The 71040-nt window shown below is 32.4% G+C and overlaps 7 protein-coding genes and 3 non-coding genes across 13 annotated transcripts; 3 read left to right on the forward strand and 7 right to left on the reverse strand.

Moving 5' to 3' along the window:
* The first annotated feature begins 12456 nt into the window (after positions 1–12456).
* Positions 12457–15108, forward strand: LOC102613331 (cinnamoyl-CoA reductase-like SNL6). Of its 2 annotated transcripts, none has more exons than XM_006470252.4 (5): positions 12457–12897; positions 13041–13207; positions 14165–14362; positions 14445–14598; positions 14715–15108. In XM_006470252.4, exons 1-5 carry the CDS (start codon positions 12627–12629, stop codon positions 15020–15022), a joined length of 1098 nt encoding a protein of 365 aa, XP_006470315.2. In that variant the 5' UTR covers positions 12457–12626; the 3' UTR covers positions 15023–15108. The 2 variants fall into 2 exon arrangements, with proteins under 2 accessions (XP_006470315.2, XP_006470314.2); XM_006470251.4 differs by having other exon boundaries at positions 12463–12897; positions 13038–13207.
* Positions 15109–21924: 6816 nt separating this feature from the next.
* LOC112497366 (small nucleolar RNA snoR1) lies at positions 21925–22021 on the reverse strand. The gene has a single exon (XR_003064164.2). It is a non-coding gene; the product is annotated as a small nucleolar RNA snoR1 (small nucleolar RNA).
* Positions 22022–22123: 102 nt separating this feature from the next.
* Positions 22124–22220, reverse strand: LOC112497365 (small nucleolar RNA snoR1). Its single transcript, XR_003064163.2, has one exon. It is a non-coding gene; the product is annotated as a small nucleolar RNA snoR1 (small nucleolar RNA).
* A 3521-nt stretch (positions 22221–25741) lies between these two features.
* Positions 25742–30070, forward strand: LOC102613035 (uncharacterized). Of its 2 annotated transcripts, none has more exons than XM_015527716.3 (2): positions 25742–26035; positions 29192–30070. In XM_015527716.3, the coding sequence occupies exon 2, from the start codon at positions 29234–29236 to the stop codon at positions 29756–29758; it is 525 nt and encodes a 174-aa protein (XP_015383202.2). In that variant the 5' UTR covers positions 25742–26035; positions 29192–29233; the 3' UTR covers positions 29759–30070. The 2 variants fall into 2 exon arrangements, with proteins under 2 accessions (XP_015383202.2, XP_024950417.2); XM_025094649.2 differs by lacking the exon at positions 25742–26035 and adding an exon at positions 28784–29029.
* Positions 30071–32294: 2224 nt separating this feature from the next.
* Positions 32295–35123, forward strand: LOC102612629 (universal stress protein A-like protein). Its single transcript, XM_006470249.4, has 4 exons — positions 32295–32576; positions 34150–34271; positions 34475–34593; positions 34754–35123. The coding sequence occupies exons 1-4, from the start codon at positions 32399–32401 to the stop codon at positions 34860–34862; spliced, it is 528 nt and encodes a 175-aa protein (XP_006470312.1). The 5' UTR covers positions 32295–32398; the 3' UTR covers positions 34863–35123.
* Positions 35124–35799: 676 nt separating this feature from the next.
* Positions 35800–39768, reverse strand: LOC102612327 (PWWP domain-containing protein 3). Its single transcript, XM_006470248.4, has 2 exons — positions 39536–39768; positions 35800–39343 (listed from the first exon to the last, which is right to left on the reverse strand). Exon 2 carries the CDS (start codon positions 39273–39275, stop codon positions 36198–36200), a length of 3078 nt encoding a protein of 1025 aa, XP_006470311.2. The 5' UTR covers positions 39276–39343; positions 39536–39768; the 3' UTR covers positions 35800–36197.
* An 8209-nt stretch (positions 39769–47977) lies between these two features.
* On the reverse strand, positions 47978–48901 carry LOC102612026 (50S ribosomal protein L12, chloroplastic). The gene has a single exon (XM_015527662.3). It carries the CDS (start codon positions 48795–48797, stop codon positions 48234–48236), a length of 564 nt encoding a protein of 187 aa, XP_015383148.3. The 5' UTR covers positions 48798–48901; the 3' UTR covers positions 47978–48233.
* A 101-nt stretch (positions 48902–49002) lies between these two features.
* Positions 49003–49074, reverse strand: TRNAP-UGG (transfer RNA proline (anticodon UGG)). Its single transcript has one exon. It is a non-coding gene; the product is annotated as a tRNA-Pro (tRNA).
* A 763-nt stretch (positions 49075–49837) lies between these two features.
* On the reverse strand, positions 49838–54512 carry LOC102611741 (monodehydroascorbate reductase 4, peroxisomal). Its single transcript, XM_006470247.4, has 7 exons — positions 54293–54512; positions 53854–53905; positions 52847–52927; positions 52027–52145; positions 51377–51596; positions 51124–51242; positions 49838–50793 (listed from the first exon to the last, which is right to left on the reverse strand). The coding sequence occupies exons 1-7, from the start codon at positions 54410–54412 to the stop codon at positions 50065–50067; spliced, it is 1440 nt and encodes a 479-aa protein (XP_006470310.2). The 5' UTR covers positions 54413–54512; the 3' UTR covers positions 49838–50064.
* An 8954-nt stretch (positions 54513–63466) lies between these two features.
* LOC102611262 (MYB-like transcription factor EOBII) lies at positions 63467–66055 on the reverse strand. 2 transcript variants are annotated; one of them, XM_025094629.2, is made up of 3 exons: positions 65826–66055; positions 65542–65697; positions 63467–63950 (listed from the first exon to the last, which is right to left on the reverse strand). In XM_025094629.2, exons 1-3 carry the CDS (start codon positions 65959–65961, stop codon positions 63748–63750), a joined length of 495 nt encoding a protein of 164 aa, XP_024950397.2. In that variant the 5' UTR covers positions 65962–66055; the 3' UTR covers positions 63467–63747. The 2 variants fall into 2 exon arrangements, with proteins under 2 accessions (XP_024950397.2, XP_006470308.2); XM_006470245.4 differs by having other exon boundaries at positions 65568–65697; positions 65826–66054.
* Positions 66056–71040: the final 4985 nt, after the last annotated feature.

Genomic DNA, 71040 nt, shown 5'->3' on the forward strand with positions numbered 1-71040 from the left:
TTACCTGATCTCCATCTTTTGAATGAATATACAAAAGTTTTATTTGAGAAAATGTTTTATGGTTAAGTGTACCATCCTAACATGCTGCTGAGATGATGTGCTGTCTTATAAAATAAAGACATGTTTATTTTTACAATTATGTTAGGTTCCACAATAAGTCTCACCTTCTTTTAATGTTTCATAATTTGTTGTTAGAAAATCAAAAAGTTAATTGGTCCCCTCTTATTGATTAGGCGCATCACTGAGGGACGTCTAATCCGCAAAAATATTTCTCAATTTGTTTCGAATACTGAGCCCTACTTTTGGTGTGGGTCAAAGCTGGCTCTGATGGCTGTTAAAAACAACTCAAGTCCTATGGAATGTACCTCTTGTTTTCACTTTATGCTTTTAGCCACTCATATTTGAGAATTTTACTGTTTATTTTCATAAAAGATGAAGATTCCAAGCTGCCCAACATGGTGCAACTATTAGTACCGTTTCAGCCTCACTCCTTTTCTTAGCTAACAATTTCGATCCACTCAACAAATCCTGTGAAGCGAGGGTATACGCATCCTCGCTGAAAGATGAGAGAAGGCAATAACTTGTAAGATTAGAAGAGGGAATTTCAGGATCATCTTTGCATCTTCTGATCTCAAATGCTGCCTTCTCAATCGCAAGTTATCCAATGAGATATGGAGGCTCTAGAGTTTTAAAGGCAAATTACTTCGGAGATACTGATTTTTTTGAATGCTTCCATTCGGTGGGTTCAAATCCATCTATTATCTCGAGAAATATATTTGTAGGACAAACAAGTGATTCTTAAAGGATTCAAATGGAAGATTGGTAATGTTGGCTGAGTATCAATTTACAGAGGCAACTGAATTGCAAGACCATCAACTTTTAAGCCTTTTTCTAGCCCAGCAATGCCTTTGGATGCAATTGTAGTTTTGATTCATAATAAGAAGAAAAAAAAAAAAAAAGGGAAGAATGGTTTGGTTGAGCAGAAATTTCTTTTGAAAAAAATGTAGATGTAGTCCCAAGCATCCCATTGACTACACAACCAAGAGCAGATCAAGGCTATTTGGTACTATGATCGAAAGGGCCAATATTCAGTGAAAAGTGACTATCAAGTGCCCTAATAGATGAAGTTTCCTAACTCCCCAAGTTGTTATGACAGTAAACACAACAATTGGAGTATTTTGTAGTGATATTATTTTTATTATTCCTTTCAATGACATAAGACCACTCACTTCGTATGTAAAAATATACTAATTAAGTTTCTAGAAAAGATTGGAGGGGTCGCAATCATCCCACTTAAAATCCAAATTCCTTAGGCGTTATATACAGCCTTCGTGCCAGAACCTTTCTAGTGCAGTTAAGCTTACTAATAAGTTTTTTATACACTTATCACAAATTTATAATAATAGTAATAAAATAAATTGAAATAGCAGTGATATAATAAATAAATCAACAATATGTCAATAAAAATTTTTAAAAAATTAATTTTCACTAACTCGAGGCCTATAAAATTACATTGTCCTTAAAATAGATTTGCTACCTTCGCAATAGTGCTTGAATTATATTGGCACCTGTCTCACAAAATACAATTAATTTAATAGTATTGGCTGCACAAACTCACTATTCCCACGAATTTCAAATAAATGTTTGAATTCTATCAGGCTGAGACCTAAGGGCAGAGAGAATTTGCTCAGGAGAGAAGAGAAGAAAATCACTTGGATTTTGGTGTGTTTTACAATTGAACATGGAGGCCAATATATATAGGTTTCGCGGGGAGGGGGGTAATCAGTAAACTAAAAATCCTATGTGGAATTTTTCCTTATTTTTCCACATCAATATATATATAGTGATTATTATTATTATTATTATTATTTTATTGTCAATAATATATTAATATATTAACTAATTGTAAATTTTTTTAATTAATTAATTATCATAATATACTAATTAATTATAATAATTATTAATATAATTATTATAAAATATATTAGCAAATAATATTAATATTAATTATTCAATTATAATAATATATTAACTATTGTGATTATTTATTCAAAAACTATTCTTATTAATAATTATTGTTAATAATATATTAATATATTAATTAATTAATTATAATAATATATTAATTAATTATAAATGAGGATAAAGTGAGCATTTTTTAATTTTGAGGGAGGGCAAAATAGTCAATCTTGAGAATGAAAGACTCTTTCCAACCCCTCCCTTAGGAAATAGTCTCGTATTTCTCATTCCCAAATTGTGGTGAGCTCCACAATTTTGATTCTAATTTCTGACTCTATTTTGTGAAGTAAACATTGTCAATGATTCTGATTTTGGATTCCGATTCTCTAATCCGAAAAGTAAACACACTATTATTAGATTAATGAAAGTTTTACTTTCATTGACTAGAAATTCTTAAGTGCAAATGTTCTCATTTTTTTGTTCATGTAAACACACTATTAAGTCATATAGTTTTATAGTAAATTGAATAATGATATTATTAAACCACATAGTTTAATAATGAATCGAGCATTAACTTAATTAAACTGAATGGCATAATAGTGTGTTTACATGAAAAAAATGAGGACACCCATAGAAGAGAAGGATATATATATGTGTGTGTGTGTGTGTGTGTGAGAGAGATATCCAACATATGCAATGTAGTTATTATAATTAGTATATTTTATAGTTTCAAATATGGGTTAGATTATTCTAACTTAAATTTTTTATTAAGTTTTTAATTTCAAAAAAAAAAATTAATAGTGGATAAATAATCATTATTAAATTCTATTTTAATTTTTAACATCTGTGATTGAATTGTTTAAAAGTAATCACTCAAAATTTATATTAAAATTCTAAGTTAAAAATTCAAGTTGTTTTTCTTAGCCTTCGAATATGATGCCAAATTTTCTCTTTTTTAGAATTATAAATGAGCACCGCTCCGTTGCCATTGGCCATTTTGGCTAAAGTTGGTCGGATCAGGAGTTTGGTAGGATGAATGGCTGGCTCCGGTACACGTACGTAATTCGTAATCATCTGCCGCGTGACACGTGGAACCAAATGTCAATGAAAATGACACCAAAAAGGCCAAAACTTCTAGGGTTCGAGATAATTATTAAACCAAAAAAAAAGGAATATACGACGTCACGGGGATTTTTTTTTCCTTTTTTTCTTTAAAATTTAAATAAATTTAAATTTAATCGCTGTGGCGTTTTTTTTTTCTTAAAATATAAATGAATCTGAATTAATTTGAATTTTAAATAAAATTAAATGTATGAATCTGAATGACATATTTTTTTTATCTGAATAGTTAAAAATAAATATTAAGTTGTTTGTTTTTTTAACTTAAAAAAATTAAAAATTAATATTTTTACATTTATGTCCTTACAAATTATAATGTTAAATAAATAATAAACATTTCAAATAATATAAATAAGATAATAAATTATCATAATATAAATCATATTCAATTGAGTACAACTCTTTAATATTTTATATCATATATGTTAATAAATTTTATTATAGTTTGTGATTTTTATATGAAAAATATTCATAAAAAATTATGAAGATAAATAATGCTAATTTGAACAAAAAAATAAAAATAAAAATAGTCTACCGCTATATATTATCACAAATTATATACAAATGAGTAATAATGCTAATTATTAAATTTTATTTAACTAAGGATGAAAATTAATTAATTAGATACGAATATTTTGAAAAATATTTTTTAATGATAGCATTCAAACCTTTTAGATTAAGTAAAAAGCTTAAAAAAAATTAGCTTAATAATTTAATGACTTAATTGTAAAAAATCTTCATTAGGTTAAAAAAATAAACTTAATAACTTAATTGATTAAAATTAAGTCAATTAAGTTATTGAGTAAAAATAAAACAAACAGCCCCGTAGTCTAAGCAAACCTGAATGCAGATGACTAAACAATACATATAAATTTTTTTTTTAACATTTGAGATCTTTAACTCATTCAATTCTTTCGTCTTTCTTCTTCTTCTTCTTCTTGATGTCACGTTAACTTTTTTTTTTCTTTTTTTTGGCAAAAAAATCAATACTGATCGCAAGTTGTTTTAGTATTGAACATCTTTATTAAATTAAACGAAAGCAGATTATCTTAAAATTGTGTTAAAAATTTTATTTACAACATGATTTGACCATTATTTTAAGTATTTCTTTGGGTGTGTTCAGTTGGTGTTTTGAATAAATAAAGATAATTAATTTAAATAATTTTTTAAGAGTGTATAAAGTAAAATTTAATAAATGAATATACCGAGTAATAAGGTGTTCAAAATATACTTTTAATATATAACCCCAACCGTTAGGTAATCAAACAGTACAAATAAAATGAATACAATATTTGAATTAAAAATTTTATTGAATCTTTGACTGTCCAAATTGATGAATTAAAAATTGTATCCATCATTTCACTTACCAAACTTTAACTTACAATAATCAAAACTCGTTTTGTAAACTTTAAGTTAATTAATTGTAAATTAACTTACAATTAATTTAAATGGACATCGTTTTCAGTAGCTATCCCTTCGTTCGATGCATTTGTTCTGTATTCTCACAATATTACCTCAATTTTTATGCAAAACATTATTAAATATAAAATTATCCATCATATGAATTACTAATATATATATATATATATATATTGACCAATATAATATAATTACTCTGAATACCTATAATATAAAATTATTTTAAATGTAATTCTCTTACTTTAAACTTTTATTTTCACATCTGAAATAAAGTTAAAAGATTTTAACTATAATCATTTGATGCTTTTGATTTTTCAAAAACTAAACTAATAAAAGTACCGTAAACATGGTCTGTTTTGCTTCACGATTAAAAATAATTAAAGAGTATATTTTTGGCCTTTTGAATTAAAAATAAAAGATATTAAACCCATTTATGTTTTTCGTCTTTCTTCTTCTTCTTGGAGTCACGTTCACTTTTTTTCTTTTTCTTTTGTGGAAAAAAAATATTGATTGCAAGTTCTTTCAATATTGAACATATTTATTAAATTAAACAAAAGCAAATTATCTTAAAATTATGTTAAAAAATTTGTCTACAACTTGATTTGACCATTACTAAGTATCTTTAAGAATTTTTTTGGATGTGTTAGAGTAAATTTATTGGTGTTTTAAGTAAATAAAGAAAATTAATTCAAATGATTTGAATAAGTTTTTTTTTTAATTTTTTAAGAGTCTATAAAGTAAAGCTTCATTGTTTAAATTTAGTAGATGGGTATACATAATAATAGAGTATTCAAAATAATTTTTATAGTGTAATAACCTAACCGTTAAATAATAATAAAAAAATATAAATAAAACGAACACAATATTTGAATTAAAAATTTTGTTGATTCTTTGACTTTTCAAAATTGATGAAATAAAAACTATATCGAATTATCTGACTTGCCAAATTGATTAATTAGAAATTGTACCCAGCATTTGACTTACCAAATTTTAACTTGCAATAATTAAAACTCATTTTGTAAATTTAAATGAACTGCGCATGTTATTATTCAGTGGATGTTGGACATTGTTTTCAGTAACTATCACTTTGATAAGATTTGTTCTATATTCTCACAAAATTCTCTCAATTTCCATGCAAATTTTCTTGGTGCACAGTCTTTCAACACTTCAAATTTCCACAGTTGACAGTGAGTCTTTTACTACTGGAACATCTTTCTCAGTCAGTCTCAATCAAGATAATTTTTTAATCTACCAATTTTTAAAAGAGAGACTACAAATTCAGAGATGAATATAATTATTTAATGGATCCCTTTATCTTACATACATGTAAGATAGAGATTGTCTTATTTAATTTACTAATTTCAATAAGAAATTGAAAATTCGTAGGGAGACGTAATTTTTTTTTTTGAACTACCAAATCAGTGAGAAACTGAAATTACGGAGAGGAATTCTTTCAATTTTTTTTTTTTTACTAATCACTGTATTTAGTTCCTTTTTTTTTTTTTTAAAAAAAAGGAACTGTTGGATTTGAAATCTGCAACAAATAGCTTGATCATCCAAAATAAAATTAGGAAGCAAAACAAGCACATAGGAAATAATAAAAAAAAAGCTGTAAAAAGTGATTTTGAATTTTTTTTTTTAAAAGATGATCATGGTGATTCATCAACAATTACTTGCTTTTGGAGAACAAAATAAATAATCCCTTGTTTAGGATAAGAAAGCAGAGCAATAATTGCAAGGAAAATAAAAGGATTAGGTCATCTTCTATGAATATGATAGGAAGTAACAATATTTTATGAAGTATTTTTCAGTAAAAGTTTCTTCCATTCATATAAAAGTCAAGGAACTCTATTTTTTCCATTCGGAAGTAAATATGTGAACTATGAAATAAGTGCTTTTCATGAGTTTTTTCAACTTTTTTTTTAAGAAGTTGAAAAACTGCTTAGAGAAAAAAAAAAAAAAAAACAAACCATGGATATGGCGCCTCAAGTTTTGAACAATAAGAAAGAAAAACTGAAATTGATTTTGAGGTTTTATGAGGAATATATTGGTCAAGGTAAAATTTGTCATTAAAACAAATGTTATAAGACATATGCATGTTATATTTAATAAATATTTGGATGAGGTAAATAAAGAAAAATAGGTTTTAAGAGATTTATAAAAAGGGTGCCAATAATCCAACTCTTTTTTCTTGGTCCATTTTGTTGCGCCAGAACATGTACAAGATTATTGCTAACTTCTAATACACGGAAGAAACTCAAGATTCATGATAAAAGCCATAAAGTTCCACGTACTTTTGGGTTTTATTGACACTCTGTCCAACTCTTTACCATGTGTTTCATGCTAATTGATGGCTTTTCTTGATTCTGTTTTTGCTTATACGTACCTTTTTTTTTTTTGGTAATGTCAAGTATGGCCCTTTAATTGGTTATGCTTCATAATCTTCATGGCCCTTTAATTATGCTTGATGTTCTTTTGCTCAAATAAAGTTCTCCCGCTTTGTCGGTTTAGAAAAAAAAATCATAAATGTGGAAGATTAGGTTGGATTTAATGATGGGATAAAGATTTTTTTCATGATTTGATCTCATCTGAGCAAAATTACTTGTGCATGATTGGTAGTTAATAAATACAGAAAATAAAGAAGTTAAATCCTACTCATACACCATTAGTTGAGGACACATGACATAAGATCTTTAAAAACTCATGAGAGTTTAGATTAGGGGAGGATTTGTACCCTTAATGCTGATGGTATATATATGACTTTTGTGCTTATGTTTGGAAAGTGGTGATTAATATAGCGATTGAGAAAAAAAAATGCATAGGTATGTGGACAATATATGTATAGAGTCTCACTAATAAAGAACTCTCCGTTTTATGTGGAATAAATCATTTGGAACTATTACTAGACCTCTTTGTGAGAGCCGCGGTTTGAATCCTTACGAAATTAAATTCTCCCCCAATTAAATATGATTAAGTGGAGTTAATTTATAATTTTTCTTCCTTATAAAATACAAGTGGAGCAAACAGTCCTCGAGTATCTGTAAAAGTTATTTGTTTGGACAAGTGTTTGGATTATTGTAAAGTTGTAATCTCGATTATCTATCAGATTGTAAATATTACTAATTACTTATTGAAATAACAGTTGTAAATATATGATATTAGGTCATTAGGGGCATAAAAACTGATACGCAAACTGGATAAAATGTGTGCCCAACTAAAAATCATGTGCCTACGCTTTGTAAGCGGGTAATTTTTAAAAATCTCCCCTGAGCTTTGAGGCTGTTGCAAGTAGATGGTGAAAATCATTTTATTTGTAAAAGACCCCCTACCGTTAGTTAAAATTTTCATTGACTAACTGTTGACTTTAAAAAGACAATATTACCCCCAATAATAGTTTACGTCAGTTAAAATTTCCTTAAAATCTTAAAAAAAATAAAATTACAAACTTTAAAAAAATTATATTTTATATCAAATAATTAAGATTTGTAATTTTATTACAAACTTTAAAAAATTACATTTTTATATCAAATAATTAAGATTTGTAATTTTATTACAAAATTAAAAAAAAGTTTACGTCAGTTAAAATTTCTTTAAAATCTTAAAAAAATTAAAATTACAAACTTAAAAAAAATTATATTTTTATATCAAATAATTAAGATTTGTAATTTTATTACAAACTTTAAAAAATTACATTTTTATATCAAATAATTAAGATTAAAAAATTACATTTTTATATCAAATAATTAAGATTTGTAATTTTATTACAAACTTAAAAAAAATTATTTTAAGATTTGTAATTTTATTTTTTTTAAGATTTTAAGGAAATATCAATAACTTGATCATGGTGAAAATAATTGTTTTAATTACTTATGAAATTGTAAATATTTAGAATTGTAAATATTGGGGGTAATATTGTCTTTTCAAAGTCAACAGTTAGTCAATGAAAATTTTAACTAACGGCAGGGGGTTTTTTACAAATTAAATAATTTTCACCATCTACTTGCAACAGCCTCAAACCTCAGGGGAGGTTTTTAAAAATTACCCCTTACCTTATGAAAAAGGCAAATATACCATTTTGACTAAAGCTGTTGAGTAGAATGAGTGGCTGACACATAAGTAATTATGCAATCATCTGGCACATCACATGCAGAACCAAATGTCACTTAAAAATGGCACCCAGAAGTCTTTAAATTTTTTATTGGAGATCATTAGTAAACCCAACCAAAAAACGACGATCATGTGCTATAATGAAAATTTTAAATAATGATTTTTTAAGATGAAGAATATATATGAAATCTTGAGAAAGTGTTAGTGCTAAAGTGAAAAAAGAACTATGAAGTAGGAGTATCAATGCTTTTTTTTGGGTTTAAAATTTATATAAATCTAAATTTGATTCGAGTTTGAGTTTTGACATTTATGCACTTACGAATATTATATATACTTATTATGGATTTCATTAATGAGCTAATAATAAAAAAAAAGCATAAATAAAATGAATACAATATATAGCAAGAAAATCAAAATTTAACAAAGGGATGGTATCTCCGATGACTATTAATTTTAAAATAAACAAGAATCTATGGGTTTATGAATTAAAATAAATTAAATATCTCTAATTTTTCAAAGTATCTTCTTAAGGCTTCGTTTGATATATTTTTTCAATTAGAGTTTATTTGAATAGAGCTTTTGTTAGTAGAGTTTTTACCCAAAAATTTTAGTTGCTTGGTTGTCAATGAGAGTTTTTATTAAAAATTATAAAAGTATTTTAATAGAAAATTTTAATAAAGTTATATTATGAAAAAAATAAAATAAGATTGTTAAATAAGTAAAGAAATAATTTATATATTTTAAAATTTAGAAAAAAATTTCAATCTCTACTCTCAAAAATCTAAAATTTGAGTTTTTATTAGTAGAGACAAAATATCTTATATAATCTTTAAAAACTTGACTAAAAGAACAAACAAACAATACAAAAAATTTTAATAAGAGCTTATGAGATTAAATAAACACTTATAACTATTAGATAAATTATATCAAGCGGATACTAACTGGTCATCATCCGAAATTGAATTCAAGAAGAGGACACAATTAAAAACTTAAATTTATTCTCACCCACTATACTTTTGAAAATAAAAATAAAAATATGACTCCATGAATTAAAAATTTTCTATTGATTATTTGACAATTGTCAAATTGATGAATTAAAAAATTATGTCGATTGTTTGACTTGCCAAACTATAATTTACTATTGAAACCCAATTTGTGGATTAAAATGAATTGCATTTGCGCATGCTATTATTATTCAGTGGAGTTTGGAACATTGTTTTCAGTGACAATCACTTTCGATACATGTGTCCGCTAAGCTTCTGCAGATTTTCTTTCGCTGAGTTTAATTAAATCACCCGCCATTGACTCGTCAGCATTCCAATCACTAGACGCAAAAATCTTCCATCAAATTTTCGCCCCCTCGCCGGCCTCAATCAAGATAATTTTTTAATCTACCAATTTTTTCAATGAGAAATCGAAAATTGATTGAGGAATATAATTTTTTTTAATCTGTTGAGGGAATATAATGACAAAAGCTTCAGCTTCCAAACAAAAAAATTTGAAAGCAAGAGAGGCAGACGAAGAAACTAAAACAAGGTTGTGAAAGGTGTTTTGAAAAATGTTAACGATGATGGTGACCTGCTGCGTCATCAATTAGGAAGACAAAAAGGACTTAGTTTTTCATAATATAAACTAAGAAAGCTTATTTAATGGAATATTTCTTAGTCAAACTCTTTTTCTTTTTTTAATAAATAATTCTACTTTTTTTTTTTTTCATTTAGAGGTAAATGCACGAGGAAAGTCAACCTATTGAAAAAAGTCAAATCTTAAAAAGGTAAAATTATTTTGATAAAAAAACAAATATTCGATAAATGATTCGGGGTTATCATATTTTTCAAGACGCAATTAAAATTTAGTTTAAAAATTCACATGAAAATGTACTTGCACAACGCACGGAATACTTAAACCCACTGCTTCAGGATTAGAATTTGTTCATCACTTAACCATGAAATCATTGACTTGCAATCATACCTTCTTTTCTCACAAGTCAAAGAACCCCGAGTTTAGTTTATCAACTTTTTAAATATTTAGTATGAGATAAATTGTCAAAGTCAATGGTCTGGATACCAAAAACAAATCCCACAATTAAAATTTATTATTATTATATTTTTTTTTTTTGGCATTTGCTTTTGGCAGTTCATTTTACATTATGTTTGAGAGTATCAATTAGTGTTGTGTTTTTCGTTCACAGTGAAAATAAATAAATAATGTTTGGTAGCAACAATTTTTTTTTTTTTTGGGGGGGGGGGGGGAATTTTTCAAAAATCAAGATCATTAAATTGTATTATAAAAAGAATGAAGAAAATCATAAAATGGTTACGCGCAGACGTTCTTCACTCTCAAGCCATCAAAAAAGACCGGGCCCCACGCGTACCAAAAAAATAAATCAAAAGAAAATAATGAAATGATTAATAAATTCGTCAACTACCTCCCTGAGTCCCGCGTGTTTACCCACCCGCGTTTACTGGCCATTCAACACGAGAGGTGGCCGATTTATGTTCATTTGCTTTACTTACCCCCTCGGCTCGACTCCGGCTTGTAGCCGAGCCGTGTTTTTATTCTCAGTGGCAGCGAGCCAATATTATGATTTTATATATACATTAAAGTAAACCTCAAGAGGGACATATTATATTAATGACAAAGAAGGTAACAAACTTCATTTCAAAGAGACAACACCGAATGGAATCTCATACACTGTCCTTACAATAATAAACTATTATATGATTAAGAAAATCAGTATTTAAGCATTCACAAGAGTCATCGAGTAAAAGACTTTAATTTTTTATGAAGAGAAATCACATCATGTCAAATTAGAGACACTCAATATGATATTCTGATATTGGTTAAAGTGTTTGCAACACCATTAGTTTTCCGTAAATATGGCTATAATAAAATCGCAAAGACTTTATCGTAGCTGGACAATTGAGTCATGTGGTGCATAGTTGTCAAGGAGGAGATGGGATGTCACTTTTTAGATAAGAATAAATAATCATCGAATCACATTCTAACTACAATGAATGACAACCTTTATAGTAAACAAATTCAATAGAATAAATAATAGCATACAGTTTTGTGTAAAAGAGAGTTTGGTTCTCAATTGACATAGTAAAATAATATAAAAAGATTTCATGAGGACCTCTATAAATAACGCCACAAGACGCTGGACTCAGATTTTATTTAGAGAAACCATCAATATTAACTTTAACTCAAGAAAAGACCAGATAATGTCATAAAATTATAGAGATCTTTGGAAAAGTGTTGAGACGATTGTTCAAGTTAAATAGATTATATATAGGAAAAGAGTCACGAGTACTATAATCACAATTAATAAAAAATATATTATATTAAATATTAATGTATACATATTTTAAACATTATTTAAAAATATATTTTAATTAACGGGTCAAAGTAATATATCTATCACACTCATTCATATAATACAATTGTTTATTTTTTTCATAACATTCAAATTAATTTCCCGACTACGACTTTCATAGCCTCCTAGATCATACTCCAATAATATATATATATATATTTTACCATTTAACGATACTTAATTGGTAAGATGGCATACCGATGGAGGTTCATTGTGGTCGCACAAATCTTCTTTCTTTCCGCTTCATTAATAATTTCTCTACACATCTGCACATTTGGCGCAAACTAACCAAAGAACACTAATTAATTGTTTCTTATAAAAACATATTAATTAATTATTTGCAGTTTTTGTAAGCCGAGCTGATAGTTTAGTCGTTCAATCTTTTTAATATTCTCCTTAGACTTTAGTCCATTTCGTTCCGCCGAAGAAATAACAAGCCAAGGACAAACTCTTTAATTGCTTCCATGAACAGTAATTTTTGCTGATTATAAGTGTATCCCCCGAAGCTGGCCTTGCTACCTTCATATCGTAACTTGATATACAGTTCTAAATTAAACAAAATAAAGTAACCGTATCGAAACGGTAGAGAGAGAGAGAGAGAGAGAGAGAGAGCCTCAATCGCTCCATCCTCACAGTCTCACCACAAATGGGGTTTGTACGGAGTGACGAGAGCAAGAAGATGGAGATCGAGGAGCTGAAGCGCATGCTAGTAGCGTGCGCCGCCGTGCATCGTAGAAAAGACGAGGAAGAATTCAAAGGCTCTCGTAATAATATTAACAATGTTCCGAAAGAAATCGGCGGTGACGATGAAGAGAAGCTCGTTTGCGTCACTAGCGGCGTCTCCTTCTTGGGCCTCGCCCTCGTCAACTGCCTCCTCCTTCGCGGCTACGCTGTTCGCATCCTTATTGATCATCGAGGTACGCTCTCAAGAAAGCCCTGTCCATTGATTCAGTTGCTCGGTCATTTATTTTGTTAGTTTTTTTTTTTTAATAATACATTTAGTTTGTTATATATTTTGTTCATTACTTTATGAAATAAATAATAATAATAATTGTAGAAGATAGAGAGGAATTGAGGGAGCTGATGAGGAGGACGTGTAGCCATAGCGTGTCAGCAGTAACGGCGAAGCTAACGGAAGTAGATGACTTGACGGCGGCATTTGAGGGTTGTCGCGGCGTGTTTCACACCTCTGCCTTAGCTGACCCTGCCGGCCTTTCTGGCTATTCTGTATGGCTATTTCTTTCACCGCTCTTTTTTTTTTAATTTTAATTTTTTGTATTAGTCTTGTTTTATGAATGATTATGAGTCAATGGACTTTAATAATTCACATGCTTATCATTACTATTAACGATTGCAAGTGATTTGAGTCTTTTAAAAATTCATCTAGCTATCATTTCGTCTAAGGAAAAGTCTTCTTGATTTAAAGGATCATTTAATTCCCACTTCCCATTTTATTCTGTGTGCATTAAAATGGAGATTCCATGACCCAAAGTTTCCACTAGATTGCAAGTAGCACGGTGACCCAGGTGGCTACTCCACGCACATGTAATGGTCCCAACTAAGAATATCTGTGCACAAACATCCCCCTCTTTTCATATGTTATTTTCTATGTGGTACCAGCTTCATATATGCCCGAGATATATATAGGTTCAGGCGGCTGAATTTTATAAGATTCCAATTAGAGCAACGATGATTAAATTGTTGTACAATTGCTTTAAAATATTGCAGCACAAAAATTTCGGCCTTTGAACGTGAACACCACTTTATATTATATAATATAGGGTAAATTTTAAATTAATCTCTCATGAATTGACTGTGTTTATATTTAATTAAAAGAAAAAAGAAAGAAAATGGTGTGAGTTGATGAATTATTTTTAGTTTTCTTAACAAAAAAAGGAGGGTAAATTAAAAATTTCTTAAGTAAAGGGACAATTTCAATTTGAAGATTGTCAATTCATAAAAAAAAGTAATCCGAAATTAACCCACTAAAATATAAAGCATTGGGCGCTCTCCTTATTGTAATGACCTGGCTAATGAATTTGTGTAATGTTAAGTATTTCAGACTACATATGTGCATTGTGCTTTATGTTTGCGAAATGTATTGTATGAGCAAAGGAGCCAAATTTAAGAATAAAGTATGTACTATTAAATTATTAATGCTCTGATAAATGATGATTTTTTTAGAAATCAATGGCCGAGGTAGAGGTGAAAACAACTGAGAACGTGATGAAGGCGTGTGCAAGAGCATCCTCGGTGAGAAACTGTGTGCTTACATCGTCGCTTTCGGCCTGCATTTGGCGAGATGGCCCGTTACAAGACCTTTCTTCCCCGGTTATTAACCATGAATCCTGGAGTGACGAATCACTTTGCATCGACAAAAAGGTACATAATTTTATGCCATGATGAATTTTTAGTTTTGAATTTCCTTGTACTAGGTGTGTGGATGACATAAATTTACGCGCAGCTTTGGTATGCGTTGGGTAAGCTTAAGTCAGAGAAGAATGCATGGAAACTGGCAGAGGAAAACGACTTTAAATTGGCCACAATCTGCCCGGGTTTAGTTACAGGTCCTGACTTCATTCAAAGAAATTCTACCGCAACAATCGCTTATCTCAAAGGTATTATTTTCATAGCAAAAAAACACCTTTATTGTTGGCTTTGTTTAGACTTGACCATTTCGCCAGACCACGGATTCACTGAAGAAGCTGATTAATATGGGGAGAAATTTTTGCAGGAGCACAAGAGATGTACGCGGATGGTTTGCTAGCAACAGTGAATGTAACGAGATTGGCCGAGGCTCATTTATGTGTGTATGAAGCCATGAACAAGACTGCATTTGGAAGGTACATTTGCTTTGACCGTGTGATTGCAAGCGAAGACGAGGCAGAAAATCTGGCAAAGGAAATGGGGATGCCGGCCAGCAAGATTTGTGGGAATGCACATGATCATATTCCGTGCCCCTTCGAATTGTCTAACAGGAAGCTTACATCTCTAATGTCATCTACCCTCGGACGTTGTTACATTGAGAGTTTGAATGAGTGACGACTGTACTATTTTCTTCCCACTATTTTGTGTAATATGCTTTTAATTTTTCACTTTCTAATGAGAAAATCTGCAACATGCCTTCAGGGCCGGAGCCAGCATGGGGCGAGGTGGGGCACAGGCCCACCTGGCTTTTTTTTTTTAATTATACTAAAAAATTGTAATTTATTTGTTTTTTATGAAAAATACCCTAGTTGAATTGTAAATTTTGAAATTAGCACCAATAATTTTAAAATATTTCATACTGTACCTAATTTGAATTTTTAATTATAAATAATTTAATTAGTTATTAACATTTCATGAAATTTGATTAAAGACACGGGAACAAATATTAAAATAAAAAACAATTGTTGTGTATTCAGTGAATCAAATCAAAGAGGATGAAACGACAGAGTTAGCTTGCGTTTTGTGATGCTCGATAACTTCAGTAAAACGACACTTAAAGACTGCGTTTTATGAAGTAAATGTTTTGCTTGCTACAACGACATACAGTCTTGCCGTTTTGAAGTTAATAGAACACGAGCAGAACACGTGCATACAAAAGGTTGTTAAAGGGCCGTTATTGCACATGGTCCTCACGTGCGTTTCTGGGAAGCCTCTGAGGTGGTTTATAAGCTGTGATGCTCAGCTGGAAACGGGGTGTGTGTTGGTTGAGAGAGAGAGCATTGTAACGAGAGAAAGAAAGCTTGAGACTGAGAGTTTTCTTGTTCCTGTTGAGTGCTTGTTAATCTCTGTAATCAAGTCTTGAAGTCATATCAATGAAGCTGTTAAGTTTGTTCCCCCGTGGATGTAAGTCAGTGCAAATTGACTGAACCACGTTACATAGTTGTGTTCTGTGATTTCTTGATTTCAATTCGTTTCTTTGTTTGTTTCTAAACACAATCCTAGTCTTAGTAATAGGTCATTAATCCATTAAGTTTTCTGGTTGTCTTTGGGAGGCATCTTGATTGATTCTAATCCAAGATCCTTTGGGAAGTGTTCTGTAAAGCTTCTGTTTTCAGCTTATCAGAATCTTCAATTGGTATCAGAGCTGGATTGAAAGATTAGATCCAAGTATGGCTGCTCCAAGAATTGATCTAGAAAAATTTAATGGAAAGAATGATTTTAACATGTGGAAAGTGAAAATGGAAGCACTGCTGATCACACAGGGGCTGGGTGATGCCATTGAACCAGCAACCAAGAAAGAGGGGTCTTCATCTCGTACTCCTGAGCAAATTGCTGAAATTGACAAGAAGGCCAAAAGCACCATAATCTTGAGTCTCAGTGACTCAGTTATAAGAGAAGTTGCAAAGGAGAAAACAGTGGCAGAGTTATGGGCAAAACTTGAGAGTTTATACATGACCAAATCACTGGCTAACAGGCTGTACATCAAGAAGAGAATGTTTTCACTCAAGATGGCTGAGGGATCCTCTCTTGATGAGCACATTGATGAGTTCAACAAGGTTTGTGATACCTTGGAAACTATTGATGAAGGGCTGAACGATGAAGGCAAAGCTCTACTCTTGATAAGCTCCCTACCTCCTTCATACTCAAACTTTGTCGATGCTCTCATGTATGGCAGACAATCTCTATCCCTGGATGAGGTTAAAGCTGCCTTAAATACAAGAGGGTTACAAGAGAAACAAGTGAATGGAGTACATGGAGAGGGGCTGACTGTGAAAGGAAAGATTGACAAGACTGAAGGAAAGAAAAAGAAACAAAGCAAGACAAAGAACAAGAACAAAAATCTAAAGTGCTTCCAATGTCACAAGGAGGGGCACTTTAAAAAGGACTGCCCAGAGAAGAGTTTCAAGAAGAAGGGACAGAATGGTGATGCAGCTATTGTTGAAGAAGAGGGATATGAATCAGCTGATGTGTGTGTGGCAACAGAAGAAGTGCAGAAGGGTAAGTGGATCCTTGACTCTGGATGCACATTTCATATGAGTCCTTGCCAAAATTTCTTTTCTGAATATCATAAGATTGATGGGGGAAAGGTTATGATGGGAAATAATGCAGTGTGCAAAGTCATTGGGATAGGAAATATAAACCTTAAGCTTCATAATGGAACCATAAAAGAAGTCAAGCAGGTTAGACATGTACCAGAACTCAAAAGAAACCTAATCTCTTTAGGGATGCTTGACCAAGTTGGTTATAGTGTTAGGCTTGAACATGGAAAAATTGAAATCCTTAATGGGGCTACACTGATTATGAAAGGAAGTAGAAAGAATGGAGTATATGTTTTAGATGGTGAAGTAGTAACTGGAGAATCCAGTGTATCCACTAAGGTTAACATGGATGCAACCAGATTATGGCATCTGAGACTAGGGCACATGAGCATTAAGGGCCTTAAAGAACTAGCTAAGCAGGGTGTTCTGGGAAGTAATAAGATTGGGGAATTAGTTTTTTGTGAAGACTGTGTCCTAGGGAAGTCTGCAAGAGCTAGTTTCAAGAAATCTCAGCATAATACTATAGACATTCTGGACTACATTCACTCAGATCTGTGGGGGCCATCTCAAGTCCCATCTATGGGGGGAAATAGATTCTTCATGTCTATAATTGATGATTTTTCGAGGAGGGTTTGGGTGTATGTTCTCAGAACAAAGGATCAAGTATTTGGCAAGTTTAAGGATTGGAAAGCCTTAGTTGAAAACCAAACAGGTAAGAAGGTTAAGAAGCTAAGGACAGACAATGGACTTGAATATTGTAATCAGATGTTTGATGATTTCTGTGCTAGTGAGGGCATTGGCAGACATAGAACAGTGAGAATGACTCCTCAACAGAATGGGCTTGCTGAAAGGATGAACAGAACTTTAATGAATAAAGTCAGGTGCATGATGATTCAGTCAAAGCTGCCAAAAGGGCTCTGGGCAGAAACCTTGTTAACAGCTTGCTTACTGGTCAACCTAAGTCCTTCAGCAGCCATTGAGTTCAAGACTCCTTATGAACTGTGGTCTGGTAAACCTGGAAACTACAATAATCTCAAAGTATTTGGGTGTACAGCATATGCACACACGAATCAGGGAAAATTAGAACCTAGAGCCTTAAAGGGACAGTTTATAGGTTATCCAGATGGAGTGAAGGGTTATAAATTGTGGTGTTCAGAACTAACTCCACCCAGATGCATAACAAGCAGGGATGTGGTGTTCAATGAGGAGGATGAGCTGACTACTGGAAACCCAGCTGAAGCTGCTGAATCTCAAGATAGTGGTACTGAAAGTATACAGTTTGAGGTGGAGCATCCATTTCAGAAATCTTCAAATGAAGCTGCAGATTCAGATGAAGATAATTCTGAAAATAAAGAACACCAAACAGAACATCAACATCACCAAAATCAAACTGAGCTTGGAGAATATCAGTTGGCAAAAGACAGAGAAAGAAGAACTACCAGACCTCCAAAGAGATATGGCTATGCAGATCTAATAGCTTATGCACTTGCTACCTCACATGAAATTGATGAAACAGAACCTAAGAGCTACAAAGAAGCAGTTAACAGTACAAGCAAGGTTGAATGGCAGATAGCCATGGATGATGAAATAGCTTCCCTTTACAGAAACAATACATGGGAGCTGGTGAGAAAGCCTGATAATAGAAGGCTAGTGGGATGCAAATGGATATACAGGATCAAAGATGGGGTGTCAGCTACAGAACCTAGGAGGTTTAAGGCTAGGCTGGTAGCTAAAGGATACACACAGAAAGAGGGCATTGATTTCAAAGAAGTATTCTCACCTGTGGTTAGACATGCATCAATAAGGGTCTTGTTGGCTCTAACAGCAGTTTATGACATGGAGCTTGATCAACTCGATGTCAAAACAGCCTTTCTGCATGGGAACCTGCAAGAAGAAATCTTCATGACACAACCAGAAGGGTATACAGACCAGCTGAAGCCAAATCATGTGTGTCTGCTAAAGAAGTCACTATATGGGTTAAAACAATCACCCAGACAGTGGTACCTCAGATTTGATGAGTTCATAACATCTCATGGATTCAATAAATGCAGCTTTGATTGTTGTGTTTACTACAAAACAACAAAAGCAGATCTCCACATATACTTGCTCTTATATGTGGATGATATGTTAATAGCTTGCAAACAAAGAGAAGAGATTGATGCCTTGAAGTTACTGCTCAGCTCAGAATTTGACATGAAAGACTTAGGGCATGCCAAGAAGATCTTAGGCATGGAAATAAGGAGAAACAGAAAGGAAGGAAAGATATTTCTAACTCAAGAGAAGTATCTAGCTAAGGTACTTGACACCTTTGGGATGGAAAGCTGTAAACCTGTCATGACACCCCTGGCATCACATTTCAGACTCTCAAATCAGCAATGTCCTCAGACTGATGAAGAAAAATCTGAAATGATAAAAATTCCATATGCAAATGCTGTTGGATGCATGATGTATGCAATGGTATTAACCAGACCAGATCTTGCATATGCTTTAAGCCTTGTGAGCAGATACATGGCAACACCAGGGAAGGAGCATTGGAATGCAGTGAAATGGATTCTAAGATACTTAAAGGGTACCTTGGGGGTTGGACTGCAATATGGGAGAACTGAGGGCAGAAATGGTGGGCTATGTGGATATGTAGACTCAGACTTTGCAGGGGACAATGATAGAAGAAGATCCTTAACAGGCTATATGTTTATGCTAAACGGATGTCTAATCAACTGGAAAGCAAGCCTTCAACACATTGTAGCTTTGTCAACTACAGAAGTTGAATACACTGCAGCTACAGAGGCTGTTAAAGAAGCCTTGTGGCTTAAGGGTATGCTAGCTGAACTGGGGAAGAAGCAACAGTCTGTTGATATTCATTGTGATAGCTCAAGTGCGATCTATCTGAGCAAGAATCCAGTACACCATGAAAGAACCAAACACATTGATGTGAAGCTACACTTTATAAGGAATGAAGTGTCTAAAGGAGTCATCAAAATGGTTAAAGTTCACACTGACAGTAACCCAGCTGACATGCTTACAAAGGTGGTACCTACAGCCAAATTCAGCCTCTGCTTGGATTTGACTGGAGTGTGCAGCTCCTGAGAAATGCACACGATAATGGGGAAGAAGTTTATCAGGAATGATTTGCTTCAAGGTGGAGTTTGTTGTGTATTCAGTGAATCAAATCAAATAGGATGAAACGACAGAGTTAGCTTGCGTTTTGTGATGCTCGATAACTTCAGTAAAACGACACTTAAAGACTGCGTTTTATGAAGTAAATGTTTTGCTTGCTACAACGACATACAGTCTTGCCGTTTTGAAGTTAATAGAACACGAGCAGAACACGTGCATACAAAAGGTTGTTAAAGGGCCGTTATTGCACATGGTCCTCACGTGCGTTTCTGGGAAGCCTCTGAGGTGGTTTATAAGCTGTGATGCTCAGCTGGAAACGGGGTGTGTGTTGGTTGAGAGAGAGAGCATTGTAACGAGAGAAAGAAAGCTTGAGACTGAGAGTTTTCTTGTTCCTGTTGAGTGCTTGTTAATCTCTGTAATCAAGTCTTGAAGTCATATCAATGAAGCTGTTAAGTTTGTTCCCCCATGGATGTAAGTCAGTGCAAATTGACTGAACCACGTTACATAGTTGTGTTCTGTGATTTCTTGATTTCAATTCGTTTCTTTGTTTGTTTCTAAACACAATCCTAGTCTTAGTAATAGGTCATTAATCCATTAAGTTTTCTGGTTGTCTTTGGGAGGCATCTTGATTGATTCTAATCCAAGATCCTTTGGGAAGTGTTCTGTAAAGCTTCTGTTTTCAGCTTATCAGAATCTTCAACAATCATAACAAAATGTTAGTATAATAGTTAATGGACCGATCTTTAATCTTTTTATCTTTTATTCAAATAAAATTAATTATTTAGCCTTTCAACACTGAATCATAAATTGTAAGTCTACATAATTTTAATTTTTAATTTTCTAATTAATCTTTTGTCTATTTTTAAAATTTATAATTTTATCATGCATTTCATATTTGTTCTGTGTATTGCAATATATGAATATTTTTGTTATTATTAAAAGATTTTAAGAGCAAATTAAGTAATAATCTAATCTTGTATATCGAAAAATATATTTTTGCTTACATTAATAATGCATTATTTTCAACTCATAAAATCTCATTGAGGAGTTTTCACCGAAAATTATTGTAATAATTAAATTTATTATCAATGAATATTATAATTGTAGTCTTATATATTGCTATCTAAATTTTTTAAAATTATGATACTTTAAATAGAGGTTTCTATGAGGAACACAATTATAAATGTGACAAGCTACCATTTGGAGTTTATGAGGCCCACAATACAGTTTCCCAAATGAAAACTTATCACTCGAGTAATCCCGCATTGAGTCATGTTTGATTTTAAACGTGCCGGGCTCGATCAAAATCCAGGCTACAAACCTGTATGCCTTCAATTTTTTTATTTTTTATTTTTATTTTTTACTATAAATATAAAATCAAACTTCCGAAGTTCTATCTCAAAGGCTTGTCTGGTAATTGCATAAAATGCGACCTTCCCAGTTCCGACTATTCAATAAAATATCAAATTCTATTTTCTTTGGTCTAATTTAATAAATCTAAAATCTTCAATAAAAATTAATTTGTTTTTGCCCACCCTTCAAACTTTTAAAAGAAATATGCACCAGATTTTCAAATCATCCAAAGTTCAATCTCAATTTCATATCTGAAAGCAGAATGAACAAAACCCTTGGAAAATTTGTCTCTCTCAAGTTTCAACAAATTATGTTAGAGAATGCAAAATGTTCTTCAACTCTGAAAAAGAAACTAAAAAAAACAAAATAAAAATAAAGTTTTGATGAGACACCACCACAACATCCATATGAAAATTTAAGACCAAACAGAAAGTGATACAAAAGAGAAGCAAGAATAAGACAATTAGTTAGTATTAATTAATTAAAAAGAAAAGAAGAGCAGAGAGAGGCTCAGTGAGTTGCTATCTGTGCTCAAGGAAGAGCTTAAAAAGAACCCTTCTCATATGAGAGGTGTTGGAAACACAAAGCACTCTTCATCTTTGCCAATTACCGTTGATTATATCATAAAACTCAAAATCAAACAGTTCATTATTAATATTGAAAAAGAAAATTCCAGAACATGTATATATAAAAACTGAAAAATAGAGGCTCAGAGAGTTGCTAACTGTGCTCAAAGAAGAGATACGTGAAGCCCTTCTCATACAAGAGGTGTCAGAAATAATAAAGCACTCTTCATCTTTGCCAAATATTATATTATATGAAACTCAAAATTAAATACGATCAATTCATGAAAATTAAGGAAACTGCACATAAGAAGAAGAAGAAGAAGAAGCAGCGGCGGCTTTGCCCATTACCCAGACTAGGGTTTTGTTTTATAGACGCCAATCGTGGCTACGTCGTCAGCGTGTGGGTGCTGCCACAATTAATTTATATATTTATTGTGTTCTATTAGCCAGTTGTTAACTTCCACTTTAATTTTGGGCTATCAACTTGGCTGAAGACAGCAAGTAGTGAGTGTGAGAAAGAAGTTTGGTTTATATAGTATGATGGGCTTTTGGGGACGTGGGTGTAGTTAAAACTTGTTAAAGAATGCATAGATGTATATTGTTTATTTGTTGGGCCCCGAGCTATAATTTCATAAGTACTTTTCCAATAGAGTGGAGCTTTTAATTCCCCATTTTAAATTTTATTTCCTAAAGTACCCCATTTCAATTTATTAAAGGGTTAATTATTCTTGGGTTACAAACATTTTGATAAATTTTAAAAAGGTGACATGTATTTTTAAAAAATATTCGAGCGGGTGATATTCTGTTAATTTTTATTGTTAATTTTTAACCGGGCAATGGTAAAAATGAAAAAAAATAGATTTTTTTTTATAAAGCCAAAAAGATAAAAAATATTGGATTTATATAGTGCTTTTCAATTCATGAGAGATCTGCTTCTTTATGTCCACAAATTAGTTTGATTCAACAAGATTTTTTTTTTAAAATGTGTTTAATTAAACCAAAAAACCCTATTAATTAGACTTAGATTTAATTTTTTATATATTTTTCTATTTAAAAAATTAAAAATAAGTGAGTAGGGGCATAAACATCATTTTGCAACTAATTTTAGGGATGGAAATATTATTTTGTAACTAATTGTAGTTGTAGGAACATCATTTTGTAATTAATTGCAGGGGTAAAAATATCATTTTATAATTAATTGCCAAATTGGTTTCAAGTTGATTTGGCTAAGTGTATATCGGATACCTTATCGTATATATGTATAGATATATATTTGAACCAATTACCTTCCTTTCACTTGTATAATAATCGATTCTATTGAATTCATGATGATTCCTGTGCTGGAAACATTTTCTCTACCCAAAAGAAAATGAGAGCAAGAATGTGAAAGACCACATCTCACTCTACCTAACAATGGCGAACACTAGTTCACTTAGCTTTGTCTGGGAAGCCTATGCAGTTTTCTGTGTGTTTATACTTGATCAAAGCAAGGACAGATACTGGATACTTCAAGGTTCTTATAGTTTTTTTAAACCAAATATAATTATTGTTACATTCTGACTACTAGAGTCTAGTTCAAATAAACTAATACCATTTATTGGAGATGATGTCTGGTCTAAGATTTCTGAATATCCAACCTAAAAGACTAGTTTACTGGGTGAAGTGACTTATCACATTTATAAATACAAGTAGTTTCCCTTTATTAACTAACGTGGAACATAACTTAACAATACTCTCTTTAAATAATTAACATCAGATTTAATGCTTTTTTTTTTTTTGGGTCTTGCAGATAAAAGCTAGTTTGGTGGTCCTGGGGTTGTTCAGAATTCGTTTCATTGAGGAGGTTAAATAAACTAGAGGATGGATATCTAGTGAACGACGTTTTGCGTGATGGAAACAGAGGTGACTGTGCCTGGAATTTCCAAAGCACTCGAGTAACTGAGATACAATCAAGAGACATGGCTGGCTTGTCATTATTTATTAATTATGATTGTTGTTCATATTGACTTCATTAGTGGTAATTTGTGGATTCGGTTGCCTATTAAGTTCTTATATTTATATCTTGATTGTTCGTTGTTCTACCCATGAAAAATAATTTTGGGTTCAACTTTTGTTGTTCACATGAAAAATAATTTTGAGTTGAGCTTTTGACAACACAAGTAGCGAATTTTTGATATAGAATATGATACATAGGTGAATAGAGTATTTTTCACAAGACATGACTTATGTTGATGTTTGTTTTGGGTGTATAATATATTATTTTGAAGCTTATGATGAGACAAACTAAACCTTAAGTATTGTCGTTATGCCCGTGTTCGAACCAAAAATTTCGTTTTATTCTTAATCATTTTGTAGTTTAAAATTATTTTCTTATTTTTCTTATAACTTTAAGAAAAAAAAAAAAAGATAAGCTATTGGATCTATGTGCCATTTGTTTTCTTTTCCTTACTTAGATTTACTTATTTTGATAAATTCATAATATTTAAGGTTAATATAAAAGGACTCAAAAATCTTAGTTTCGTTTATTAAGACTCAATCTTTTTTACTTTTCCACATCCTCAATTTTAGAGGGTTGTATACTATTATTGTTGATGCAATAAAATTGTAATGTCAATCAAACTTAATTCTTTGTTATTGTTTTTCACGGAAAGGATTTGGCTTCTAAAACTTTATTAATTTCAAAGATAAATAAATAAATGAAGACTCAATTTGCAAAATGTTGATGAATATCAAATAATCTGAATAGATTTGGATTTGGTGTTAACTTTTTATGCTTAATTATTTTTTTCACAATGTCGTGATAGATAATTCTAAATAACGCCCAATACATACATAAATTAAATTTTGATTATGAAGAGATTCAAATTTTATGAGAACATGATATGTGTTCAGCTAAGACGTGCTTATTGCAAAAACTTTTGAAGTGTTCTTACCGATTCTTTACATAAACTTTAACATTAAAATTATCTCACAATTAAGAAATAAATACAATTAAGAAGCCAAGGGAAGAAAATATGTGTCCTACAAGTTTAAGCAATTCAACTTGATGAATGATAGATATGGGGAATCATCTTTCGTCCACATTACATGTGAACGTTGACCAATTTCTTGCATAAAAAATTATGTTATCCATATTGAACAAAATGCCAATGCGAATATGTGATAATTAATAAGCAGCGTTACTTTTGTACAATATAACATTATATCAACATTTTCATAATTGTAAATTGTAAAGATCTACACTTGAACCGATGTGGGATATGTTCAATATCAAATTCCAAAATATCAAAACCGAAATTGAAAAAAAAAAAAAAAAAAAGTGGATCCGAATCAAGAACCGCTGACAGGGCCGGTGAAAACCCATGATAATGCCCACAATAACCCACATTACTTCTGCTCACCACTTCCCATTAGTTTAACAAAAAACATTGGCTGAGACTGCACGTGCTTTTCCTAGTCTCACGTGCACGACTCATGCAGAGTAAGTAACTAAGCAGCAATCAAAGTAGAAAAAGAGCTAGGGCGAAGAGAGACAATTTCCTATATTCCCTGTCATTGGAACTCAACAAAACCGCCTTGCCTTTGCCTCCCCTCATATGATCTTCTTCTCTCTCCTTTTTTTTTTTTTTTTGGATACCTTAAAGGTTTTTATAATGCTCTTTAGTTGTTGTTTTTAAGAAAAGGTTCAGTAATTCAATTAAAATTCAAAAATAACATAGCGGCAGAGACCACCACAAACAAAGAGAGAGAGAGAGAGTGATGGTGTGATACCCTTTTGCCCAAAAGAAAAAAACAATTGCTCATGAACATTGTTATTAATATATTATTAAACATATTGGCATTCTCAGCGGCAGTCTCAGTCTCATTTTTACACTCTCAAGCTCAGATCAGATCACACTTCATCGTTTCTTTTTACCATTAATTCAAGGACAGCTAGCGAGCACTGAGCAGCACTCTCATTCTCAAGATCATCAAAATTAGTATTAATCGATCAAGTTCAAGTATTGCATATTGGTGCATGCGCTCACACTGTGAAGAGAAGAATCATTGAGGTAAGTTTTGTTATACTTTTCTTTTCTCTGTTTTGGATATGAACTATGATCCATCAACTCTTTATGTTAGGCATGGCTCCAATTCCTTTTCTAGCTAACTACATGAAACAATTTGCAAAATGCGCATGGGTTTGTGTCTGCTTTACAAATTACAATCAATGGGCATGGCAACTTTGTGTATTGCTTTTGGGCCGGTACATTTAGGTATGCATGGTTTGAAAGGGAAGGAATATTATCAGCTAGGCATGTGAGATTAGCTTGCTTTTGGGTCGATTAAATCCATAGCCATTCATGGCCTGGATCCCACCATCACCATTTGCTAGCATCGATCAAAGCATGCATTGTCTTTGTGGATCCCACTGTAATTCACCATTACTTTTTTGTTCTTTTACTCTTAGATCCTCTGAGGTTAAAATTATCATGATATATATACTTAAGGGCTGTGTTCCTTATAGCTTATCGATCTTTAGAAGTTTGGTCTAATGATTTTTACGTAGTTTGTTTTATTGGCATCCGAGTTAAAATCATGTAGCTAGCTTGCTTTAAAGTGAATTAATTAGGAGCTGCGAATGCATGGTCTTTATCTGTTTTTAGAAACTGATCATACGAAGATATATTCTTGAAGCAACTAAAATGTGAAAGGCAAAAAATTGGTTGATTAACTGTTATATATTTAAATTAATTTAGAGATAGGAAGAAAGTGAGGACATTAATTAGCAATAAACAACTCCCCATTTGTGCCTATGGAGATGGCAAAATCTCTAATAAATATACATTTTAGTATTTTACACAGTTGTAAAACTAAAAGCCAAATGCATTAACTACTTAAAACAATAATTTTGCTACAACTCCTAGACATACTAAGCATAGAGGATAGCAGTAGCATCTTTAAATCCTAGTCAAAGTTGGGATCTTGCCTCTAAATTAATACCAAATTCAAGTATTTTAAGCCATGCAGATTCCTCGCTAGTTGAATTTTTATGTTATTCTATGGGAAGAAACAATTGTATAAGGTTCTTTATTGATTTTTTTTTTACTAATATTGATATTGTCATTATCATGGACCACAACTTATGCTGGTAAGTTTACACTGACCCATGTGAAATAACATCATCTCCCACTTGAACATTTGTCAGGATTTAGAAACATTTTGCCAATAATTTAGTAATACAACCATACAGAATATGGTAAATAACCTCTAACCCTTAGAGTTAATCATTAATTTTTAACTGATCCTCAAATAGCTTAAAATGGCTCGAAATATCCCTATTGTCATTTGATTTAATTAGCGTTACATATCTCTATTGTCACTTGAGTTATTATTAAATATCCTTTATTTATAGGACTGGAAAAAGGGTCACATTTTGATGAGAAGAATGGTCACATAAAAATAATTTTTTGGTTAGAAAAAGAATAGTAAATACTAATAGAAGCCTCATTAATTTTATGGGTACAAGTTAATTCAATTAATAAAATCTTTTGAGTAGAAATAAAAAGTTTTAGGTTCGAACCTCATTCACATAGACGAAGAAGAAATTAAATTACTATCTCCTACACCTAAAAAGAACATTATAATAAAAGTGATGGCACATAAGAAGGTTATGACTCATTCATTAAAATACAAGAACTGATTGGAAATTAGCCCTAGCCCTAGGGACAAAAAAAAGAGAAAAAATAATTTACCCTTTTGTTAGATATGCCTAATTAACATTTTAATCTAGCTCTTGACGTGAAATTTGTTTCTAGAGCATAATGAATTAAGATTCCTTTTGCTTGGTAAAGACAATTAGCTCCCCGAAAGCTGGTATGGGAAAGGCAATAAAGTGATATAGAGAAATCGTATTCAGTACGCGAGTAATAGCTGAGATGACATAAAATTGATAATTCCATGACAATTCAATGCTGAAGATGAACAGTCTCTGTTGATGGGTCAGCCAAAGAGTTGTTCCAAAGCTAAATTCAGCAACAGACATGAATTGATGATTTTATGTCACGATAAAACATTTCAGTGTTAAGTGTTTGTGTGCTCTGTTAACTCACTTGTGTGTCGAGTCTCACTCACTTTCCTTTTTCAAGCTCGCCCCTTTTTTGTTCTTATGTCGTTTCCATAATTCACACTCACACCTAAAACGCCACTCAATTTTACCCTTCAGCCCCTCAATTGAAAAAAAAAATTATGACATTCGCCAAAATTTAGATGCCAAACATAAATCTAGCCAAATTCTTATCCAATTAATTTTGTTATTAAAACACCAATTGCAGTAAAAAGAAAAAAAAAACCTTTGAAGAGTGTGTTCTAAATATTTCAAATAAATTTTCACTTCTCGATCTCTTACTTATAGCGAAGATAAATTAAGAAGAATAAAATTACGTACAAATATATTTGATACTTTCTATTAAACACTCAGTATGCAATAATGTGTTGATAGAGTATTTTATGAAATGTCAAATTTACGTAATCCAGACAATCAAATGCAGTAAACAGGCTGCCTAACACACTAACACAAACACATTAAATTAGAAAATTCAGAACAATATTATGTTAGGTCTTACTAAATTACACATAACAATAGACCCCACTGTCATATTACTAGTTTTTGCATCCTTTATATAGATTGTAAGTTATACAAGTTGTAACTTAACAAAGCCCCCCCCTTTTTTTTTTTTTTTTTTTAGAGCCAAAGGTACATTTTTGTCGGGAAAAAAAATTATAAAATTCTAGCTACCTTCCCAAAATCTTGCCCCCCAAAAATAGAATGAAATGGTACTAAGGGCATTTTAGTCATTTATATGCCTCCCTTAGTTGTCACCTGCCAAAACAGGAGGTGCAGGTGCCTAAAAATGCCACTGAACCCACCACGCGCAATACTATTGAGCTGTGTTGCCACGATTCAGTAAAGCGCGTGAGCTTGTTTTGTTCAAGTGTTTTTCTTGGACAAATGCATGGAAAGGAAAACTCAGTTTGCTATACGTATGACATCAAGAGCCTCCCTTGTAAGTATATAAATTAAGAAGAAAATCTTATGTAATTTGAGAAGATATTATTAAAAAAAAAAGGGGAAAAGAAAAGAAGGAATCAGTTATCATGCCACTGCAAGATGCGTAGATACAGTGGAGTTGCGGAGTTCATTTGCTGACTATATATATTTTTGGCAGGTGATCATCTTTATCATCAACATTCATCATCAAAGGGATCGGATGGAGGAGAGCCCACCTCGAGTTTCAAAGGTGGGACCCACGAAAAGGAAGAAGCGGAGCAACAGCAGGTATGCCGTTGATGATGTTGATGATGATGATGGAGGAGGAGGAGGAGAAATGATAGAGTGCTCGGGCAAGTATTGCGGATCATGCACCGCCGGGTTGATAGCCGACTGCGTGGCGCTTTGTTGCTGCCCGTGTGCCGTGTTGAACATCTTGGCTTTTGCATTTGTTAAGATACCTTATATGGTGGGGAGGAGGCTTTTGGGTGTCGGAAAAAAGGAGGAGAAAATGAAGAGAAAATGCAAGAAAGTTGTTGAACTTGAAGGTGGTGGCGGTGGTGATAATCATGATTTTGTAGTACTGGAGAGAAATATTAATAATGGGGTTCTGTTTGTTGAAGATGACGAAGGATTTTCGGCTGAGAAAATTTGGCTAGAATTGTATCAAATTGGTCATTTGGATTTTGGGAGGGTCTCATTTACTGGGATTGATCAATCTTTTTCTCTTGGCAATGGCAGCTAGCTAGCTAATTGAGGAATGAAAAAAAAAAAAAAAAATTCGATGTGATGATGATACAGATGGTATTGTATTTTTTTTGGACTGTGATGATGATCAAGTCCCAATTCCAAAATTTTTAGCCTTTTTAAGGGTTTTTCTGGGAAAGATCGTTGAAAGAGTTCACTTCATTTTCAGGAAAAAGAAATGGCATCAGATAGTTTTGTTTTCCCAGAAAGAGAGGTTGCATTTTGTAAAATATGATTCGTATACACTTATCTTTGTAATGTTACAGTTAGATTTTACTAATTGAACTAATGAATACTTTAGTTTGATTTATTGACGTAAAAAAGTAGTAGTTAATAAAATTGGAGGAAACTAAAATTGTTTAACATGACCACGAAATGTAATTTAGATAAAGCTTTTTTAAGGTTGATAAATGAAGCGTGGTGCAGGCGTTTAATTATTTATTCGCTGATTTGAATTGGTCGTTGAGCAAAGTATGTGCATATGGATGTGTGTTTAGAGAGTGGAGAAAGAGAGTATTGGGAAAGACCAAAGATCGATCAGTTTTCGCTTATTTAGAGAAAGAGAGAATTGAAGAGAGCTTTTGTTATTATGTTGGAAATTGCAATGCTATATTTCCTGTGTGAGAGATGCAGCAATTATTTTTGCGAAAGGCCTTCAATGATCATAAAATCCCTGGCAGTTGGGACCAAAAGATTATCCGGTGTAATCCTAGTTGTAGTTCTCTTGTGGAGACTATTTCAAAAATTTATTTGTAGTTTTCATGTCGAGATTAGTTGGAAAAGTTTTTCGATTATAGTTGTACTACTCGAATTTACGATCTCAATCAACTTATTGAGTAACAAATCCACCACCATATCAACTATCAAGGCCCTATTTGCTTAATCTTGCCAATTTTTGACTAACTATTTTCTATTTTTCTTTGTTACATGGAACATCTCGTTCTCTCTCTCTCTCTCTCTCTTTAATGATGTTGTTACAACAATTTAAAAGGCTTTGATTGATATGAAATGAATCTTAAAATTCCAATCATCATTACAAATAAATTGTCGTATTGCATTGTCAATGGCATTAGAACTTATTATTGTAATTGATTTTTTATAAATATAAAAAGGTAAGCGCTACCTTACAGCTGTTGTAAGTTACAACCCTCTCACGTGGATTGTACCAGCTGTTGGCTCAAGTGAGATCCACGGCTAAGTTCGTGAGAGAGCTGCACCTGTACAACAGTTGTAAGGTAGCAAACTCCATATAAAAAAGATGAACAATTATATATTTCTATGTGTGAAACACCTTTAATTATGTTTTTATATTTAAAAAACTATGTGTGTGTGTGTGTGTGTTATGCTTACAAAATTAGGATATAAGATTTATTTTTGAAATGATGGGTCACCAATTATGGATGACTAAATGTTAAGATTAGGTACCTTAAAAATTTTTCGGCCAGACCCATGGGGGCAAAAAGAATCCTATATAAAACTACAATTTTTATAGAAATATATTATCTTATAGATTTATCAAATTGTTAGTTTGTGCATCAAGCCCATATTAGGACTCTAAATATTTACTCAGAGTTATCAATTTATCGAGGTAGTATTGAGCATTCTAATACACTGAATATTGACTTGTAATTTTGCTTAATATTAGGTAGGGTGAACAAAAAAACTTGGGTCGACTGAGGCAAGCATACCCGAAGCCCAACTCGCATGGATTGGGATTGGATATAAATAAGATAAAAAAATATAAAACTTGTTTATATTAGGCTTGGTTAAGGGGTAAGGAAAAAAAATCGTGCTTTTTAATTTATAAAAAAAAATATAGATCAAATTACAAAAAGAAAAAATATTCAAAATATTAGATTAATATTTGTGATTTATTATGTTGTCTTATTAATATTTTATGTATTGGACTATTATTCTATTATATATTGGATAATTACCTTTGAATTTAAATTTTTATACTTTATTAAAAATTTATTTTAAAATTAATGGAACACCTATACTCGGCGCAAGCTCAGCCTATCTAAGTTTAGATGGACTTTTGAAGGACCTAATCCTATTCTTAATAACTTGGGCCTGGGTCTAGGCTTGAAAAAGTCCGACCCAATCCCTTAATTTGCCACCTAATGTTAGGCAGTAGGATGATTTGATTATCCTAATCTTAGGGTAAAAAGCAAGAGACAAAAGTGTTGCCTTAAATTTTGTGCCTAAATACACATGCTTTGCTTCTAGAAATAACAATAACCCCATGTTAATTAGTGCCTGTAGAACTAAAAACCTGGCAAATTTTTTAACACCCCGTTATGGCCCAACTAGAGTCCAAAACCAAAGCCCAATAAGGGCAATTTAGGAATTGTTTATTAAAATACAAAGAAGTAGCTGTACGCCCGCCAGTTTTTGGCCAGCCATTTCATTCACTCGTACGGTCGTACCCTCGTTCCGCGCACGTTAGTCTCCAACACAGGTAGTCACTATCGTAAGCCTGGAGATAAAAATACAGTACAATACCAAATACAATACGGTTATACGCGCCTATAGATCCTTCCTGAACAATCAAGAAAGCAAGCACAGCTGCGCAAGCAGAGAAAGAGAAAAGAGAGTGTCTGAGTTGAGTTGAGTTGGTCACACTGAGCAAGTGAAAATGGAAGGCGAGCCGACTCGGATAATAGTGGCGGTGAACGAGTCGACGATAAAAGGTTACCCGCACGCGTCGATTAGCAGCAGAGGAGCGTTCGAGTGGAGCGTGCAGAAGATCATTCGCTCTAACACTTCTGGCTTCAAGCTTCTCTTTCTCCACGTCCAAGTTCCCGATGAAGATGGTTCTCTCTCTCTCTCTCTCTCTTGTAGCTTCCGTATATTTATACGTATTTGCATGTATTTTTTCTGTATGTTTTGTTGTAGTTGGGGTTCGTAGACGATAGTATAAGTGTGTGTTTGTGTATGTTATGTGTTCTATAATTTTGTGAAATTGAGTTGATTGTGCGAAAATGAACTTTTAGTTTGAATGATCATTGGTTGTTGTCTGTTTGTTTCTTGAGAAAATGGAGTAAGAACGGAGTTTAAAAATATTCGAAGAAAATCTATATAATAGGCTAAATTACATTCCTGTGGTTAAAAATTGGTGTTAATAAAAAATAATTATTATTAAGGTGCTCCTTGGTGTTATGATGTTAGCATTTTTGTGACTACGGCTTTGAGGATTTCTTTGTTTTGTTTTCTGAAAAATCATTTTCAGAATAATTGTATTATACTTTTCTATATATAAAGAAATATTTGCTTCCTTTGATTTTGGCAAAGAAAATGGAATTCTGGTTTTGAATGAATATGCTTGAGCATGAGTAAGTTATGGTGATGCTGATGTTTCTGTTGACATTAGTATTTCTTTCTAACTATCTTGTAGCAGCATGTATGATGCTAATGTATAGCTTCACACTGTTTTGCTCAAATGCTAACTGGATTAAAGTTCATTTTTTATCACGGATCAAAACCAGATCAGTAATTTGTGGTTTGGTTGCCCTTGGACTGCAGAGTGATAGTGTAAGCATGATAGAGACTTATCTCTTGTTTTTTTCAGTTCTCTGCAGCATTTAGAGAGAGTTTTGTTTGGGCGCTTCACTCAAAATATGTGCTTGTTGTTTCCGTCTTTGGGAGGACCAACTACAATGTTTCTCTGTTGTGTGTATTTCTCTTTGTGCATGCCTCTGTTTTGTTGTTTCATTTCTTCATATTGATGGTACTTCCTGTCTCTTATGTGTCTCATGTGGACCTACTAAGATTACTCGTTTTTCCCTAACTGTTGCTTTTGGGTTTCAACTACACATTCAGATATTATTTCTGCATAATTGTGCTTGTGTTTTTGACTTGACTGTTACTTCAGCCTTTCTTCCGTGAATTAAGGTCATAGATTATTTTGCTTAGGTCTCATTGAATTGGCTTAAGAGTGCTCCTTGACTTGTTTGGATGATATTTATAACGAGGTTTTAGTCAATCTAGACTTGAATTTGCGATTTTAGAGTTCCTGTAACACAATTTCAAGTGGTGGAGAATCTGGAGATTATATGTTGGCATGGTATGTGATGTGGCACCCTAATTCTTGTATTGACCTCCCAGAGCAAGTTATGTTTGTACATTTTGAAAATCCAAGGTCTTTATTTATTTTTTCAATGCTTTCATTGATCTAATTGTGCAAGTAGGGTAAGTTTTCCGAAGTCAATGCCTGAATCTATTTGTTCATAAGGAAGACAGTGTCACTGTTTTTGGAATCTTATGTTCTTTTAAATTCGTCTGCATGGCATGTAAATTCTAATTTTCTTTCTGAATTGCATGTGTTGCCACTCTGCATCAAATATGAAGAATAATACTTGACATTGGTTTACTTCTTGTTTTGGCTAGGTTTTGATGACATGGATAGCATATATGCATCTCCTGAAGATTTCAGACGCATGCAGCACAGGGACAAAGTGAGAGGACTTCATCTTCTGGAGTATTTTGTCAACAGATGTCATGAGATTGGGGTAATATTTCTTTTCTGATTGCTTGCACCCCTCTATTTATCTTGCTCACATGCACAACACATGCATACATAAAGTACATGAACACATTGTCTGTCTAAAGTGTAGCCATTACTTTGGGGTCAATTAAAAGTTGTTGAATTCTTACTAAACTTGTCTCCATTCTTATGTTGCATATTTGTGGTTTATTTATTGGAATGCTCTAGGTAGCTTGTGAAGCATGGATCAAGAAAGGAGATCCCAAAGAAGTAATCTGCCGTGAAGTGCAACGTGTCCAGCCAGATCTCCTGGTTGTGGGAAGTCGGGGACTTGGTCCTTTTCAGAGGTATGCTTATTCCTTTTGTTCAAGGAAATGCACGGCATGAGCTTAGTAGATATAAACACAAGAATCAGTCAACTCAGTTTCCATTCTTTTCCATTCACTGCTTCATGAGCGTGCTTGTAGTTTTGGAATCTAGAAGTTGACTTATTGATCTGTTTTTCAGGGTCTTTGTTGGGACTGTGAGTGAATTTTGTGTGAAGCATGCTGAGTGCCCTGTCATAACCATTAAACGTAGGGCAGATGAAACTCCTGAGGACCCTGTTGATGACTGAACTGATCACTATCTCAATATTTTTCATCCTGTTGATAAACTTTGGACAGAAAACGTTAGTTGGTGGAGATATTAAATGTACTGCTTGGAAATACTTGTCTATTTGTTGAGAATATATTGCCTGGACGAATATGCTTTGTAATCTGTTAAATATGCTGCAGGTTTCATATTTGTAAGCTCACTGCCACTGGGTTGCATATAACAGCTTTCCTGGCCTTGTTGAATTTAACTGGATATATGAATGAATGCCCATTCAATCACAGTGGAACTGTTCTTCTAATCTCTATACAATTTCACTGCAGCTGAACTCGGATTCATTTGTGTAATCCATCAGGGATTCGGGGTAACAATGCAGGGTACTAAGACATTTGGTGATAAGCCATAAATGCCGCAAATTTTGTGTTACCTTTCACGCAATTCCACATCAAATCAGATAGTTGTCCAAATTAGTATCAAATTTAGGCCACTGAACTCTTATCAGGGCAAAAATTCGATTAACAGTTTCGATCAAGACACGTACTAGCAATTTTGGTTTACAAATTCTTACGAATTAGGAATTCAACTGTCTCGAGAACATAATTTATCTGCTCTTCACTTTGCTCCTCGGCATTTAAGGTGGGTGCAATAACTAATTCACAAGAGGTGCGTTCTCTGTTTTCTCAGTGCTCTGATGCCCAAACCGGATATGTAGAACTCTCACAAGGAGAGGGGAAAAAAAAACTGATAAGCAGCTAAACGCTACAAAACCTTTTCATAGGCAGTTTGTAATTAATCTGTCAGCGTCACTGCTTTATGCATTTTGAAGGTCAATCACCAAAAATGTAGTAACTCAAAACATAAAAGGAGGAAACAGTGCCTACCTAATGTGTAAAAGTACCCTCAGCCACATGAAAAAGAACGTTAAGGAAATTCAATGCCTAATTTTAGGTGGATTCATGTCATAAATCTCTTGGTTTATTGGAAACTGAGTTTTGCATATCCCAAAAGCAACTGAGTTTGTTGTATAACATTATGTTTCTATCTATTGCAGTATACATGGAGCATGATTGATTGGCAGCAACACACTAGATGCCTTTAAAGGGATATAACATGACTGATTGGCAGCAACACACTAGATGCCTGTAAAGGGATATAACGAATATTGCACTAATGTCAACTACAAGTAAAGCAAGCCACCTGTATCATATCAACTTCCTATGATTGCAAGACAGTAACCTTACTCCTACATCCTTACAACAACCTCAATTATTATACTATCTCTACACCTAGACATGGATCGGCAATCAAAATGACATGCGTTTAGAACCAAAAGCTGCATATCTTGCTTCATCCCAATCTACGATGAAGAAGATCCAACCACTGTGTTTACCTTTTCCAACAAGTCTTTTACCTCATGCTCTAATTTGGATTTCAACTCCGGGGTCATCTTCCCATCTGAGTCTGCCAACACTGAGGAAACCATTTCGAGTTTCTGCTTTACATAATTAAATGAGGAAGCCTCAGCAATAGATGATTTAGAGCCAGGTTCCTTTTTCAGGGCCTTGCCACCCTCCTTAGCTGGAGAAGATCTTGCATTTGCTATCTCCTTACGCTTTTGCACCTTGGAAGTAGATGAGGAATTCCGAAGCTCAAATTTGCAATTAGAAGCTTCAAAGGGACTGGCCAATTGAGAACTCTTTAAGGCTTCCTCTGCATCGTAGCTCCTTAAAAAGACAACCCGCGCACAGTGATTATTATAGAACATTTCAGTCTCTTCTTTGTTGAGAGATCCAAACTTGCTATAAAACTTGATAAGATCTTTTTTTGATGGCAAAGAAGATGTTGGGCCAAATGTCACATAGAGGGATGCAGGTGGAGCCTTCCCATCAGATTTCTTATTTGTATGTATTTCAGGAGCTGCTTTCCCACCGGTTTCTGTACCTCTTTTCTTCTTATCTTGTGACCTGGTGACTTGCTTAAGTTCAGAGTTATCTGACTTTCCTTTTCCATTAGTTTCTGTGCCTTTTATCTTCGCATCTTCTATTTGCTTCAGAATAGGCTCATCTGATTTTCCTTTATCATTCTTCATCAGTTTTGCTTCATTTTTTTTCATCTTTGTCCGCCTAGATCTCCATTCAGGAGACTTCAGTTCAGTCTCATTTTGGTCTTCTGTTGATGACACAGGTTCAGAGTCTAGAATCTTTCTTTTTCTACCAGGCTGACTTTTGTTGTATATTTTATAGTTAGATCCATTGCTATAGACTGAGCTCCTAAACACTGAAACAAATCCCTCAACCACATCAAGAGAATCCTCCTTCAGAGAATCTAAATTGACAGCCGTGGAGCGGATTCCAGAAATGACATCCTTAGCGGACGCCTTAACTTTCATTGTATCGACGACAGTTCTCTGATCTGGTTTAATTTTTTCAGGATTTGAGGAATCGGATTTCTCATGCTCTGCACCAACATTCTTAGCATCTTTCTTCCGAACCACCTCATCACTACACATCAGATTTGCAGGAGACTTAGACCCAATAAGATTGCCAGCAGCCTTTGTCATTTGCTCTGCCACCTGAGCCTCACAGGAAACTTTCAAGAATTCTTCTATGTCTTTCTTGGTTTGCCTCTTATTTATACTTGTATAAGGAGGGGACAAGTACTTGCTCCTCTTCCTCTCTCTTGACAAGAAGCTCTTCTCAACTTGTTCTTTGGCCTCACCATCATCCCTTTGAACTGTCTTCCTTTCTACAGACATGGGGCTAGCATTAGTTTCTTCTCTGTTGCTCCTCTTCCTCTCTCTTGACAAGAAGCTCTTCTCAACTTGTTCTTTGGCCTCACCATCATCCCTTTGAACTGTCGTCTTTTCTACGGACACGGGGCTAGCATTAGTTTCTTCTTTGTTCCCATCATCATTTTTGGTATGTGAAACTTTGTTCTTCTTCTTCTCCTCCCTTGATGAAAAAACCTTCCTCGTTTTTCTCTTGGCCTTGCTGTCATCACTTTCAACACTTGGAGTTTCAGGAGTAGATTCTAAAAGCTTTGTCACTTTCCTCCTCTTTGGCTTAGAACTCAAACTACTCCCAGCATTAGCTACATCATTGCCTTTCCTCATCTTCCTGGAAGATGATGGCGGTGGATTTCCTGAGCCTATTCCCTCTTTTGTCACATCCTCTTCCAGATTCTTTGCTGGAGTATCTACAAAGCCTTCCATAATTTCAGCAATGCTTTTCTGTTTTCTTCTCTGGTACTGCCCATTCTTTGAATTCATGAGGCACTTCTGCAGCATGTACAGATGGCTTTCTTCCTCAACAGGGCCTTTCATCGGGCCCTCTTCATCATGACTAAAGTCCAATACCCGATCATGGTTGTCGTCTTCTAGCCCTGGAATTGGCTGCGGTTCATGGTACAAAGCCAACTGATAGCCCCCTCTCAAACGATAAAAAGCTGACAGCCAGCACTTTAACTCAGTGAATTCAAGCATATTATCGATGGAAATAACTTGTGCAACATGTTTCAATTCAGCAAGACATTCTGATGGTCCAAACAGATAATTCCAAAGCTTTGCAATTCCACCTTCAGGCACAAGGACTCCAGGCCTGACCCCACTATTCGCTGCCAATGGTCTAGCCAGACTATCTAAACTCTCTTTTGGTACACAGGAACAAGTCATCTTCAATTCCACAAGTCTACCAATCTCATGCACCGCATTCTGCACAGCATTAACGAAGCTCTTTGAGCTACTCTGCCTTGACATATCCTCAAAATTCTTCTCGAAAGGCTTCAACTGAGATGGATGGCACCAAGCAAATGTTCCATCAAAGTATGCCACAAGTAGCCTATCCCTAGGTTTTACCTTCAATGCATAGTCAGAAGCATCAGATGAATCATAAATCTGGCCAGGCCACCATGGATAGCTCTTAATCTTACCCCAAACAAAATCACCCACACAGAACTCATAATTGCCATCACTAGAATTGTCTTCCTCCCCTTTTTCACTGTCACTCATCTCCCTAATTTCCCCATCAGGGTTTTCCCTCTTTTCATTCAGAGAGCCAACATCCTCCCTCCTGTTGAAATCGCCACCATCTTCTCTTCCCATTTCACTACTAACATCCACAAGAAGCGAAATACCATCACTAACGCCAACACAATCATCCACCTCTTCATTTTCAGCATCATAAAAAGAGTCTTTTTCTTTAAAGTTCTCGCTATCATCTCCACTTCTAACCTCAATTTCAGTCTCAACAACCACATCTTCTTCTAAATCATTACCAACTAAATCCTCATTCCCATTTGTAGAAACCCTAACCCCATTTTCTTTGCCATTTTCAACTGAAACCTCGAACAAAGAACTCTTTAGACCTTCTTTCAGACTTTTGACATCTGCGTTCTTTGACTTCGATTGTTCCGATACCTTTTTCGTTGACTTTTCCATTTTTCCGGCAAAATAATAATAACACCCCCTCGAGGAAATCAGCTTCCCACACGTAAAACTTTTGCCCACTATTCAAACAAAACGATTACAACAATAACAACCAACAAAAAAACAAACGTTAAATACAATCAGCACACTTTAACCAAACCCTAGGGTTAAACGCTAAAGCTTTAACTAAACAATACCCAACTTCACATGTATTAAACTAAATAATATTAACGTATAAAAAATTAAACTTGAGAGAGAAAAAAAAAAATTACCTGAAGAAGAAGAAGAAGAAGATAAGCGCTTTCACACTTGAGCTACTCAAAAGTGATTCCTTTTTTCGTCCAAAATACAGAAATAAAGACAAGAAATGATTTGAAATTGGGACATCGAAAATATCGGGCCCAAGGTAGAATGAAAAATCTACTGCTGCCAGAATTAGGGTTCAGGTCTCAGGCGGTTACATTTGTTGTTAATTACAAATTTGTTCCTTTTATTTTTTCTTGTTTTATTTTTGTTGTCTACTAATGGAAAGGTCACGTCCACGTTTTGTTTATGACAGCTTTGATTTTTTAAGGATAATTTCTCACGCGCTCGAGTGAGCATTTTGAGTCTACTCGCGTGTTATTTGACCCTCACTGCGCCTGCGTGGTTGTCGTTGTGTCCTGGTTGACGGCGTGGGTGTGTTTGGCGGCGAGTACTGAGGTTTCTAACGGTGCGATAGCGGGAGTTGTTTATAGAAAGTTCAAACGACGGTCGTACGTTTCTTTTAAAGTGGCAGTTACATTACGGATGATTGACACCTGTCCTTTCTACTCTTCTCGTTGGAGAGATAATAAAAGCCCAACGAAGTAAAACGATGATTCCAGCGTTTAATAAAATGAAGAATTGAATACTGTGCCGTTCTGTAATTTTCCATTAAATATTCTATTTTCCTTTATGTTTTATTTTCTCGAAGAAAATTATCATTAGTATAACCTTTAACATATATTTTTATCAGACGTATGATTTAATATGTATCAGTCATCTACTTTGAATTGATAAATCTATCATCTACAAAAACCATAAACTGTCGATTGTTAGTTAATAGAATTTTACCAAGATGATAATTTTTTCCTTGAAACTAAAATTCATGCAAAAAAAATAGAATTACCTAAAAATTAAGGTGAATTTTTTATACACAAATTTTTTTCTAATTTTATGAATAACAATACTTTTTTTATAAGAAACCATATATTATTAACATTGTTTTCAACTAATTTTGGGGTAGGCCAAACCAATCTAGAATAATAAATTTATATTTTTGGGGGAGATGGGGTACCTCACTGGTTTGTTGTGCGCGGTGTGCGGTGTATCTAAAATTCGGAGGAGGTGAGAATGGGACAGAGAGTGGTGACAATGGTGGAAGGTCAGAGACGAGAGAGGTGTCCTTTAAAATGAGCTTTACGCCTGCAAAACAATGAAATAGAGGATAGAGGTGAAGCCGGGGTACCCCGGCGTTCACACTCCGACGCTCAAGTTAGTAAACTCAAGCTTTTATGGCAAAGAGAGCTAGCTAGCCCTCTGTAAATTAGGGTTTAAGGTTGAAGAAAACCTATTTTTTGGAGTGTGAGTGTTTTAGGGTGAATGAGAGCATGATGGAGAATGAAACATAAGCACCTTTATATATGGAGTACCTCAGCTGCCACGTGGCGTACCTTTTTTGGCTAACGTCCTTTTACCTCTTTATGATTTTTTTTGGGCCGTTATTTGCATGTTCGCGGCGTATCTCATCTTTTGAAAACGTGGCTCGCGCTGGCGAGTGGTCCAGGGTACCTCTGCAGTAGCTGTAGAGTAGGCGGCTGGGGACCACTGTCCTTGGGACAATGTCCTTCACTTTTGGCAGAGGTAGCAGGCGGCTGCCCCCCCTTTTGATACGACGCTCTTGATTCCTAATTCTGACAAAATCAAACAATATATTTTAGGAGGCGGAGACGTTTCTCATGGCGGATATTTTCGGTGGATTATCTTGCATCCGCTTTGTCGGGTACCTCGAGTTACGTGGGGTACCCCCTATTACGCGGGGTACCCCTATTTGTATGGGATACCTCTATTCGTATGGGGTACCTCATATTAGGTACCTCTTATATGAGGTACCTCTATTTTTGTGGGATACCTCTAATTGTGCAGGGTACCTCTATTTATACGGGGTACCTTAAGTCATGCCAGGTACCTCGGATTGTGCAGGGTACCTCGGATTGTGCAGGGTACCTCCGATTGTGTTGAAATCATTCCATTGGTTGACACGTGGCGCTCTATTGCCTTTCCTATTTTTCCCTCAAACAAACATCACATATTATTAACAATTATACATATTCTACGATAAAAAATTCGGGTTGACAACTTGGAGGAGCATATCCTCAAAAGCTTGGGTTAAAGCTTGGAGGAGCAAATTTTGTTAGCAATGACTGCGAGTTGCAAGGTGCGTCTATGTCTGTCATGCCGTCTCCAATCGTGAGTGCTGTCACTATGGCGGTGTGCTACCGACTGCCACTTTGCTTCTGTGTTGTGTGTGTGAAGAAAAGAAGAGAATGAGACAGTGAGAAAATAAGATGAGACATGATGTTTATGATCTGCGTGGTTCTTGTTTCTTGTTTGAACACAATGAGCTTTTGTTTCTTGTTTCAATTAGTAATAACTTTTGTTTCTTGTTTCAATTTCAACATAGTAAGCTTTAAATTTTTATTTTTTTTAAGTTCCAGTGAAATGACATTGTCTCACATATATGTCGTCGTCTTCTGGTAAATGGGACGACATGTTGTTTTTTATCAAGTAAATTTGATGACATGTCATTTTTATACCAAAGCTTCTTTTATTTTTCATCGGACAACGTTGTACCGTACATGGGATGACGTGTCGTCTTTTATTGGGTAAAGACACAACATGTCATTTTTTTAACAAAGCTTCTTCTATTATAAAAGACTAAATTACCATTATGACATCAGCAGTTACAAACAACAACTAATGAATTAGTGATCGGCACCTTATGTCAACTTTGGGTGGATGATTGATATATATCGAAAATATTGTAATATGTTTGATAAAGGTGTATCTTAGGAATATACGAATGATAATTTCTTTTTTCTTTGTTACAATTTTCAAACAATACCACTAGTACACACAATATTGATATAAATTATTGTTTACCACTAGCAACGTGTAAAAATTATAACAAAATACAAAATCTAAGTAATTAATAAAGATGAAAATAAGGTTATTGTCCTTTTACTATTAAAGTTGTTATGAAATATCATTTAGTTACAACAAGTATTGTACCTTAACAATTTATTTTTAAAGAATTGCAATTTCTTACATTTATTATTTTTTCGTTAAAGATAATTAATTGACCATACTTTGAACTAGATAAATACTAATTTTGTCATTAATTTAAAAAAATTACAAGACTCATTATACATATTGCCTTGTAAAATACCAATTAAACTCTTAGATAAATAAAAAGACTATTTTTACCCTCGAATTTAAAATACTCGAAAATAAAATAACAAAGTTAATGTCCCTATTAATTATAGGATCGGACTATTTGAACCTATCAAAGTACTTAAGAAACTTACTTCTTAATAAATCTATTTATTAGTAAAATACCTATTACACAAATTTACTATTTATTATCATGGTCATACAAAAAGAAATTAAATAATAAGAGTTTTTTTTTTTTCTGTACCCCTTCTTCAATGTGAAACCCATCTCTAAGCACATCCAATTTATAATCACATGTTATTTAAAATTCTGCTATTAGTGAAACTCTCCTTTTCAGATTCCTTGATGGTCAAGTTTCATATAAAAAAGAAAATAAAAGAAAGAAAACAAACAAATAATTTGTTGCTATTGGTTTTTTTTTTTCCCTTGTAATTTCTTGTATGTTGTTATTACCATACGTGGTTTCATATTGCTTAAAAGCCTCCTTAATCTATGTATGCTTGACGATTGAAACAAAGTATGAGATTTGAGTGAAAAGGGGAGAAAAAAAAATGGAGAAGAAGAAGAAAACAAAAGAGAGCCTAAAAATAATGGAATGGAAAAAAACCCTTTTCATTCATACAGTTTCATGTAATAGCTCATTCCATCTTTAACTTTTTAAATAATAGTCCAAAATATCATTCTGCTAACTCACCGTTTGTTTAATGTATTAACTAGTAATTCATTGAGGGCAAAATATAATTTTTTATTAAAGTGGTATAAATTATATTAAAATAATTTTTTTATAATTATATAACACTACAAAATATGTAAAATTCATTAATTTTTTCATAAATGAAATCAACGATAAAGTAGTTTGATATAGTCATTAAATAATCGCCACAAGTAACAAATTGTAATTAACAACATATCTTTAAATCATTGGAAGAAAAACTCAAAAATACAACCAAAATTTATGTGCTTACATGTGCTGAAAATCTTCTTAATCTTCAACCAATTTTTATTTTGAACTTTGCCACCACTCTTCTTTAACCATTATTATCTCCCCAAGTCCTTACCACTGTCTCCCTAAGTCGGCTCACAGTGCAATTAGAGAGTTTACTTATACAAATATGAAAATTGTGATTATTTTTTGTACTTAAATTTAGGATTTATAAGGCTTTCATACCGCCAAAATAGAGAGAAGTGCAAAATAATTGCTTGAAATAGAAGTTTTCATCTTTTTCGGTATTTCCTGTTTAGTGGGATTAGATAAATATCATTTTAAGTTATATGTCAACTTTTATTTATTTTTTCTAATTTTCTCTTTAATAGAAAATCTTTTTTTACCCTCAATGAATAACTAACAAACGACATTTAACTAACATTAAGTTAATAGAAGAATGTTTTGAGTTATTGTTTAAAAAATAGAGATGAAATAAGCTATTGCATGAAACCTTAGGGATGAGAAAAGATTTTTCCCTAATGGAATTGAGTTAATTTGGTATCAGATATCTATTTATTGTTCATAAAAGAAACTATAGGAATGATTTGTATATATGATGTTAAATTTTTTGCTTGTATAAACAATGAATAGATATCTGTTCAATTATGGATTTTATATGTACGTGACTTTAACTATAGTTTCTTAAGTGAAAAAACTGGTTTAATAATAATTTTGTTTAGCAAGACTAATATCGGGTATTTTGGTTGGATAGTAGAGTAAAGTTTAAACTTTTGAATTTTAAGAGTGAGTTTAATAAGTGATTTAATTGGTTCAAATAATGTCCCCTTAAATTACCAACCATTAAGAAGGTCTATAGTGGATATTGAGAAAATATCTTTTGATCAAGGACATTATTGCTATTCATAGGTCAATATATGTATAAGAGTTGGGCTATTTAGACCTAGACATTTATTTATTAAATCCTTTTTTTTCTTAATAAATCCATTTTTAAAATTCGAATGAGGACATAATTGGTATATTAAAGGTCAATAACAGTCAACTGAAAAAAAGTAATAAATCTAAGAGTTTGTAATTCTTTGGTAATAAAATGTTAACATGCAATATGTGTTACAACTAAGGAGTTGTTTGTTAGGCGTTTGAAGTCTTAAATTTTATTAATTTTATATATTTTCTAAATTTTTTTTTGTAATTTATGTTTGATTTTCAGATATTTACATTTGAATTTAAAAAAGTAAACTTTTATGATTTTTATCTGAATAGAAAAAGTTTGAATGAGAAGTAAATTTTATGTCGAAAAAAATATATCTATAAGATATATTTATTTCCTAAACTATAAAATCTAATATTTTTTTTTAATTTTGACTTGTAAGGGCATAAATATCAGAAAACCATAATTAATATGTTTTCTATTTATAAAAACAAATCATATGCCACTTATATTCTATATTAAAAAAAATGTCATTAAGATATTCATATTCAGACTCATTTACACTTTAGAAAAATTCTAACTTACTAAGACTTCAGACAAAAAAACAAATACTGTCTAGATGTTATTTCTCAATTACTTTATTAGCAAAAAGATAATAATTCCAAAAATAAATAATACAAGCCATGTGAGCAGTACAAAATAATTTGGATCCCACCCATCTTTGTGGTTGATAACTAACATGGTGTGATAGTTACAAATAAATTGATATATGAACCGAGACTCAAATGTCGGAAATTATAACATTACATTAAAATACAGAGAAATTTATTTGCATAAAAATATGAATTTACAGTATAGCAAATTTTAAGAAATTTAAAGTATTCATGCACATTCAAAAAAGAATTATTATATTACTACATTTCACAAGTAGTATCATAATAATTTTATTTCAAGTACTGGTTAGTGTGCATTATATATATATATATATGTACAAGGGGATGGATGTGTTTAACTACCCAGTACGTGGCGTTGTTACCAGATCGATGCAGAACTTAATCTGCTTTTGGGACTAGATCCAAGGGGAGGATAGTGTAACTTAAAGTCTCTGTCCTATGTTACACTATCCTCCCCTTGGCTCTGATATTAGTAGGAAATATTGTAATTTCAAGTCTTTGATAAATCTTTAAACCTTCTTTATTAATAAAACTGACAAGTTCACCGTAGGTGAGCTCATCATAGGGAATACGGTTGTCGTAAAGGACTTTAATAGAATTCTTAACATTTTCTCCTAATAGGGTAGGTAAACCTACAAGAAATTTTTCCTTCTAAGTTACTTATATATGTTAGATAGCTAATTTTAACTTAAAAATTATTTATTAGTTTATCCTCACTACAATGAACAAGAGTGCATATTGTGTAATATTATTAAGAAAATAAAGTTATGCATTCATGCAATAATATAATTATATTTTGGTGGGAAGAAAGAATCAGATTTTTTCAATCCGGTCGCCGGGACAATATCTAGTCATCAAATCCCCATTTTGATGGAGTGGATTGCATTGGCTCATTAACTGATGCGCCATTTTAAGGCTAATTTTAGCACAAAACTCGAGTTTTATCCTCATCATCAACATCAAGACAATAGACTCTAAAAGACTCTAAAATACTCAAACTAGAAAGAGTTGTAAACCTCAGGTTTTTTTTTTTTTTTTTCAGTTTCTATTTATTTATATTTTTTTTTAAGTTTGTCCTGCACTTTTATTTTTAGTTTTTTATGGTTTTGTTTATTCTTTTCAAATTTTAGGCACTTTTATTTTATTTTCTATTTGTCCATTGTATTTTTTTTTTCTCCTCTCGTTATTTGTTAATTTTCAATTTGTCACAAGATTGTTCTGATGATATTAAATGGTGTCACTTTAATATTCAGATTCAGAGGGTACGCCTGTGTTGAAGTTGTAGGTCGGCTCTAGTGATCTTGTGTCGCGGTTCTGTGACCTGTAGGCCGTAGGGTGGGCTTATGGCTGTGGTGGAGGATTGGAGGCTATCCAATTAATCTCCTACAAGGGCGGCATTTTGTGAGGTTTATTTCTCGTTTTATTAATATTTTCGAAATATATAAAGTGATTGAGTCTTAGATTGGGTTTCTCGGTTTAGATCCATTGAAAAATGTTGTGTTATATTTGTGGATTCTACAATCATTTTATTTTTTCGATTAGCATGTGGTTTTCACTAGCATAACTAAAGTAGATATATTTTTGTAAAATTTTTCTTGAATCTCGTAATATTTTTATACGTGGAGTGTCTCTCTTTTTTTTTTTAAATCCCTTTCGGTTGTAAGGATTTCACAGTAAACAAAGTCTGTGTTTATGTCAATGAAAAAATATAAACTCTTATTACCTTACATAATAATGTAAATAATATAACTGTCTCACAACTACTTGATGAAAATCTAATAATTGTGAAAAAAAAGAGTCTGTTGTCTTATATTTTTACAATGATTAATTTTTTATTAAACGGTTGTAAGTTACGTTTTATTTTGTAAGACAACAAGTGCCTAAAATATATTAAAGAAAAGTATGTATAGATTCCTTGGAGGCTGAAGTCCCAATAAAAACACTAAAAAATTATGTACTCGGGATTAGGAAGGCCTCAACCCTCAAGCATATGACATATTCATTAACACTTTCCTTAATTGCATTAGGAGGAAGTCTAAACTCTCAGAAGAATTGGAAAACAACCCTTAAATGCTGTTCTTCACCTCACTCTCTTGAAGAGCTTGTAATTATTATAGTCATCTTACGATATGACTTAGTTCATACTTAGAAAACACAATTGTTTTGGCTTTCAAATTTGATAAAAAGAAAAAGACAATGAAATCTATCCCAAATTGAACATAGTTTTGAAGGCTAGTGTTATTGAAATTCAATTTGATAAGAACAAGCACCACATTGTTAAGAGCTAGAGACGCAGACTTGTTTTGGCCACTGCAAATTATGGGAGAATAAACAATGGGCCGGGTACCCTTAAGCCAACTTTTAACAATTTAAAACCTCCAAAGATAGTTCATTCATAAAGTTAATGATTGTACGTGCCTATTGAGAGAGACTATACTCTTTGAGTTTCTAGAGGGCTAATGGTCGGACTAGTGTTCATGTTAATGTGGGATGCTTGAAAAGGCAAAGTAATGCGTTCAGTATCAGCACACACGAACATGAGATGAACTATTTCGATACGGCAGGCATTGGCATGACAATGTTGCTATCTAATGTTACCACATCTCATCCAACTCCCACAATTTTTACAGCTCTTCAGCCAAAAACAACACAAACCAATTCAACTCATTCAAGCAATTTAACAAACAGAACGTGAGCAAAAGCAATGATAATTGATAATAAAAACATTAATTATCTGGAGTTACCTTATCTCGTTCAACTCCCACAATTCGGCTCTTTTCACAAAAGATACATCAAGACACTTCAACTCATGCAGGCAATTTAACAAACGTATCATGTGCAAAAACAGAAAAAAACTCATGTTCACTACAAATCCAAATTACACTTTTTTTAAAACTACAAATCACCAAAAGAAAAAAGAGAGCACACAAAAATCAACATAATCATCTCTAAACAACGGAAACTTTAGCGCCAGCTTCTTCAAGCTGTTTCTTAGCATCTTCAGCATCATCTTTCGACACGCCTTCTTTGAACTTCTTAGGCAACCCTTCAATAAGGTCCTTAGCCTCTTTCAAGGCCAAGTTCGTCAGCGCTCTCACGGCCTTAATGACCGCGATTCTCGCATTACTGGGCACCTCGTCAATGACGACGTCGAACTCCGTCTTCTCCTCCACGGCAGCAGGCGCTTCGGCTACGGGGGCACCGGGGGCGACACCTACTGCGGCGGCGGGGGCGAAGGCGGCGGCGGAGACGCCGAGCTTATCCTGGAGGTAGTCGACGAGGTTGCAGACTTCTTGGAGAGTGAGGGAAGAGATCTCGGTGGCGAGCTTTTCGATTTTCTCGGGGGCTTCGACAGCGCAAAGGGGGCGCAAGTGAGAAGCACGGTTGGTTTGGGTGGGGAGGTGGTAAGATGGGAATTTAAGGAATTGTTTGGGGTAAGGGAAGGAGGGAGTGGGGCGTGAACGGAGAGTGAGTGTTGTTGTTGCCGCCGCCGTTGCTGAGATTGTTGCCATTTTTTTTGGATTTTGGAGGTTTGAGGAGCAGAAGAGAGTGAGAAACGAAGATAGCAAAAGGATAAGGGGCTGTGCGGGACTGCGGGTGGCAAGTAAAGAGAGAGAGAGTATGAATATGATGATGGTGTAATTTGATTGACAGGATTACCCTTGTCCTTTATCAATTTCCAGTGAAAGCCAGGGAAAAATGAAACTAAAACATAAAGGGGCATTCCGAGAATCGAACTCGGGACCTCTCGCACCCAAAGCGAGAATCATACCACTAGACCAAATGCCCGGTTTGGTTCTTCTTTCATTCGGTAATAATTCAAATATTAATTAGTTCAAACAAAAGGAAATTAATAATGTTGTATTTACAAAAACTGCACATTGCGTTAGCCAACATTGAAATTAAGCTCCCAGTGGTAGCAGATGAGTTCAGGTGAGGTCCAGGCTATAAAGAACCCTTGGTTTAAATAAAATACCTCAGTTTTAATTTATAAAATATTAACTCATATAAAAAGGAATTAACTATATTCCCCGAAAATTTCACCCTAAAAAAAAAAAAAACTCTTTTAGGTTTTTATTATAAAATACATACAAATCCTAGTATGTTTAACTATTTTCTTCTTGTCATCTTATTTATCTCTCCCGAGTTAAAACTCTTATAATTTTATTTAAAAAATTATTTTTATTAAAATTTAAAATATAAACATAAATTATGAAATGAGGTGAATGTAAAAATCGTGTTAAAAAATATTTTATTTAAATGTATAATTAAATTTTCATACAAAACAAAAAAGAAATAAATTAAGTTATCTTTGATTATTAAGTAGTTTCAATAAGGAAGGAGTTTCTATGATAAAATTTGAGGGGTGTCAAAAGGTCCACTCTTCTCTCTTTTGCCGTAGTCTCGTCTTTCTTTAGGCAAATTATGATGCATCATGTAACGCACTATTACTTGCTGATGATTGAGATTACATTTCATATGTACTCAATAGTTTCCTACGAAGATCATCTTTGATATTGTTCCGATTTTTCTGCTTTTATGTGTATACAAATATACAATTTGACGTTTGATTTCATAAGACAAGATGATGACTTTCAGATCTATAAAATTCTAAAAAGTAGGAATATTGTTACACATGGAGCATATTTTCTGCTTGAAAAGAAATGATTATAGGGTATTTCCAGATCTCCTAAGTACTATTGGTGTTACACCATGGATATTACATAAATCAGGCAACATCCATATACATTTTCCTGGCCAACATCCCTAAGCAGTTTCCTACCACCTTCGACGCCTCCTGCCATACCAATATGCGAATGCTGCGATTGATGCAGCAAGAATAACACCAGCTGTTGCATGGAATGGGTATAATGATTTCCCTAAAACAAGACCAGGGACCGTTTTTCCGTCAACAGGAGTTGATGGCAGTGGTTTCTGACTAACAGCCAATGCAAAACCCAAACCCTGCCTCTCCAGCTCAGCCAAGTCTTCAACAACCGGTTGAAGCTGCGTGGCTTTTGCTATGGCTTCATACTCTTCCTTCGTTCCACCTTCAAGAAAAGACCCAACTAGCTGACCCTTGTTTACCCAGTAAGCCCCAAATGTAGCCCCCGAGAAATTCCCATAATGGACTACTTCCCCTACATTGTCCCCATAAAACTGCCATGACAATGTGAAAACTCTGGAGTAGAAGAATGGTAGATAATCAAATTTGTCTGTTTTGTCAGGTTCCATTATTGCAGCAACCGCATGCTTAGCAGATTTTCTTGCTGAGTCAACATGCTCAAGCCTACGGGTTTCACCCAGTAGTTTGAGTGGAAACGTTGCAACATCTCCAACTGCATAGACTGAGCTGTTGCTCGACTGTAGCCTTCCATTTACTTTAATCCCACCCTTCTCCAAAGTTAGTTGGCCTTCAAAAAGGCTTGTGTTTGGACGTATTCCAATTCCCACTACAACCATGTCTGTAGGTAGCCGATTTCCATCCCGAAGATTAACAGCCACAACCTGTGAGTGAATTGACCAATAAAATTTACTAAGCATTATGACTTACAGCAGATGTATTATTTGCAAACTGATCAGAGTCAGTCTTGTTATTTTGAAAACAAAATACACTTTAAAATTGAGGAAGTTGAAATTAGTTTATTACAGATAAAACCGAAGCCAAATTGCTATTCTAGTTATGGCACAGGAAATATTTACACACATATCAATTTCAATCTTCTGGTGCTCCAAGCACGAGGAAATTTTCAGCAAACATTCCTTGGTCAATCTACCAATACTACCAAACAATCAAACAGAGTTTCTCTCCAGATTTCAAAGCAGCGAGAGATTTACCTTCCCATTAGAGTCCACGTCAAATGATGACAAGACAGTTCCTTTGACAAACTTTACTCCTTTAGACTTATAGTATTCTTCATAATAACTTGCAATCTTAGGAGTAAATAGACGAGCCACTGAGAGACAACAAAAACCAACAAAAAATAGCTTGTAAATATTCTTCCTGTCAGTGAATAATTTTATTTTGATTTCCACAGCATGTTCAGACATCCCATGTAAATATGGAAGCCATCAGAGCAGGAGTACTTACTGCAATGTGCCTCCGGAAAAACCATAGTCACATTTATCTTATTGATCACCAGAGATGCAGCACATTCCATTCCTATGTACCCACCGCCAATGACAACAGCATTCCCACCAGAACAAGATTTCATCACATTTACAAGCCTATTTGCATCAGCTAAATCTCGTAAATAACACACGTTTTCAGCATCTGACCCACTCAGACCAAATTCCTCGAGCTTCAGAGCCTACATATTCAGTTTATACAAATCAGTCAAATCCAGAGTCCTTCTCACCTCACAAACATTAAACGAATTTCAATTTTTAAACTTCCAATGCCAACTAAATACAACACCTCAAAACGACAATAATTAATGTTGAAATAATTTGTTGCAAAGACTAAAACTGAAGTTATAGCTCAAGCATATTAAAGGAAACACAAGTAAAACCAGAGATAGCTTAAGTGTAGAATACATCTTATATGCTGAAATTTTCTTTGAAGGAAAAGATTCTCCAATGACAATTAAACAAAAGAAAATTCCAAATGAATCGTGGTTGAAAGGCATAAATTGCCTCAATTTTTTATATTTTAAAAACCATGCAACTGCAAAAAATAACGTTAACGAACTAATGCAAGAAACAGAAGGTCTTCAATGAAATAAAGATTGCGTTCAGTACCCGAGCACCTGTTGCAATGATGAGAATCTTATAACTTATAGTCTCTCCAGTTGCTGTTACTAATGTCTTACGCCTCACATCAGCGGACTTAACTCGAGTTCCAAGAACCAACTCAATTCCTAGAAAAGTGACCATACCGAAAATTAAAAAAAAAAAAACATTGAGCAAAGACACATAACAAACTTGATCCTCCTGACTAGAATAGATGATAAATCATTAATGTAAATTTGGCTTTCAAATACGTTCAAATATTAACAAATGTAAGATAGAACATCATGCCCAACGGTGACATATGCATTATCTCACCAATAGTCTTTAAATTTTTTATTAGAGAATATAAATTTGATAGTCTCTTATTTGAAGACAGTACCGTTCATTCTCAATTGTTCTGATCAAGTTGATAACTGAAGGTCACATTTCAGAAAGACACAAGATATTCCTATATATACATTGTCAACATTAATTGTTCTCTCTAACACGTCAAATAAAGTGTTCACAGATAAACCATACTGAATACACAATATGAGGTGACAATTCACGTGGCAAATTAGTAATGCAAGAGGCTTTAGAGATGAAGGAAATTTAAGTTTGTTGCACAAAATATATTACCTATGGCCAAAAAAGCTAGCTAATGTTCCACTATAGCACATATCAACATAAAACAGGTGATTGAAGCAATCAGAAAGTATGTATTTTGGACTCAATATCCTATGTACAAAGCCCACGGGAGCAACGGCATAAAGAAATCAATTCGGATATAATATAGAAACAAAATGCTGCTTTGTCGATAGCATAGAACAATGAACGAGAAAGTTATTACCATGTTCATTATACCATTTTGGAGTTAATCTTTCCTCGTTAGCACCAACACAAGTGTGAAATGATGGAAGGCGTGCTGGCGCTGCAAAATACCAGAAGTTCCAGTAAGTAGTAATCCTGATAACTAAGAGAAAGAAAAGGACTAAAAACACAGGAACAAATTGTCAGTACTGTTGATACAGTTGAGAATAACATGCACACATGAGGAAACAGATTAATCCACTTGTTCCTGAGATTTTCACGTCCCTTTGTAGATACCAACCAAGCTACTGCTTGTTTTAAAGAGTTATCAAATTAACCAGAAAATATTTCTAAGATTACAGGTAAAAGTAAGACATGATACCGATAAGCATTGAGAAAACATTCAAACAAGAGTGCAAAAATAAACTTCCACGGAGAAGAACCAACAGAAGAAGGTTTTCTCCTCACAAGTACAATGTCATTCATAATACACACATCCAGTCCCTGACAACCCACCTTAAGTTCCCATAACACTTCAGAGTGACACAATATCAATGGCTGTATATGCACTGAATCTTCCTCCACAATCTGACCAAACGGACAGCAGGACACCTGCTTAGCCAAAAAACTACAACGCATGCACATACGGACATTCTCCAGTTTTTGGTATTTGATTTTAGTTTTGTTTTCAACAACACTGTCAAAAGAGCACTTTATCAAGTCTGCTTAAATGTTCAAACAGGTTAGAGGCTATTACCCACCGTTAGATGCTCAGAACAGTGACAGCAATTTTGGATACCCAAGTGTAAAAGAAATTAGTTTTGAGATTAAATGCAGCTGAAAAAGTTATTAAAAGCTTTCCAAGTTCATAGGCAAACAAATAACACTGTCAAAGTTACCAACTATCACCAGTAATTTTGGAGGACCTTTCTGCAAAGGAGAATGTATGATACAAAGAAGTAGATACGGGCAATACCTTAACACAAATCTGATAGAACTTTATATTTCAAACAACAGTTCGAGGACTTTAATGATGGCAATATATACCTTCTGGAAGTAAATAACCCTTGCTCAATGCGGGCCTCTCATAAGGCGCAACCTGAAAGAAACATAGCACACAATAATCCGAGTTATTTTACTGATATATATTGCTCTGTATCTTACTATCAACAATTTCCTAAGCTTCCACTTCCATCTCATGCCCTTGGTCACATAGCTTCCTCGAGGCTTATTTGAACTTGAAGTTCATTCTACAATAGTTTATAGAAATTTGACTTTTCTTTAAAAAAAAAAAAAAAAAAAACCACAACAGAAAATTCTCCAGAATTTCAAAACCATCAAAAAATTAAAAAAAAAAAAGTCGCGCGATAAAAAAAAAATCAATTGAACTCAATTACAGATATAGAAAAAATAACAATTCAATAGAATTCATACATGCGTATAGAATTTGAAAAAGAATAATTAAAAAATAGAAAAAAAAACTCACAGGTTCCTCAGAAATGATGCAGAGTTCGCCGGGAGGAACTCCTCGCTTTGTGAATTCAAGAGCTGCATATCCAGCTGCAACTCCTCCTCCTACAATCACATACACAAATGCTCTTCCCATTTTCAAATTTCTCTTTAACTTCTTTCTATTAACAAATTCTATCGCTATCTTATTTTGAATTTTCGCTCAGGTTTTTCTTATTTATATATATATAAACACACACTCTGCTTTTCTTTGAACACACTCAAGGGGGAGTAATAAAATATTGTATTATTACCGTTTTGTCCTTTATGGGTCATGACTACTATGCTTCCGGGTGTATTATAAAATGCTATATCTAAATTCAATCAACCGAATCATATGCGGTTAGGTAATATGACGGACCCGTCTTTGATCGGCATTTTTTAAAAAAATACTATTATATTATAATTAGTACTCTATTAATATTTATAATTAAAAAATAATTAAAATTTTCTTTTATAATTTTAATATGTCACCGTCCGAATAATAATTCTTATTTAATATTAAAAAAATTCTTTTACTCTTAAAATGAGAGTCAAATAAACTCTCATTTCGAAGGGAATTGAGATCATTTTTTATTTTTTACAAATTTTATACCGTCTATATTTTAATATTAGTGAATGGTTAAGATTTAATTTTTTTTATTTATTAATCATTAATTATATTAATAGTATTTATTCATATAAAGATTAGATCCGGAAAAAATCATGATCAAGGTATTTCAACAAGTTTACAATTAAGTTTGAGCTATGTGGGACAGGTTATGGACTTATTTAGCCACTATTCTGCTGCCACGTGTAGGATGGTCTTGGAAAGTGTGATCGTGGTGATTACTATATCATGTTTTGTGGTGAATTGGTGATTCAATTGAAGAATTTGATGAAGAAAAAAACAGAAAAAACAGGAATTGAAGAAAATGATAATGTCAGACAAGAAACAGATTTTGGATGAGGCTTGTTGTGTGAGCCGTATGTATTATTAAACTTATCCTCTTTCTCCTTCACAAATTTTGGTAGTTTCATTGTCATATCTATAGGTCCAACTCAGAGAAAATTCCAAAATAAAATGCTTTATATTGTAGTAGCATTGGAAGCTCTTCAAAATTTAATTTTTTTTTTTTTTAACTCTGTTATAATGTTCCACGACTGTTATAATAATCAGCAGAATTAGGATTTTGATTCGACGAGAGCCATAATGGGAAAAAAAAACGTAAATTAAAGTAGGCTTTAACATTATATCAGTATTCTTGTTGGCATGCTGTTGTGAGCTCTTTATCAAGTTTCTGTTAAACTGTATTTTTAAATTTACATATGGTTCCAAGATTGAATAGAAAACATAAAATATGTTATGGGCACATCATCCTCTTGAATTTGTAAAACAAAAAAGTTAACCAACCAATCATCAATGTGATTGAGGTAAAATTTTGGGATTATAATATAATAATGGGGCGGAATTACGTACAAGCCTAGGCTGAAAAATAAGCTACTACAAAATAATGAGTCTGACTTTAAATTTTACTTTGGTTCTTCTTCTTCTTCTTCTTCTTTTTTTTTTTTTTTTTTGGGGGAGCTAATGTTCATATTTATTTTACTACGGCCAATGGCCCAAGGCCAAAAAAGGGCCGAAATCTCTTGAGGTTCATATCATTGAGGCAAATTGTGCCCAAAGAATAGAACATTCATTTTTAAACCTATTAATTTAGGGCTCCTTCGTTTTCATGTCCGAAGTCTTAGTTTGGTGTAATTTAAGATATTTAAAAATTTGAACTTGCTTAATATATTTATGCAACACTTTCAAGGACATAAATGTAAAAGTATTAGATTTAATATGTTTTGAGTTTATAAAAATAAATAACTCAACACTCATACTCATACATAAGAGAATGAAAAATAAATATATTATTCAGACTCATTCATACTTCTGTAATATTTAGATTCATTCAAATTTCAAGAAAAAAGCAAATGCTACCTTTGCCTTAGTGTTAGGACTCATTAAGGATTAATGTTAAAAGGTTTGAAAAGTAAAAAGTAAAAAGCTAATTTACTGCTTAGTAATTTCTTTTAAAAAAAATTGATAAAACCATCTCATTTTACAATATATTTTAAGACATAGAGAAAAGCAGACTTTTCAAAATCTAATTCTGAGAATTAGTTTTATCTTTAATATAATTTTACATATATCCCCACATAATTACATAAACTCAAAGTTATCCTCATTTAATTAAGAAATAAAATCAATAAATTGACACATATCATTATTAGTTTGAATATTGTAGTAAATATATTTTTAAAATTCATGTTAGTATTTGATAGAAATCATTATCAATTATTTTGAGGTAACAAAATAAAAGAAATAAATTAATAAAGTACAATTTTTTTTCTCTATTACCAATTATCATTGTATATTCACAATAAATAATATGTGTAGGTAAATTTCATTCAACGTTATGTTTTATTTTAGTCACTTGCATTGTTGTAAACTTTATTCAATATTATATCTATTTTGGTCATTTGCATTATTACAACTAAACACATATATTTTTATAACAAAAATTTACTAAATGTTTATAACAAAAATTTACTAAATGTTTAACATATTTACTTGACAACTAGTTAATTTTACATCACAACTAAAAAGTATGGGTTAGTTGGTAATGATGTAGCTTTTAAAATAATTGTTGCTGAGTTGTGCAATTATACTGTATAAATAATCAGTTGTGAAGATAATCAATTAAACGTTTAGTGAAATTTATTTTTAAAAAAGGGGTAAAAGCTCATTTAGTCCCTACATTTTAAGATTAGTATCCATTTAGTCCCTATATTTTTTAAAATGCCTCGAAACATCCTCGCCGTTAAAGTATTGATACCCCTAATATTACTTTTTTATTTCTTTTGGCTTACTTTTACAATATTACCCTTTTATAATAATTTTTTTGTTTGGACATTAATAAAAAGAAAATAATTAAATTATCAATTTAACCCTAAAAAATTATATTAATTTTTTTTTCAAACACCATTTGCACACTTGGTAGTTTGCATACAATTTTTGACAATTAAAAATTAATATTAAAATTTTTTTAGGGGTAAATTGGTAATTTAATTATTTTCTTTTTATTAATGTCCAAACAAAAATTTATTATAAAAGGGTAATATTGTAAAAGTAAGCCGAAAGAAATAAAAGGTTATGGTAGGGGTATCAATACTTTAATGACAGGGATGTTTCGAGGTATTTTTAAAAATATGGGGACTAAATAGATACTAATCTTAAAATATAGGGACTAAATGAGCTTTTACCCTTTAAAAAAGTATTGCGGGTTTAAAATATAAGAATATAAATTACTAAAATGAATATAATATTGAATAAAATTTATTTACACATTTATAAACATGTATATGAATTTTTTTTATTGTATGTATATAATAATTGATAGTTAAAATAAATATTTTTATATTATTAATTTTATTTTTTTATCTTGTTATCTCGATATAATTGACGATAATAATAACATATTTAAATTTAATGATTTTATATACTAATTAGTAAAGATAATTTTAGATTTTTATAATATATATGAAGATATATATAAAGTTGGGGCAAAACTATGTTGCAACAGTAGTATGGTATCACAGTTGCAACCAGCCATTGGATCTATAATTATACAATTGTATTTGCAAGATCCAATGGCTGAAAGCAACAGTGGTACCGTACCACTGTTGCAACATAGCTGGACCCATAAAGTTGTACCCAATTATAAAATTAATATTCAAAATCAAATTTTAAAAAGTTATTCTTTCTTTACTTTTTGAAATTTATTAGAGGATGAGATGATTTTACCAAAAATAAATTTTAAAAAATTAACCAAACACTAAATCAACTTAATTCTTCAAAATCACTTTTCACCCTTCTAAAAATAATTCCAAACGAGCCTTAGGACTCTTACCTTTTTTGTTTTAACTTTAATTTAAACCCACACGTGCTTAATTTTAAAAGCTAAAATATTAGAAAACTTACCATTCACTTGATGTTTTTTAAAAAGTACAAGAAAGTTTTGAAGGGCAATGCAAAGGCTATTTTGAATTTTGATGAGTTATATACAATGAGATATTCGACATGTCTCAATTAGAACATGAACATGGGCCTAAGAGGCGGTACGTGTGGGCATACCCAACTGGATGTATTAAGCGAAAGCTCATTCTGTCTGTTTACACCCACACCCAGTCCCAACAAACAAATTGTATTCAAACCAAAAATCTTATCAAATAATAAAACGTTAAATGTCGAATTTAACTTTTTTATTTTTTGCGTGCACCCAAATTGAATCTTTTGGTGGATCTTCACAAAGAATATGACAATAGATATAAAAAAAAAAATTGAGTTGGAAGCTATCCAAACATTTTTAACGACAAGCGGTTTTTTGATGAATTTTGAATGACAAAGAGAGAAATGAACAATTTATTGAAACAACAGTATTGCTCATTAATTTTCTCATTAAAATTGCTATAAGCAATGTACAAATTTGCACATCCTCATGAAATTAAATTTTGGATCTGGCCTGATTTGAGATGCATTATTCTATTAATGATTTGGTCCTATGTGTGCATTAATAACAATCTTACACGCATAGTTATCTAATAGCTTTCAATTACGCAAGTTCACAACATTGTAAAAAGTATAAACTTTGAATCCTAGTCCTAGGATATTATTTATTTATTTCAATCATCTTATACATACATTTTAAAATACACCTAAGATACCACATTAGTTATAATACGAGTAAATGATATTTGCAATGTGTGTATTTATTTTGAAAAATAATTCTACAAGTGATAGTTGTATTAAATTCAATTACATATGTAATACATTCGGTCAATACTATTAAGAATAAATGCTTGTTTTATCCTTATATTTTGACTTAAGATTCGGTTTAGTCTTTATTTTTTAAAAATCACCTTAAGACACCCATATTGTTAAATATATTATGTTCCTACCCTTAATTGTTATTTCTTTTTTTTTACAACAATACCCTTACAACAATATTATTGGGAATATAAATGAAAAGAAAAAATATTAATTCATAAAAAAACCTTAAAAATAAAATAAAAATTGATACAAATTTTTTATGTTATTATTTTACTCTTAGGATTAATTTGGTAAATTAAATTTTTATATACAATTATTGTAAAATTGTTGCATAGATATTAAACATTACTTTAGGTTGGTTGACATTAATTTATTTATAAATAATTATTAGCAAGATTGTTGTAAATGTACAAAAATATTAGATCTTTCCTACTTATATTTATTGGTTAATTTGCTCATAAATAATTATTACTTAATTTCTGATTATTTTTTTTTATAGATAACTTAAATATTGTCAAGCATACTGTTGTTAAGGTATTATTGTAAAAGTAGAGAAAAAAGTGAGGGCCAAAATGCAACATATTTAATAATATGAAGTATATTGAGATTTTTTTTTTAACAATATAAGAACTAAAGTACTAAACGAAAATTTACCAAATATTAACTATTTAAGTTAGAATAGTATCTCCAAGAGTAGTTAGAATAAAATTCTTGCAAGCATATTCTCTTCCGCATAAGAGAATTTTCTAATTAATCCAAGGCAAGCAAGGAGATTTATTGAAATATTAAGTAAAAGGAGTAGAAATACATTCTGGGAGGACATAGTGAACCTTACCCTTAGGGATGGCAATTGCGCCCGCAAACACACAAACCTGCTCAAACCCGCTCGTTGTGGATAATTTTGCGGGTTGCGGACGGGTTTGGTATTACAAATTGAAACCCGCACTTGGATGCGGGTGGGTTTGGTATTACTCCAATATCCGGCGGATACCCACATGGATATCCACTAGACCCGCAATCTTTTTTTAAAATAATTTTAATTAAAAAATATTTAAATCTAAAAAATATATAAAGAAAATAATGCAATTATGCAAAGTGCTAAATAACCTAAGTGTTTTTGTATGGTCTTTTTTTTTTTAACTTAATGCATGAATTATTTCATTATTATAATTTTTTTCTTTGAATTAATATTTGAAAAGTATTATTCTTTGGAAAATATTAATCTTAATCATTATTGTAGGCATCATGTTGGATGGGTGCTAATAATGGTGAATGAAATGAATATATTGTCTTGGAGCTTGTGTTGAATGATAATATGAAATATAATTGTTATTTTTATATATTAGTTTGCGATTTTTTTAAAGGATTTGTGTATTTTATACTTAAATTTGAGAAATTGTTATGGATTGATGTTGAAATTTTAATTTTTCATTTACATTGGTTTAATTTAAAATTGAGTATGTTATGTGGAATTTGAGGTTATTATTATAAATTTATATATTGAATATTTGTGATTTTAAATGTAAAAACCTGTAAAAAATTTATTGGATACCATTGCGGGTTTGATAATTGTCAGAACCCGTAACGAATGAGTTTTTTTAAAAAAATTAAAACTCACTGCGGGTTGCGGGTGAATTTAATAATTTAAATTTTGTGCAGATTTAAATTTAATAATGATAAACTCACTGTGGGTGTGGGTGGCACCCATTGCCATGCCTACTTACCCTTAAAAGAATATTTAGCACCAACAAAAAGAAAGGAGAAGAAAACCCATCCACACAATTCTTAAAAAAGGACTCTCACGAACAAAGCTTTAGGAACGTACCTCGACCTCGAGTGGGGATTGTAGCTTCACGCAAACTTTTGACTTTGAAACTACAGTCACAAAATCATTTGCCAAATCCGGCCTCTCGCACGAGGAGTTGTCATAATTCACACGAGAGCCCATTGATCCTTGACAATTATTATTATTTGGTTTATTTTTTTTTTATATAAATGAAAATTGATTAAAATCACTTGAATATATTACGTTCGTCCGTTTTTCAATTTTTGCACGCAATTCATCTCTCAAAAACAAAGGGAGAGAGCAGTCCTTTTCCTCGTTATTAAATTGACTTTCTTTTTCTTTAATTCTTTAATTGTTCGAGTCTTTTTCTTGACCCTTAAACTTATCCAAGTTGAATGACAATTGCGTTGTTAGCTTTGAGGTTACTATGTGATATTTTCTTCATAAATAAGTTCTAGATACGGAATCAACAAGAGAACTACCCAACAGATAACATTAAAAAGAAAAAAGAAAAAGAGAAGAGTAGGAATTTAAGATTATGACGCAGCAAAGAACAATTAATTAATTCCAAGCACATGCATATACGTACATATGTGAATAGAACTTATTGACATGTCTCGTACTTAATTTTACTCTTTGAAAATTGGAAGACGTTCCTTGCTGAACAACGACTCTTATTCTCTTAATCTCATGTCACGTATTTCACAACGTATTCATCATCACTTCACATGTTAACAAGTAGTGGTCATCCATCGTTTTGCCTAACAATGCTCCTTTTTTGGCATAGTTGACTCATCTCAATCATCCATCCTCCAATTAAAAACTCCCAAAATAATTTTTGAAACGCTCATCCTTTGGAGATTTTATAGAGCATGATCCTTGAGTTTTCTTAAGGTATATGCATTACAAGCATGTACTTATAACAAGTAACATTTATTTATTTATTTATTTTATTGGGCTCTCAGTGGCTTAAATGAATGATTTTTAAACAGTTTTCTTTAGTTAATCGCCGAGTTCGAATAGGGATTAAATTTTTTTAGCTTCATCAAGCCCTATCTTTTTTCTATATAAAAAAAAAGGTTACATTTTAATTTTCAAAGTTTCACATTAAATTTGTCGGTCGAATTCTACAGTATTTATTGCGAGTTGACTTGATATTCTGATACAATGTTGATATCTTTGCTGCCGGCCGATCAATCTCATCCTCGTGTTTGTTATGTTAGTTAAGACTTCTAAGAAATGCATCAATGGTTTTACCGAGGCTATTGCTTATGAAGCATTACAAGTAATTATCGGCTGGTTCGAATGAGCTTGAATTGGACTAGCTAGCGGGCTTAGATAAGGCGTTCGTGCATGTTAATTAACATGCGCTTGCTTTCATCTCCATCTTTTGACGGATCGATGGAAAATTATTAAAAGCACTTATTATTACGCACACACATTTCCCACGTTGTCATTTGTGTGGAATCATCTAAATGGCCGACCCATCATGTGATTTTTCCTAATCCTTCACATGAGATAATTTTTTTATTTTTTTTTTGCACATAAAACATGTGACTGAATGAATGTGTGGCTGAGAAATAAGACTGTTCCTTTAGAGTATGACTTGTGAGTAGCATTGAAAGCTCCCAAAGCGACGCCCTCTTTTATCGTTTCCCATATATGACAGTGCACAATCCGATGAAATGAAGCTTCTATTTATCTTTTCACTCCTTCATTTGAATAAGTTGGTTGCTTACAATAAAGTCAATGTTCGGTACTCTGTGAATGCAATATCTAGTGCATTGTCAATTTTCATCTCATCAATAAATATTCCCTCCACTCTTCCATTTGTATCACATGCCAAAATTCTTTAACACATTATTGCATGATAAATGCCGCGATTATGAGTCGTTAATACAATGCTTAAATGATGATAATCATCGCAACATTAAGAATGAGGGTGATTAATCTAAAGAGAACCATGTGGTAACATGTTAGATAAGTGGGTGAGTTTTTGACGAGCATGTGAAGAGATTGCTTACGGCCAGTGCAAGTGTTAATTAGCCGATCACGTCGGAGTTCAGTTTTGCATGGACATGCACAAAAATAGGTATTATTTAAAAGCTTTAATGTGAAGTGCCAAAAATAGTTAGCTTGTCCGTCTAGGTGGCGAACGGTTATTGGTTTCCTTTGGTAACTTGTATGGCTATGCATGCATCTATTTTCATGTCACATGTGCATGTCCAAGTACCTTGACAATTTGTTATTTCACAATTATGTTACAGTGTAACACTTATTGATTATTACTGATACTACTTTTTTTTTTATTAAGACTAATAATTAACACAGTATCAAAATGTCATTCAACCTAGAAATACTCTGTTTAATCGGGATTAAAATTATTTATTTTATTAATTATATTTTTGAAACCTTAGTGATGAGGCTCTCTATCCTCTTAAAACACACAATGTTAAGTTTTCTCATCACTGTATATAAGTGGGATGCTATATAAATACATATATATATATATATATATATATATATAAGATCTGCTATATCAACACATATATATATAAGGTCCTATATATTACAAGCCATAGATATAACTAAAGATAAAAGTTTAAGCCCCGCTAATATTATAAGGATCCAAAATCATAACTCGAACCCATGCATATAAATAATCATGATGCTTAATCCCCGTTATATAACCAGAGATCCTCCATACTCCAGTAGTTTTCATTAACTTCAGAAGGAATAGGTGCCATATTATCTAATGGAAAAGCTTGATGAGGATCCATATTATTGTTTAATGGATATTGTGGTGCTGAATAATCTTCCACCGTGTATGCAGCAGTGGACATTTGGCTTGAGCTTGCTTGCTCATTGGCCTCTGAACTTTGCCCTGAAAATGTTTCTGCTTGCTTAATTTGCTTCTGGATTCTGGTTCTCCAAAAATTCTTAATTTCATTGTCGGTCCTTCCTGGTAGATGCTTTGCAATTTTGGACCACCTACATCAAGTCGAGTAATTTGTGACAAATAATAACCGAATTATTATTTTGCTAAATGACATATATTTGAATTATTAAACTTTTGATTAAGAGGGTGTGTAATAAGTTGTCATACAACCAAATACACCGATTTATTTTTCTCAGATAAAAGGTTAGATTAAGAGAGAATTCTGATATGTGTGTAACAGTTATGCACTTAGACTAGTAACCAATATGAAAAGTAAAAACAAAAAAAATTGTCCGCACGTGTTGGTGGGTTGGGGGGGCGGAGAAGATTAGGATCCTCCTCATTTACCTTATTAAGCTGAATCAGTTCACGGTATAAAATATTCTTGTAAGTATTGCCTGATGAAAATTAAATCCCATTTCCGCTCAAGAGAATTTTTTTTTCCATGGTTGAAAAAAAAAATTCCCAATTTTAATTTATTTAAAACTACCGAATAAGACTGGGGATGCAAAAAAATATATATCGAGCCAAGTGCGAGAAGATATTTTGATCATCTAAAACGAAAAAAAAAAAAAAAATAGGCAGTACTTTTGTGGCGAACCCTAATCTTATGGGGAGTAATAGACACCCTAGCTAATTAATAAAAGAAATGGACTTTGCCCCAGAGAGCCGAAGCAATATGGCCTGCGTCCGCTTCAAAACAAAAGTAAAAGAGCTTCTCTTTAACATGTGATGTATTAAAATGGGTTCTGCCTTAAAGAGAAAAGTTTCATTGCCAATTTTTTTTTTTATTTGGTGACTTCACAAATCCAAAACGAATAGCTAGCTGTAATATTAGGTATCCAGAGCATTCAGAGTCTTTCCAAAATTTTGGAATTTATTACTAAAAAAATACCTATAATATTAGATAGATAGATATAAGAAGTTTTAGATAATCATTTATTATTTACTTAATTTTTTTATAAGAAAATTGTGTATCATATGAGTCGGGAGCCATCATCCTTCATGGATCTCACTCCAAAATAGCACATGATTGCAATGATGACAGCCGTCGATACATGAGAGGAAAAGACAGAGATGTCATTTTTATTTTTTTTTAAAATACGTGTTTATGATATTAATTTTGAAAAAAAAAATTGTAATAAAGCTTCAGCACCCTTAATTACAATTGCTGTGATTTTTTGTTTTTTTCAATGGATCTGATGGTTTTGCCCCAGGATCACCATGGATAGAATAAGAGAGAGGCTGACAGCAAAATCATGTTTGCACCGTTTTAAAGCAAAATTTCTATCATCCACTCTTGAAAAAAAAAATATTCAATGTTTTATAGATCTATAAAGATCTTTTATGGAGAAAATTAATAGAATTTGGTAGCCATCAAAATTAAAAAACAAGTCATGTGAAATGATTTTATCTTGGGCATGTGCATCAATTTGTTTTTAGCGGCCATGAATTAATAACACAAATTTTCTCTTTGGCTCTCTCATATGGAGGACTTGATCGAGGACAAAAAAGGGTCTCTGAAAAGTGTACTTCTCAATCAAAACTCTATAAAAATCTAAATTTGAAATCTGAAATTAAACCCGTCCAACAATAAAGAAAAAAACTGAGGGGTTGGTAGAAAGAAGCAGCCAAAATTTATACCTGTTGTCTTGTATATATATACTAACCTGTTTCCCCACTTGGCATGAAGCTCCATGATCAAAAGCTGCTCCTCTGGTGTAATATTCCCCCTCTTAACGTCCGGTCGGAGATAGTTCAGCCACCTGAGCCGGCAACTCTTTCCGGTACGTTTTAGGCCTACCAAAAAACATAACCAAAAATAAGGTGGATTTAATTCACAGGCGTAACCCCCAAAAAGGGAAAAGAAAAAAAAATTCTATATTTTCTTTTTCTTGCGCGCTAAGTTTCCAAAAATTTCTAAATACCAGCTGCTTTAGCAAGTGAGTTCCAGACGCCTTCGCCGTGATTTGCTATATAGTTGATGAGGATCAAGTCTTCTTCCATGGTCCATGGCCCCTTTCGGACTTCAGCTTCTTGAGAATTGCATGGAGTTTTATCCATCTCTTAATTTACATAGAGAAATTAAGAGGAGGAGAAGAAGAAGAAGAAGAAGAAGAAAGAAGAGGAAGAGAAAGGTTGTGTAAAAATTCATAAATGAAAGAATGAGATAGCTGCGGGTTTTATAGAGTGAGTCTAAGATAATTATTGATATTAATTGACTCGCTAATCAACAGAATTATAACATAAATTCTAACCTAATTATATCTTAATGACTATACATACATGCATGATAAACCCTAACTACATGATGACTGCATGCATTACGACGTACGACAAATTATAATTTCTTTAGGGTTAATATTTTTTCCACCTATACACGCCGTTTCCTTTACGTGTCACGGAATATATAATTCGACATATGCATAAATAATTTCAAGTACTTCTTTAAAAAAAAATGAAAATAAAAGGTGGAAAAATATATACGGCTGGGCTCCATTGCGTCATAAATATAATTCTAAATTTCTCAAAATATGAGTTAAAATAAAACACGAAATAAAACATAATTAAATAAAACAAAACACAATTAAAAAAGTGTGCGTTGTGAAATTTCACGAGATTTAATAAGGCTTTTAAAAACTTAACTCAGTGCTGTAATATTAATTATCGCATGCATGGCGACAACAATATACCATATCTACATATACGCTTCGAAGTTTTTTCTTATTCAAAGTTATTCAACTGTAATTTATTCTTGAACCATATGCCTGTAGAAATACAATAAAAATGTACGTAAAATAATCATAATCAACGCGAACAAGGGGTTGACAAATCAAGGGTCTGTTAACAGCTACTTAATTGCGTGTGCCCTAAATCCTAACAATAATATTAGACCGTAGAATTAATGTAGATTATAGAACGCTTGCATCTTATGGATTCACCAATGAATAATTGCATCTTATGGATTGATCGACGTAGTATTTAATGCATGATCGTCGCAAGAGCACACCCGGGAGTGCTTATTGAGCGGGGCTATATATAATGCTATCACAGGGTTCATAAGCACTCTTAAGGCTTGATTTGATAGTGAGGTGGAATGGATAAAAAGTGATAGCTGTTGTTGTGGAATAAAAATGTTTTCTAATTGTTAAGGGAGAAGCTACAAGGTATAATGTTAAAATGAAATTAAGACTCTTTCCTAATCTAAGCTCTCTTGAGTTTTAAAAATATCATGATATGTGTTGTTTAGTGATCAATAATGTTAGGAATACTAACATTTGAGTCTCAAGTTGGGTCATAATACTATGCGTCGCTCATCTCTTAAATGAATGCCACATGATTGAGATTCAAATTAGTTGGGACTTAGATTTTATGATGTCAAGTATTGTTCTTCAATGTGTGGGTAGGGTTTAATTTCATTATCTATTTTTATTTATTAACCACCAATCACCACTTAAATTTTCACTAGGTACAAAATCTGATCATGAGAGAATTTTGATTAGTTAAAATGTTTTGTTTGATGGATGTTTTGGTAAATAACAATATAGAGATATTATTCATTTATATTTAACTAATCAACTAATTTTACTTACAAAATTCCAATCATTTTTTTAATATTTGTATACTTTTGTAAATATTTAATTAATCAAATAATATGTTTATCTGCATAATTTGATTAAAATAATTAATCAAATAATTTTTTAACCGAAAAATTACAAGGTGTGTGTGTGTGTGTGTGTGTGTGTGTGTGTGTGTGTGTGTGTGTAATAAATACATTTCCTACGAAGCTGAAAAAGCCAACATGATCATTATTGACTAGAAGCCTCACAATTTCCTTTCTTTTTAAATAATAAGTAATGAATATTAATAAAATGATTGTCATAAGTAATAAAACAATGATGTTGCTTAATTACATAAAAGGTAAATATAATTTTTTTTTGTAATATATTGTCAAACATCATATCATATGGTGTTTATATTAAAAATATTAGAAAGAAAAGGTTCTATTTTGAGGCCTACGAAGTAAAGCGAAAAAAAAGGAATCCGGAAAGGATTGAACACTGGCAGATTTCATCCAACTTGAAGCTAATTATCTCATGTTTCAATCACTTAAGCGGAAATAAATCTTGTATCGTCTCTATTAATTATTAAGTTAATCATCTCATAGCCCCATAATTTAGCATAATTCTTGAAATTTTACGTAATGATGAATAAATAATATGAGTGTGGGTGCGAACTAATTTAGTTGATAAGATTTCTTAAGTTAAAATAAAAATTAATTAAATATTTAAATAGTAACCATTGAAACTAGGATTTGGTTTTTGCTTTGGCAGTTATCAACTCCTGATAAATATTTGGCATAGACCTCCCCATACCAAATTTAAGCTAACACCCCCATAATGACCCTATCTCCTCTCTACAATCATTTGAGGGCTGAGTTTGGGGATCTCTTAACATTAAAATGAATTTCCGTTGATACTTAATCCTCTATTAATTTTTGAAAAAATAATTAATTTAAAAATTCATATTTCATTATTGGTTCTGACCTTAATTTAATCAAATTATGTATTTGTCCATTTCAAAAATTATAATAAAAGCTTATATTAAACTAAAGCATAACTGTTTGTTTAAAAAAATAACAACATAAGTAGCCAATAGCTAATTACTAAATAGTACTAATATATCATAATTACCACTACAAGAAAAACGATTATTTTCAAGGGCGAATAACTTCGAAAATACATAAATGTCCTTGAAAAAAGTTATTTCTAAGAAATTCATACCATCAACCGTCGTCGTATTAAGTAAAAAAAAAAACATAATTTCCAATGTTGAAGAAAAAAAATCTATTTTAAACAGAATTACAGTCGGAAATAACGTCAACTGCCCTCGGAAATAATCATTAAGATACAAAAACAAAAACATGAATGGTTAACATTTATATTATGGCATACCTCAGAGATTTTAGTTTCATGAAAATATCCCAAAGAAAGAAGACATCCCTAACCAAGAACACTTACTTTCGTGGCTATACCAGCCTAACTGAAATTTGGTGTAAATATACTTCAGCCATTATTTGTGTAGATTTGCATTAAAAGAAATAGCAGATCACTGAGCATCCGACATTCGTTCAGACTGATACCATCAGAAACTTGGAAAACGATTTTTTAATTCTTTGAAGGTGGGAAAAATAGATGTTGCTCACAAAACAGATGGATATTTTCATTGTTGGACTCCTGTTCTAGCGTTAATTTAAATAGTATTTTTGCAAAAATTAGTACAAGTATATGTTCTTTATCAAATAACTGTTGAATAAGTTATATATTTGCAGCTGTGATCTTAGTATAAATGTATAATGAAAAGAATAAGAGTAAGAACTTAATTTTCAAGTTAGGTCTTAAAAAGTCGGGACTCCGGTAGAAAGGCTAAAGAAGAGAGTACAATGAAGGGACAAAATAACATGCTTTGGACCCATGCTTATGGATACCAAGACCAAAACAGTCTTATTAATACCAAGACTTATGCCTAATTGAAACTGGTATTATTAACCACTCATTTGAACACAAAAATCTCTTCATTAACTTTACAATCCCATCACATTCAATTTTGACACTTCATGTTAAAAGTTTTATGGACTCTTTACTAATAATGTTAGCAAAACCGTTTGGTGGCTAGAAACAAATGCGACCTTAGAGAAATTCTAGAAATTAATCTCGTTTCTCTTTTTCTAAGAATCCATAACATATTTCTCCAAAGAAAAAAAAAAGAATCCATAACATAACCATTGATTTTATAAAAATAATATTATTATTTCTTAATTTAAACTTGCCTAACAAATCAGAAATCTTTTAACACCTATACATTATTATTCAATTGTGGTTTAAACTTATTTTTCTACAATATTATTAATTTGATTTATTAGAGTCCGATCTAGTCTATTGTCTACTTACACAAAATCTTCTCCCAATCTCATACAAGTGGAGCTTTAGGGCCTAAGCCCACTTCTTAAAATATGTTTTCTTATGATTTCTAATTATGTTTATTATGCCTCTAATTTAAGATGTAATTTTTGTGATTTTTTTCTTCTAAAATGATAGGAGGGTGGGCAAAATTAAATTAATTTTTTTTAGCTTTATCTCTTCTACTTCTAGGACTTGAACTTGAGTATCTAGTTAAAGAAAACTACTTGAAAACTACAACTTTAAATATGAAACTGGAGAGAAAACAACTATGAAGCAAAGATAAAAATGATTATTTACATTTTAATCTCTTTAGATTCAGTTGTTTTTTCTGTGATGATAGTAGTGAGTCACAGGCGGACATCTTCATAAAATTAAAATGGACACGAAACTATAAGATAAGAAAAATATGAATTTCAAATGCATTATTTCTTGTTTTGTGTTTTATGTCTTTTAACTCCGTTTGTATGAAATTTTCTTGCGGATATATATATATAATAAAATAAAATATCTAACAAAATAAAATTTGTATTTTTTTATATTTGAGAAATATCTTTCATTTTCGTTTAGAACCACTTATTAGTTTATAGTGTCATTAAACCAAATTGTACAAAACATCACGTTTTTAAGGTAAGTTGTTTTCCTTTGTTTATAAATAGAATAAAAAGTTGGAAGTAATTATGACCATTAATGATAAAAATTAAGTGGCTAAAAATGCTTCATGATGTCTATCAATGACAGAAAGAGCAAGGATAAGGGCAAGGGCATGTGAAGGTGACCAATGATCTCTGTTCTTTTCATTATGATCTTTATGATTACTGAAATGACACATTCCAAACTACATGTACAGTTTGTGGCTAATATATAATCATCTATTGATTGGCTGGTGGTATGTTAGGTTAATCGTAACATACGTCACACACAGTAATAGTAGCAGATCCTATCATAAGAACTATTGCTGTGTGTGGATGTACGTTACGATTAACGTAACGTAGCGGGATCCCTATTGATTAAGCTGTATCCAACTATCCTTAGTTAAGACAACTCATATAATGATTTTATGAGATTAAAATAAATTAATTATATGTCATACACACACACACACTAATTGATCGAAGTTGAACAATATTGTGTCGAATCATAGAAGCAACTAATGAAAATATCATAAACCACCCATAATTTT

Source organism: Citrus sinensis, chromosome 2 (assembly GCF_022201045.2).
Source record: "Citrus sinensis cultivar Valencia sweet orange chromosome 2, DVS_A1.0, whole genome shotgun sequence".
Lineage (NCBI taxonomy): Eukaryota > Viridiplantae > Streptophyta > Magnoliopsida > Sapindales > Rutaceae > Citrus > Citrus sinensis.

Coding starts and splice junctions, on each gene's coding strand:
- LOC102613331 (XM_006470251.4), top strand. CDS start 12,627: ATGGGGTTTGTACGGAGTGACGAGAGCAAGAAGATGGAGATCGAGGAG. Junction 13,208..14,164: donor CCGGCCTTTCTGGCTATTCT/GTATGGCTATTT, acceptor TGATTTTTTTAG/AAATCAATGGCCGAGGTAGA. Junction 14,599..14,714: donor AACAATCGCTTATCTCAAAG/GTATTATTTTCA, acceptor AAATTTTTGCAG/GAGCACAAGAGATGTACGCG.
- LOC102613035 (XM_025094649.2), top strand. CDS start 28,979: ATGGAAAGGAAAACTCAGTTTGCTATACGTATGACATCAAGAGCCTCC. Junction 29,030..29,191: donor TGACATCAAGAGCCTCCCTT/GTAAGTATATAA, acceptor TATTTTTGGCAG/GTGATCATCTTTATCATCAA.
- LOC102612629 (XM_006470249.4), top strand. CDS start 32,399: ATGGAAGGCGAGCCGACTCGGATAATAGTGGCGGTGAACGAGTCGACG. Junction 32,577..34,149: donor CCAAGTTCCCGATGAAGATG/GTTCTCTCTCTC, acceptor TGTTTTGGCTAG/GTTTTGATGACATGGATAGC. Junction 34,594..34,753: donor GGACTTGGTCCTTTTCAGAG/GTATGCTTATTC, acceptor TCTGTTTTTCAG/GGTCTTTGTTGGGACTGTGA.
- LOC102612327 (XM_006470248.4), bottom strand. CDS start 39,275: ATGGAAAAGTCAACGAAAAAGGTATCGGAACAATCGAAGTCAAAGAAC.
- LOC102612026 (XM_015527662.3), bottom strand. CDS start 48,797: ATGGCAACAATCTCAGCAACGGCGGCGGCAACAACAACACTCACTCTC.
- LOC102611741 (XM_006470247.4), bottom strand. CDS start 54,412: ATGGGAAGAGCATTTGTGTATGTGATTGTAGGAGGAGGAGTTGCAGCT. Junction 52,146..52,846: donor AAAATGGTATAATGAACATG/GTAATAACTTTC, acceptor TCACTTTTCTAG/GAATTGAGTTGGTTCTTGGA. Junction 51,597..52,026: donor TCATTGCAACAGGTGCTCGG/GTACTGAACGCA, acceptor CTGAATATGTAG/GCTCTGAAGCTCGAGGAATT.
- LOC102611262 (XM_006470245.4), bottom strand. CDS start 65,961: ATGGATAAAACTCCATGCAATTCTCAAGAAGCTGAAGTCCGAAAGGGG. Junction 65,698..65,825: donor CTCACTTGCTAAAGCAGCTG/GTATTTAGAAAT, acceptor GTTTTTTGGTAG/GCCTAAAACGTACCGGAAAG. Junction 63,951..65,567: donor CATGCCAAGTGGGGAAACAG/GTTAGTATATAT, acceptor GACTTGATGTAG/GTGGTCCAAAATTGCAAAGC.